This window comes from Zingiber officinale, chromosome 3A (assembly GCF_018446385.1).
Source record: "Zingiber officinale cultivar Zhangliang chromosome 3A, Zo_v1.1, whole genome shotgun sequence".
NCBI classification, from domain to species: domain Eukaryota; kingdom Viridiplantae; phylum Streptophyta; class Magnoliopsida; order Zingiberales; family Zingiberaceae; genus Zingiber; species Zingiber officinale.
The window spans coordinates 70,190,438-70,262,526 of NC_055990.1; the positions used below are offsets into that span (position 1 = coordinate 70,190,438).

Here is a 72,089-nt window from a genome sequence, read left to right on the forward strand (position 1 = left end):
TCAACTTGATATCTCCATATCCATGACTTGTGAGATCAAGTCATCGAGTTGACCTACATGCTAGTCTCGTCGCATTAACATTGTCCTTGAATGTTAATACTTGACTAGGAATGATTAAGAGTAGTGTTCCCTGTTAGGACCAAAAGTAGCTAGAGGGGGGGGGGGGTGAATAGCTCGTCGCGTTCGCTCGGTGCTTGGCGTTGCTCGGCGTTGCTTGGCGTTGATTGTTTCTTCAAGAATATGCAGCGGAAAATACAGAAACAAATACACCCACGCTAACACTAGGATTTTACTTGGTATCCACCTCCAAAGGAGGTGACTAATCCAAGGATCCACACCACGCACGCACCCTCCACTATGAAACACTCCTTTTCGGTAACTACCGAGGGCGGAGAAGCCCTACAAGACTCTCGGTACAAGAAGAAGGAAAGGGAAACAAACTACAAGCACAAAGCTTACAATGAATGCAGAAAACCCTAACCCTAGCTTTTCTTCTTGCCTTTGATCCGCCTCTTGACTCGGAGAGCTTCCAAGAACCTTCAAGAATTGGCGATCACGAGCTTTGAGAGTGCTGTGGAGGAGCTGGCGAAGATCTGAGATGAAACCGTGAAGAGATGCCGAAGGAAATGAACACCTGCGGCCTTTATCGACGCCAACGGTCGGATCCCGATCGATTCGAATGTTCCCAATCGATCGGGGAGGCTTTGGATCGATCCACGGATCGATCCAGAGCCTTGCGCGGAAAGATCCACGGATCGATCCACGGATCGATCCGGTGATCGCCGCGAAGCAGCAGCGTCCCAATCGATCCACCGATCGATTGGAACATCTGGATCGATCCACGGATCGATCCGCAGGCTCTCTCGGAGGAAGTCGGATCGATCCACCGATCGATCCAGCCCTCTGGATCGATCCACCGATCGATCCAACATGGTTTTTGCCCAAAACCAAGTTCCAAGCCTCTCAAACCAACATCCGGTCAACCTTGACCTGTTGGTACATCATGCCTAGCATCTGGTCACTCCTTTGACCTGCTAGGACTTCCCACCAAGTGTCTGGTCAATTCCTTTGACCCACTTAGACTTTTCTATTCATGCCAAGTATCTGGTCACTCCCTTGACCTACTTGGACTTCCCAACACCAGATGTCCGATCATCCTTGATCCATCTGGATTTTCCCTTGCCTGGCTTCACTCACCAGGACTTTCACCTAGCTTCACTCACTAGGGTTTTCCATCTGTCTAGCTTCACTCACTAGGGCTTTCACCTGGCTTCACTCACCAGGACTTTCACCTAGCTTCACTCACTAGGGTTTTCCTTCTGCCTGGCTTCACTCACCAGGACTTTCACCTAGCTTCACTCACTAGGGTTTTCACCTGGTTTCACTCACCAGGACTTTCACCTAGCTTCACTCACTAGGATTTTCACCTGGTTTCACTCACTAGGACTTTCACCTAGCTTCACTCACTAGGATTTTCACCTGGTTTCACTCACCAGGACTTTCACCTAGTTTCACTCACTAGGATTTTCCTTCTGCCTGGCTTCACTCACCAGGACTTTCACCTAGCTTCACTCACTAGGGTTTTCCTTCTACCTGGCTTCACTCACCAGGACTTCCCTGTCAAGTATCCGGTCAACCTTGACCTACTTGTCTCTTCTTCAATCAATTTCTTATTGTCAAACATCTAAACTCAAACCAAGACTCAGCTTGGTCACCCAGGTCAACCTTGACCTGAGGGATGTTGCACCAACAATCTCCCCCTTTTTGATGTTTGACAATACCACAATAACACTTACAATACCACATGTAAGTTAGGCTAATCCTATAGCCTCAATCTTCATGCCACTAGGTAATGAACATATAAATTAAGCTCTTCATTCTCCCCCTACGAGGGCACACTCCCTCTAGGTAATGAAAGCCTAACTTACACCCATTCATAGGTCCTTTCATTCTCCCCCTATTGGCACACATCAACCCATCTTTGGGCACACATCAACCCAAGCCCCAATTTTGGGTACACATCAACAAATCCATTTGTTGAAAACTCTCCCCCTGAAGAGTTGCTCATCGTTGTTCACAATATCACTCGTTGTGATCAACACGATAATGAAGGTCCCATACCCTTCATTTATCCTTAACTTCTCCCTCAATGTAGACAAATACCCAACCTTGAGCATTATCTAACCACTTGAGTTTCCACTTGAAATAATGAGGATATCCACTCCCCATTTCAAGTTCAAAAGCTCATACATGAGCATTTTCTTTAAAGAAGGGTAACCACCTTCCAAGGTTCATGAAAAGTAATTTTTCATGTCTTTAAAGAGTCTCTCCCCCTAAAGACATGGTGGTGACTTCTGTCATTGCACCAACAATGACTTAGAATCCCTAAACCTTTAGGAAACCCAAATTTAGAAGTTTTGAGGTTCAAATACTCAAAATTTGAAACAAACCTCAACCTAAACTTCAATGAAGCCTTCCTTAACCAATCCATCCTTGTTTTCTCATGAAAACACCCTTTGTATGTATACAAATGTATTTTAGGGGTTTGGAATGGTTACCTAGACTCAAAGAGGTTCAAAGATGCTGAAATCAAGCCTTCCCAGCCAAAATCAGCAACTTGGATCGATTGGAGTTGGGTTCCAATCGATTGAACCTTTCTGAATCGATCCACTGATCGATTCAGACTCCCTGGATCGATCGGCTGATCGATCCAGCGAGTTTCTGCTCGCGGGAGACTTGCCTTCCGAATCGATCCACGGATCGATTCAGGCACTCCAATCGATCCACGGATCGATCGGAGCTCTGATAGTTGCTGAAATTCCATTTCAGTCAACTTCAGAAACCCCTAGAAAATTCTACAAAAATCCAAAAATCATGAAATTTCGTGTAGACATTATTTAGGGCATACTTAATCATGGAAAAATAGCTTTCTATGAAAATACATCATATTTTCAAAGATTGACACAAACTTGAAAACTTGCAAAAACTTTAGTGTTTTCTTCAAGTTTGTGTCTAACTATTCAATGGTGATTACTATCAAAAGATAGCCTTCACCAAGGTTTTCCAAAAACATTTTAAAAACATTTTCAAAACCAATATCCCATCATGTTCCTTGGGCATAATGCACATGACTTGTACATTAGCTTTCCCAATGATGGGAAAACACATAACTATGTGTTTTGATGAACCTAAAAACTCAAAAGAATGCACTAAATCAACATGTTGAGTTTTGTTCATCATCCTAACATCTCACTTGTATCTATTGTGGACAAAACACATACAAGTCACCTTATAGTCTTTGTGAGATGTAGATTTTGGTTTTTGCCCTAATCTAGGGATCATGCATATTTATCTAGGCATTTTAGAAATATTAGACATCCACCTAGGATGTCACTTGTCAATAAGTGTCGTTAAATGCCATTTGTCCTTAATTACAAGGAATTAAACTTAATGCATGATTATGTTATGGCATACATCAAAAGAAAATAATTTTCAAAAGAAAATATCCTATTACTACATGATGTATGAATGTCATGACATGGTATTTTTGGATTTTTTTTCATAATAAAACATGAATGCAAAACTAGACATGATGTCATGGCATATGATGGGCAAACAATCATGGCAAGATTTAGCATAAATAAAATATACCTAGATTAACTATCTAAGTATCCTTAAAGTCTTAGCTAAACTTACACCTTAAACCTAGATTGCCCTAAAGTGCTACAAGAGAATGCCAAAGCCTAAATTGGCATTTCTAATTTTCTTGATTTAATGTATGCCAATTGAAAATAAACATGTCCTCAAATGTTTGCATATTCCATTTTTCCTCAAGAGTAGCACTTTTAAATTAAGGCCCGGATTGCCTTAAATTGCCTAAGAACATACCAAAATCCCAACTTGATAGTTCTTATGAATTTCCCAATATGTGCCATTTAAGATTAAAATCAATTCTTCCACCATTAGGCACATTTTACTCTTTCAAGGAGTAAACAAAGATCCACTTCATTTTCAAAGGTTAACAAAAACCTTGAAAATGCTCCTTGAGTGTCAATTTCCTCAAAGTCAGGTTAACTACCCTTCTAATCGGAGTTGACACTCTCTAACCCATCTATGGGGTAGAGAAGATGCTCCTAGGAACCCAACACCTATTTGTGCTCCTTGGATGCTCTAGGTACTCACTAGGGATAACTTCCCTAGGTACCTTCCTAGTGACCTTGTTGGGCTTCTTAGAAGCCTTGATCACAGTTTCTAGGTCAACTCTAGGGATAACCTCCCTTGTGACCTTGTTAGTGACTTTCTTAGACTTCTTAGAAGTCTTAGTCACTTTGGTTGCAAAGATACTTCTAGGGATATCTTCCCTTGTATCTTTGACTTGACCTCTAGACTTAGGGTTTGTTCCATAGCTATATGGAACCCGATGATAACTAGGCACATCCTTTTTAGCTTTGGGTTTGTATCCCAAACCTCTATAGCCATTGGATGACCTTTGTGCTCCTAGCCCTAGGTATTGCTCATTTTGCCCTTTAAGGATATTCTCCATCCTTTTTAGGGTCTTTTCTAGTTTGTCAAGTCTTGACCTCAAGACTTGATTTTCTATCATTAAATCCTTAGTTTTAGATTTTTCATTTGATTCATGAGCATATTTGTTCTTGGGCTTGTATCTAAAATCCTTAGAGTTCTTGCCTAGACTTTTACCTACATTCCTAGCCTTAGGTGTAGTGGTTTTAGCATGAAAAGCTATATGTTTTTCTTTAACGCTATCATGCTTTCTATTTTCATGGTAAATAGCATTAAAATGATATAAGTTAGAACTATCATGCTTTTTACCATAATGTAAAGGGGTAGGCTCAATAAATGTTACCTTCTTCTTTACCTTGGAGGCTCCCCCTTGACGAATGCCTCCTTGAGCCTTGACCATCTTCTTCCCCTTGGGGCATTGACTTCGGTAATGCCCCTTTTGATTGCAAGAGAAGCATATAATATGCTCCTTGCTCTTCTTTGTGTTGGGGATGATCTCCTTGGGCTTCGCCTTGCCCTTTTGTGCCACTTGGCCCTTCTTCTTGGCCAATTTAGGGCACTTGCTCTTGTAGTGCCCATGTTCCCTACACTCAAAGCATATAATATGATTTTTATTTTTAATTGAAATATTTATACCTTTGCTTGTAGGGGTGGCATCTTTTTCTTTGGATCCGGAGGTAGAAGCTTCCTCTTGATCCGATCTTGATTCTCCTCCATTTGATTTTTCTTGACTCGTGGAGGTAGAAGCTTCTTCAATCTCTTCATCTCTTGACCCGGATGTAGAAGCTTCTCCTTCTTCTTGATCCGGTGTCACCAAGGATTGCTCCCCCTCAATCCTAGAGGTGGAGGCTTCATCATCTTGAATATGAAACAAGGAGTATGCTCCCTCCTTGTTCCCTTCGTTGCATTCCCTTGAAGATGAAGCTTCTTCTTGAACTTCTTCTTCGGAGGTTGAGCATCTCTCAACCTCGGAGTCCTCCTCTTGGTCTTGATCCAATGAGTCGCCCTCTTTGGATTCTCCTTGATTTGGTACAGTGGAGGGGGTCTCATGAATTCTTGCCAATTTGCTCCAAAGCTCCTTAGCATCTTCAAACTCTCCAATTTGTTCCAAGATGTTGCTTGGCAATAAATTGACCAAAAGCTTGGTCACTTTGTCATTGGCCTCACATCTTTGGATTTGGTCTTTGCTCCACTTTCTCCTTTTGAGTACTTTGCCCTTGGAATTTGTGGGAGCTTCAAAACCTTCCATGAGAGCAAACCATTGCTCTATCTCCATCATAAGAAAATTTTCGATTCTTGATTTCCAAGAATCGAAGCTTGTAGATGAATATGGTGGAGCCACCCTTGTGTCAAATCCAAGTCCATCTTGGAATTGCATCTTGAAGTTGAGCTTGATAAAATCTTGAACTTGAAGAATTTGCTTCAACTTCTTCACCCCTCTAGATTTTCTTGTTATGCTTAACCCTTCCGGCGATGATTCCGGTGAATAGCGGCCTCGCTCTGATACCACTTGTTAGGACCAAAAGTAGCTAGAGGGGGGGGTGAATAGCTCGTCGCGTTCGCTCGGTGCTTGGCGTTGCTCGGCGTTGCTTGGCGTTGATTGTTTCTTCAAGAATATGCAGCGGAAAATACAGAAACAAATACACCCACGCTAACACTAGGATTTTACTTGGTATCCACCTCCAAAGGAGGTGACTAATCCAAGGATTCACACCACGCACGCACCCTCCACTATGAAACACTCCTTTTCGGTAACTACCGAGGGCGGAGAAGCCCTACAAGACTCTCGGTACAAGAAGAAGGGAAGGGAAACAAAATACAAGCACAAAGCTTACAATGAATGCAGAAAACCCTAACCCTAGCTTCTCTTCTTGCCTTTGATCCGCCTCTTGACTCGGAGAGCTTCCAAGAACCTTCAAGAACTGGCGATCACGAGCTTTGAGAGTGCTGTGGAGGAGCTGGCGAAGATCTGAGATGAAACCGTGAAGAGATGCCGAAGGAAATGAACGCCTGCGACCTTTATCGACGCCAACGGTCGGATCCCGATCGATTCGAATGTTCCCAATAGATCGGGGAGGCTTTGGATCGATCCACGGATCGATCCAGAGCGCCTCTGTGCTCTGGAAAAGCGCCTGGATCGATCCACGGATCGATCCAGCGCTTATCGCGCGAAGCAGCCGCGTCCCAATCGATCCATTGATCGATTGGAACATCTGGATCGATCCACGGATCGATCCAGAGGCTCTCTGTTCGCTTAGGAGAAGCCTGGATCGATCCAGCTCCTGGATCGATCCACTGATCGATCCAACACTTGGTTTTTGCCCAAAACCAAGTTCCAAGCCTCTCAAACCAATATCCGGTCAACCTTGACCTGTTGGTACATCATGCCTAGCATCTGGTCACTCCTTTGACCTGCTAGGACTTCCCACCAAGTGTCTGGTCAATTCCTTTGACCCACTTAGACTTTTCTATTCATGCCAAGTATCTGGTCACTCCCTTGACCTACTTGGACTTCCCAACACCAGATGTCCGATCATCCTTGATCCATCTGGATTTTCCCTTGCCTGGCTTCACTCACCAGGACTTTCACCTAGCTTCACTCACTAGGGTTTTCCATCTGCCTAGCTTCACTCACTAGGGCTTTCACCTGGCTTCACTCACCAGGACTTTCACCTAGCTTCACTCACTAGGGTTTTCCTTCTGCCTGGCTTCACTCACCAGGACTTTCACCTAGCTTCACTCACTAGGGTTTTCACCTGGTTTCACTCACCAGGACTTTCACCTAGCTTCACTCACTAGGATTTTCACCTGGTTTCACTCACCAGGACTTTCACCTAGCTTCACTCACTAGGATTTTCACCTGGTTTCACTCACCAGGACTTTCACCTAGTTTCACTCACTAGGATTTTCCTTCTGCCTGGCTTCACTCACCAGGACTTTCACCTAGCTTCACTCACTAGGGTTTTCCTTCTGCCTGGCTTCACTCACCAGGACTTCCCTGTCAAGTATCCGGTCAACCTTGACCTACTTGTCTCTTCTTCAATCAATTTCTTATTGTCAAACATCTAAACTCAAACCAAGACTCAGCTTGGTCACCCAGGTCAACCTTGACCTGAGGGATGTTGCACCAACATTCCCTATATCATCTCACTATCGATTCAACCAATCGATTGATATAGGTAAGAACCTTCTACTTAAGGACGCTATTATACTTAGTTATTTGGCACCAATACAAGTAAGCATAATAACCATAAACAAATTTCTTTATATATATATATAAGACTATGATACAACGAGTCCATACAACAATCATCAAATGATTGGCTCTAGGGCTCTAACTGACACCAGCCGTGTGCCCTAACTTCCGATCCACCTTCCCTTTTTGCCCTAGTGTCGACTGTTGGCTGTTTTTTCCTTCTACCCTAGCACTGATTCGCTTGGCACATCTGAGGCTTAGCCGGCAGTTTCCACCTCTCGCCCACAAAGGAGGTAAAAGGTGTTATTTCTTCTTGTTTTCCTTTTCTGTCTCTTGATCTCAGCAGCTGTCGATCCCTAGGTGTCGTCAGTGCCAGAAGGGAAACAATGCAGGAAGGGCTAAGCTACCCTCCAGAGTGATGAGTCAGCAGTGGAGGTTTGAATCGAGGAAAGGTATAGAGAAATTATTTATTTTGTTATAGCGTACATAGATTTGAAGCTACGAAAGGTTAGGACTGAATTTCCACTAGAATTGATTTAGGTATAGATTTAAATCTAAATGGAATAACTAGGGTTAAGGAAACTAACCCTAATTAACTTGTGAATTATATTTAGTTAGGGATTAGATAATGGATCTAATCTAAGCTTCTGATTAAATCTAATTAATGGATGAATTTGGATAAGTGGTTAGGAATTGATGTTAACAAGAAGGATTAGCTAATCGAGATACATAGTTTCTAATCGGATTAGGATTTTGTTTAGCTATTTTGTTATAATGAAACTTAGCTAAAACTGTACAATTTATTACAGGGCGTTGATTCGGGATGAGCACTTTGACATAGAGATTGTTTAGCTCAATCTACATTGGAGGTGGGTGTCTTGACTTATCTTTAGATATTGTCATTTGATATGCATAGTAGATTTTAACGAGTAGTAATGATTAGGTTCATATCTGCATCGTTATGTCACTACTTGTTACCTATTGCATTCTTGATTTTGCTTACCTATTTTGCATTCATTACCCTCTTGATTATTTATGCTCATAGTGGTAGTGACATACGATGCCTTATGATATACCGAACTAGACAGTTACCATATCTGATACTTGTACCCAGATCTTCTTATTTGAGCTATTTATTGTTGGTACATGTTTCATGGAGGTAGATATGGTCAGGATTTTTATGCTTAGTGTCATGCATCATTTCGCATGATTGCATGCTGCACGATTGTCAGGTCCATTATTGTTGAACACATCACCAGTTACATGGATCTGCACACACAACCACTCATGGGTTAGTGGTTTTTATTCAGGCAGGGTGTGTTGCAGCAAGTTGTTCTGTCGGTGCTCCGCTGGTCCGCTCATGGGTAGTTGGACTGCAGCATGGTAGCAGGATAGGGATCCCTCCTTTGGATTGTCTTAAGGAGATGAGAGCATTGAACTCCCCTACTTATGATTTAGGGTAGGAGGATAGGTGTACTCCGACAGCATCCTGTCCACTCGGTCACTCATCAGGAGCAGTGATGGCAGAGTGTACAATTGTTATAGCCCTACCCACTCGGTCTCACCATCGTGTGTGAGATGGTTGACTGGCGTCAGGGGTGACCAGGACATGCAATTTGCATCATATGCATGATTACATTTATTGCTTATATTTGCTGCATTTTGTTTGCTGCATATTTGGTGGATACATATGATTGACATGCATATAGGAGATATGATAATTTTGGTCTGACGACTTTATTATCCTGATAAGAGGTCCTGGTGAGTACAGCTTCTCTCATTCCTTTCAGTTTTGCATTTTCCATTATTATTCTAGGAGACTATACGCATAATTGTTACTATTGGTTATTTCTTACTATGCATGTCAACTTGGTATCGCTGAGTGTTGGACTCACCCCGTTGATTATTACCATTTCAAGTTGAAGCTGTCAGGAGGTTCCAGTTGCTAGTCCCCTCCCTGAGTCGCAACGGTTTTCTATCTTGGACTTTTGGTTTCCTTGTTATGTTCCTACATACTTGTGATGTGTGGTTGTACTCGAGGATATTTATATCAAGTTTTGGTGTACTGCCTTTGTTTTCCACTGCGTTGGATTTTGCTGTAGGTTTAAGTTTTCTGTTTTATTAGTGGAGTAGGTTTTATTTAAATAAACTGCATGGTTGTGTCAGCCAGAGGCTGAGTTGATATAAACTACGTGGATTGTTAGTTATTTTTATTGTTATTGTTCCGATCATGTTAGCCGAGGTTTGTGTGGCATTGAGGGCTTTGTAGTAATGTTTCAGATTGTCACTGGTATAGGAGAGATGCTGCCAAAATTTTCTCGATAGGGACTCCCTTGGGGCATGACATCTAATCAGGCAGACACTGTACCTATGCCCCCATCTAATCAGGTAGGACCGTCGCATACACCTTCAACAATACCTTCATGTGCACCATCGTCTTCCCCTTTGGCAGTACCTTCGCCGATCAAGTCACCAGTAGCCTCTTTCATTCCTTATCGACATTCGATTACTAAGAGCCCAGACACTGGAGAGTCTATATCCCCTAGTGGAGATTCGTAAGTAAAATCAAAATATTTTATTTTTTCAACTTCCATAATTATTTAACATTTTTTTGTAAATTATAATAGGTTCGATAATTCTATCCATGTTATTCATGAGATTAATAGAATCATGAATAACCATTGGAGAGGGGACTCGATGAGTTATACTAGCACTCCAACACCGACTAGAGAGTTATGGTGGAGTGAATTTAGGGTATATCTCATTTATTTTATATCTTAAATGAAAGTAAATATATAAACAATTATTATTTTTGCCATTACAGTGATCATTCACTTGGGACATGAGTGATGAGATGGAAATAAGAAGGATTTTCATGAAAAAATGTGGTGATCACATTCTCCATGTACTCAATCATGCGAAGTCAAAGGGGGGAAAACCACCCTTTATCATCAAGGAAAACTAGATAAGGATTACCAATTATTAGGAAATTGGGGAATTTAAAACAAGAAGTCACTGTTGGTACAATATTCCCTAGGTCAAGGTTGACCTGGTTGATTGAACTTGAATTGGGTCAAGCTCGAGTTTTGATGTTTGGGTTTCGATGTTTGACAATACATGGAGACAAGACATGGAGATTACAGGTGCAATTGTTCATGTGGTTAGATTGTGAAGGAGAGCCAAGTAGGTCAAGGTTGACTGGATACTTGACTGGAAAATCCTAGTGAGTGAAGCTAGGTGAAAGACCTGGTGAGTAAAGCCAGGCAGTATGGAAAGTCCTGGTGAGTGAAGCCAGGCAGAAGGAAAGTCCTGGTGAGTGAAGCCAGGCAGAAGGAAAATCCTAGTGAGTGAAGCTAGGCAGAAGGAAAATCCTAGTGAGTGAAGCTAAGTGAAAGTCCTGGTGAGTGAAGCCGGGCAGCTGGTAAATCCTGGTGAGTGAAGCCAGGTGAAAGACCTAGTGAGTGAAGCTAGGCAGGATGGAAAGTCCTGGTGAGTGAAGCCAGGCACAAGAAATTTAGATGGATCAAGTTTGATCAGACATCTGGTGTTGGGAAGCCCAAGTAGGTCAAAGGGATTGACCGGATACTTGGCACATGAAATCCAGGTGGATCAAGGTTGATCGGACATCTGGTGAAGATAAGTCCAAGTGGGTCAAGGATGACCGGACACTTGGCACGAGGAGAAAAGTCCAAGTGGGTCAAAGGGATTGACCGGACACTTGGTGAGGGAGTTCTAGCAGGTCAAGGATGACTGGATGCTAGGTGTGATGTACCAACAGGTCATGGTTGACCGAATGTTGGTTTAGGGGACTTTGAACTTGTTTTGGGCAAAAACAAGGACTGGATTGATCAGCCGATCGATTGGCTGATGCCCAATCGATCGGCCGATCGATTGGGAGAGTCCCCGTGAAAAGCCTCCTCCCAATTGATCAGTGGATCGATTGGGGAGAAGTGTCGCGCAAACAGAAAGCCTCCCAATCGATCAGCCAATCGATTGGAAGCCTCCGATCGATCAGCCGATCGATTGGAAGGTGTGATTCACATGATAAGCCCTGGATTGATCAGCCGATTGATCCAAGCAATTCCCAAGAGCACAGAGGCACTTTCGATCGATCGAACGATCAATCCAAAGCCTCCCCGATCGATTGGGAACAATCCAATCGATCGGGATTTGACTGTTGGCGCAGGATATAGCTGTTGGTGAGCGTTTCTCTCGGAAAGAACTTCCACGGCTTCGATTCTCTTCTACATAGTAGTTCTCCACAGCCTTCTTCTCCACTCTCACACCAGTTCTTTTAGGATCTTGGAGGCACGTCCAAGTCAAGAGGCAAGTTACAGCAAGAAGAAAAAGCTAGGGTTAGGGTTTTCATTGCATATCTTGTAAGATATTTCTTGTATTTGTTTTCCCTTGCTTTCTTCTTGTATTGAGAGTGTTGTAAGGCTTCTCCGCCTTCGGTAGTTACCTAAAAGGAGTGTTTACATAGTGGAGGGTGCGTGAGTGTATGGATCCTTGGATTAGTCACCTCTTCTTGAGGTGGATACCAAGTAAATCCGTTGTGTTAGCGTTGTATATGTTGTTTCTTGTATTTTCGCTGCATATCTTTGAAGAAACAAGCAACGAAGAGCACGAAGAGCGCGATGAGCTATTCACCCCCCCTCTAGCTACTTATTTGGTTCCAACAAGTGGTATCAGAGCGAGGCCGCTTTTCACCGAAATTATCGCTGGAAGGGGCAATAAAGCTAGAGGGTGTAGAAGTTGGAGCAAATTCTATCAAGTCAAAGACTTCAGCATCAAGCTCAACTTCAAATGAAATTCCAAGATGGTCTTGGATTCGATACAAGGGTGCCTCCACCATTCACAATGATGAGCTTCGATCTTTGGAGATCAAGGATCAAAAATTTCTTGATGTTGGAGATAGAGCAATGGTTTGCTCTAATTGAAGGCTTCGAAGCTCCAAAGAATTCAAAGGGCAAAATTCTCAAGAGGAGCAAATGGAGCCAAGACCAAATCCAAAGATGTGAGGCCAATGACAAAGTGACCAAGCTTTTGGTCAATTTATTGCCTAGCAACATCTTGGAGCAAATTAAAGATTTTGAAGATGCCAAAGAGTTATGGAGCAAATTGGCCAAGATTCATGAGATCCCCTCCACTGTTCCAAGCCAAGAAAAATCCAAGGAGGGTGAATCATTGGAGCAAGACCAAGAGGAGGAGGATTCCGAAGTTGAGAGATGCTCAATTTCCGAAGAAGAGGTCCAAGAAGCTTCATCTTCAAAGGAATACAATGAAGAGGGCAAAAAGGAAGCATACTCTTTGTTCCATGTACAAGAGGAAGATGAAGAAACCTCCACCTCTAGGATTGAGGGGGAGCGACTTTTGTTTACATCCGAGTCAAATGGAGAAGAAGACATTGTATCCTCCAGAAATCAAGAGACATCAAATGAAGGATCAAGTGTCATCCCTACACATGGAGGAATAAATGTTTCAATTAAAAATAAAAATCATATTATATGTTTTGAGTGTAGGGAACATGGGCACTACAAGAGCAAGTGTCCCAAATTAGCCAAGAAGAAGGGTCAAGTGGCACTAAAGGGCAAGGTGAAGCCCAAAGAGACCGCTCCCGGAACAAAGAAGAGCAAGGAGCACATTGTGTGCTTCTCTTGCAATCAAAAGGGACATTATCGAAGTCAATGTCCCAAGGAAAAAAAAGCGGTCAAGGCTCAAGGAGGAAGCATGAGTCAAGGGGGAGCCTCTAAGGTAAAACGAAATATATCATTTGTTGAGCCTACCCCTTTAAATAATGGTAAAAAGCATGTTAACTCTAATTTTTATCATTTTAATGCTATTTACCACAAAAATAGGGAGCATAATAGTATTAAAGAAAAACATATGGCTCTCCATGCTAAGACTACCACATCTAGGGCTAAGAAGGTAGATAACCAACTAGGAAGTAATCCTAAGGATTTTAGGTATTTACCTAAGAAAAAGAAAAATCAAGATTTTAGTGAAAAATCCAAGGTTGAGGGATTATGGAGAGAAAATCAAATCTTAAGGTCAAGACTTGATAAATTAGAAAAGACCCTAAAAAGGATGGAAAATATCCAAAAAGGGCAAAATGAGCATAACCTAGTTTTAGAACAACAAAAGTCATCCAATGGCCATAGAGGTTTGGGATACAAACCAAAGGCTAAGAAGGATGTAATTTCTTACCATAGGGTTCCATATAGTTATGGAAACGAGTCTAGGTCAAATGGTCAAGTCAAAAATACTACGAAGGTTATTCCTAAGAGTATTTTTGCAACAAAAGTGACTAAGACTTCTAAGAAGTCCAAGAAAGTCACAAAGAAGATCACAAGGGAAGAAATCCCTAGAGTTGATCTAGAAAAGATGACCAAGGATTCTAAGAAGCCTAACAAGGTCACTAGGAAGGTATCTAGGGAAGTTATCCCTAGTGAATACCTAGAGCATTCAAGGAGCACCAATAGGTTTTGGGTTCCTAGGAGTATTTTCTCTACCCCTTAGATGGGTTAGAGAGTGTCAACTTTAATTGAAAGGGTAGTTAACCCAATCATGATAAAGTTGGCACTCTAAGAGCATTTTCAAGATTATTGTTAATCTTTGAAAATGATAAGGATTATTGGCTTACTCTTGGAGAGAGTAAGATGTGCCAAAATTTGAGTATTTGGATATAATTTTAATTGACACAAGAAATCAAGTCTAAAGAGATGCCAAGTTGGGATGTTGGCATTTTATTGGGAAGTTAAAGGCAAGTCTCAGCCTTAATTTAACTTGTTACTCTTTAAAAGAGTAATTTGTGTCAAAATTTGAGGAATATGCTTAATTTAAATTGGCACAAAATTTGGAAAATCAAAAGAAATGTCAAAATTGAATTTTGGCATTTTCTTGGGAAATAGTGGGCAATCTAGGGTTAAATTTTAATTTAGCTAAGGGGTAAGGATACTTAGATAGATAATCTAGGTATTTCGTTTATGCTAATTTGTCATGCTTTATTTGCCCATCATATGCCATGACATCATATTTATTTTTGTATTCATGTGTTATTATGAAAAACAAAAAAATATCATGTCATGTCATACATACATCATATAGTTATAGAAAATTTTCTTTTGAAAATTATTTATCTTTGATGTATGTCATATCGCATCATGCATAACTTTTAAAATTCCTTGCAAGTAAGGACAAATGGCATTTATTAACAAGTAACATCCTTGGTGGATGTTCATAACCTCAAAATGCCTAGGTAGATATGCATGATCCCTAGATTAGGGCAAAACCAAAAGTTTGCATCTCACTAAGAATTATAAGGTGACTTGTATGTGTTTTAGTGCACATTATAAACAAGTGAGATGTTAGGATGATGAACAAAACTCAAGATGTTGATTTAGTGCATTTTTGTGAGTTTTAAGTTCATCAAAACACATAGTTATGTGTTTTCCAATCATTGGGAAAGCTAATGTACAAGTCATGTGCATTGAGCCCAAAGAACATGGTTGGAAATTGGTTTTGAAAATGATTTCAAAAAATATTTGGAAAACCTTGGTGAAGACTATCTTTTGATAGTACTCATCATTGAAAAGTTAGACACAAACTAGAAGAAAATACTAAAATTTTTACAAGTTTTCTAGTTTGTGTCAATCTTGGAAAATATGAAGTATTTTCTTAGAAAACTATTTTTCCATGATAATATATGCCCTAAGGAATGTCTACATGAATTTTCATAATTTTTTGAATTTTGTAGAATTTTTTGGGAGTTTCTGAAATTGACTGAAAGTGAATTTCAGCAATTTCAGAGCTTCAATCGATCACCCGATCGATTGAAGTGCCTCAATCGATCGAGCGATCGATTGAGAAGGCATCTCTCGCGAGCAAAAGCTCGCTGGATCGATCCACTGATCGATCCACGCAGTCTGAATCGATAAGTGGATCGATTCAGCAGGATTCAATCGATTGGGACCCAACTCCAATCAATTGGGAATGCTGATTTTGACTGGGAAAGCTTGATTTCATCATTTTGAACCACCTTTAGTCTAGGTAACCATTCCTAACCCCTCAAAACACATTTGTATACATTTAGGGGGAGTTTTCATGATGAAAACAAGGATGGATTGGTTAAGGAAGACTAAGTAGAGGTTTAGGTTGAGGTTTGGTTTCAATATTAAATTTTTGAACTTAAAAACTTCTAAATTTGGGTTTCCTAAAAGTTTAGGGATTCCAAGTCATTGTTGGTGCAATGACAGAAGTTACGTGCATGTCTTTAGGGGGAGTTACTCTTTAAGGACATGAAAATTTATTTTTCATACACCTTGGAAGGTGGTTAACCTTCTTTAGCGAAAATGCTCAAGGTTGGGCATTTGACTATAATGGAGAGTGGATATCTTCATTATTCATGTGGTGTTTGCTCACAGATGAGCAATTGATGACAATGAAGGGTATAGAACCTTCATTTGAATCGTGTGTGAATATACCAAGTGGTATATGCTCAAGGATGAGCGTTTAGAATAATGAAGGGTATGGGACCTTTGTTATTGTGTTGTGAACAACGAGTGAAGTTGTCAACTGTTGGACCCCGTGATAGTTTTGATGTGATCAACCAAGTTGGTTAGGTCCTGTTGTGTTTGATCCCTGTGTCTGAGTGTGCAGGAGCTTAGGAACACAGGAAGTCGAGCGGAAGACACAGCTAGCGAGGAGGACGGCACGGGAAGGGAGCCGACGGGTTCGGTGCGTCCGAAGGATGAGAGAGCTGCGGAAGAGTACTCCGATGGACGTGAAGAGCGTGCGCGGCGTTCGAGGGACATTAAGCCGGACGGAAGGCTGCTCGAGGAGAAGGTCGGGAATTGGGTTCCGGTGAGCCCTATTCCGGTTGACCGCAATCACCCAAAAGAACGGAGCGTCGGAAGCTGAAGAAACCAAATTGGAAATTAGGCTACCAGCTTGGAGGCGCCTTCAGCAAGATTGGAGGCGCCCTTGAAGGCGCCCTGGAAGGCGCCCTTGAAAGCGCCTTCAACCCTGTTGAAGGCACCCTCAACAGGTCAGTTTTGACCGTTTGCGTGCGGATAAAGTTTTATCCGCTGACCGAGCTGGAGGCACCTTGAACCCTGTTGGAGGCGCCTTGGACCCTCGGGATAGACTTTCCAGGAGCTATAAAAAGACCCCTGGAGCTAGGAATTCAACAACAACTCAAGCAATCAATCTGTAAGCAATTCCTAGCAGTAGTTCTGAGCAATTAGAGTGTAAAAGGCTTCTCCGCCTTCAGAGAAGAAGAATTTTCTTAGTGCGCTTTTCACTGCCCTGGATTAACAACCTCCTTGGTTGTAACCAGGTTAAATTCCTGTTTCCGTTTTTAATTTTCTATCTTTATTATTTTACTACTGCATTTATTCTGAGTTGAAATCCGAGGAGGGTATTTTTATTCTTGCCGGTCTCCGCTGCGCCAACAAGTGGTATCAGAGCCTGATCGCCTCAGAAGGACTAACCGCCAACTAAAGCACTACGATCAAGACGATGGCCGGAGCGAACATCCATCCCCCAAAGTTTGACGGAGACTTCGCCACTTGGAAGCGCAAAATGGAGGTATTTTTTAAAACGGATTTTGATATTCTTATTACAATGAAATATGATTTTGCAGCGCCGAAAGACAAAGAAGAAAGCACATGGAGCAAGAAGGAGCAAGCCGATTTCGTCGCCAACGGAAAGGTAGAGTTCCACCTGCTCAGTGTGCTGCCACCACAAGAAGTAAATCTGATCGGAAGCTACGACTCAGCAAAAGATCTCTGGGAAAAATTCCTGGAGCTACACGAAGGTACTTCCGAAGCAAAGCTAGCGAAGCGTGACATCCTCTGGAACCAATTAACGAACCTCCGGATGAACCAAGGTGAGAAGGTAGGCAACTCCAAGTGAGAATCAAGGAGCTAATAACGCAACTAACGAACCTTGGAGAAGAGGTAACCAACCGGGATTCCATCCGATACGTGCTCAATGCCTTTTCGAGAACTCCAGAGTGGGCCTCCTTAGTAGATGAGTATTACATCTCTAAGGACCTTGAGGTAAGTATTTTAGAACAATTATTTTTCACTTTTGAACTTCACAAATCTCGAGTTTCAGAATCCAACGAAGCAGAGAAGACAAGTCAGAACATTGCCTTAAAGGCAAAGATGAACAATTCTGACTCCGAAGCCTCAGTCGACGAATCCGAAGTGGCACTACTGGTAAGACGCTTCAATAAGTTTTTTAGTACTAACAAATTTAAATCGCAGAGGCATCATCGAAAGAAGAGGACTGTTCGCTGTTACAACTGCAACGAAGAGGGGCACATCAAAGATGACTGCCCAAAGCTAAAGAGAAAGTAGAAAGAAAGGGAAAAGCCAAAATACAAGAAGCCAGAACCCTCCAAACACAAGAACCTAAAGGCAACGTGGGATGATTCGTCATCCTCCAAATCGGAAGCCGAAGAATTCTCGGGACTAGCACTGATGGCCAACCATCAACAAGAAGAAATGTCCAGCTCAGAGATGAGCATCGACGAAGGGGGAGGAACGTCAGAAGAAAGCAGCAGTGAAGGGGGAGCGTCACCAAATCAGGTAAGTAAGGTACGCAATCTAACCCCGAATCAAACTTTTAGATTTATTAAAGCTCTTTCTAGAGAATAGATAAATTAGAAAAAGAAAATGAAAATTTGAAATCAGAAAATGAAAATTTAAAATTAGAAATTGAAAAATTGAAAAATGATGCATGCTTAAAGAAATTTCCAAAGTCAAAAATGAGAATTTATGGTAAATTAAATTGGTATATAAGGAAGCATCAAGGTCAACTTAAGAAAATACCAAGAAATTATGTACCCCCTAGATTTTTTAATAATCCTGTAGGAAGGAACCTCTATTGGGTTCCAAAATCTGTGCTTAATTAATTTTTCAAAAATTAAAAAGCTTACAGTGAGAAAATTAAACATTGAAATTCTTTATGGAAGCTTTGTCTAAGGAAGTGGTTGTTGCTCCAATAACCAAGAAGGCCTAGTGTCTTGCCACGACCTGGAAGCTAAAATATTGAAAGAAAATGTTTAATTAACTTTCTAAAAAAGTATTAAACAAGAATTAAATAATGCTTTCAAAGTTTATCAAATATTTGTTAAAATAAACAAAAATTCCTTAAATTTTTTTTAAAATTCTAACTTAGAAATTATTTTATTCTTAGAAATTTTTCAGTTTAGACTTAGAAATTTGTTTTAATTCAATTTAACTTGTTTTTTAAAAAAAAAATTCATTTTTACTTAGAAATTGTTTAATGATTTAATCTTACTTGAAAATATTTTACTTAAGACCCCATTTTTGCTGTGATCAAAGGGGGAGAGAAAAGTACAAGTTTAGGGGGGTTAGAAAAATTTATGTTATTATTTTTATGAAAAGTGTTGCAATTTTACTAATTGTAAAAATTGTTCTTAACTTGTTAGTTTAGTAATTTTTTCTTTAAGGCGAGTGTTTCTCTCGTAAAGAACTTCCACGGCTTCGATTCTCTTCTACACAGCAGTTCTCCACAGTCTTCATCTCCACTCTTATGCCAGTTCTTGAAGGATCTTGGAGGCACGTCCACGTCAAGAGGCAAGTTACCGCAAGAAGAAAAAGCTAGGGTTAGGGTTTTCATTGCATATCTTGTAAGATATTTCTTGTATTTGTTTTCCCTTGCTTTCTTCTTGTATTGAGAGTGTTGTAAGGCTTCTCCACCTTCGGTAGTTACCGAAAAGGAGTGTTTACATAGTGGAGGGTGCGTGAGTGTGTGGATCCTTGGATTAGTCACCTCTTCTTGAGGTGGATACCAAGTAAATCCGTTGTGTTAGCGTTGTATGTGTTGTTTCTTGTATTTTCGCTGCATATCTTTGAAGAAACAAGCAACGAAGAGCACGAGGAGCGTGACGAGCTATTCACACCCCCCCCCCCTCTAGCTACTTATTTGGTCCCAACAGTCACCAGAATAAAAAAAAATCAATCTTTTAATTCTGGAGACATGTCTACTATATATATGGGAGGATCTATCAATATTGATGAGCATAGATGCAGATTGGTAATTTTTTAACACTTCCACTATTTTCTTAATTTATTTGATACTATTTAATTATTTTTAATCATCCTTTTTAGTCCAAAGAAATAAGAAAGGAGCCTATATTTATAGAAACTTTTATCCACACCTTTTAGAAAAAAGACAAGACTTGGAGCGAGGACAAAGCTAGAGCAATCAAGGTTTGAATAAATTTTGGATCTAAATTTATAACTTAGATTCTATTATTAATGTACCCGCTATAACCTTATAGTCTTGTGTTCCTAAATTAATTTTATTATGATTGATCCTGTCCGAAAGCTGAATCAACGGACGCTGGGCACGTGGCGCTCTCCGAGTCGCTGATGTAGATCTCCGTCGGGTTGCACGAACTTCCGGCGAACCTGCACAGAAGTCAGGCTGGGAAGGGGTTCCCGGCGGCGACCCTCCGACGCTCAAGTCAGGCAAGCTAACAATGAAGAAATGGCTCTCAAAATTGTACCACACGTACCTCCGGCGAATTATAAGGCTCCTTATATAGAGCGGTGAAAGGGCTCACGCACACCTACCGAGGCACATACGTGTCCTTAGCCCATACCTCGGTAGGTGTTTGTCAGAAAGCTTACCTGACACCATACTGCTACAGTCCAGGCACGTCTTCGATGAGACAGCAGAACACCTTGCCGCCAGATTTGGAGTATGACCTAGTCATAGGACTTGACAGCTGTCATAAGATGTTCCTTGTCCTTCTCTCCCTACTCCATGCCGGGGCATCCGGCCGGCCGGCACTCATCTCCCGTCCGGCCGGCCGGCACTCATCTCCCGTCCGGCCAGCCGGCACTCATCTCCCGTCCGGCCAGCCGGCACTCATCTCACATCCGGCCCTCCGTATGCATCGGTATGCTGGGGATATCCTCGGCCAGGTGCTATGTGGGGACTGCTAGCAGTATGTTACCTTATGTCTATGGCTAAGCATGACTTCCGCTCGGCCCTTCGTTACTGTTCAATCGAGCGCCGGAACCCTGACCCCTGTCGGGGCGCCTTTTGCCATCGGTTATTCACCGATCGACCGGCCGGGAGGTCGGCCCATCCTTCTCCGGTCGGCTACCTGGACCTTTGACTTCCACGTGGCGTTGACCCCTCAAAATGGGGGTCCCCTGTTCTAACCGCCGGATCACTTGCCTCCCCCCCCCCCCCAAGTCTAGTCGAAGGAGGTGAAGTCCGACTGACTGGACTGCCGATCTAACTGAGCAACGGCCGCTACACTACTCCGCTCGGCCAGGCGTAGGGATGCTCATCCGGTCGGCGGTGTCTTGCCCGTGCCTTGTATTCCCTTGGAATCCATGCCGAATCCTCTTCTCTACGGCCCCTCACGTGCGCTGCGTGCGGTAAAGGGGCGCTCATTAAATGTAACCCGTATCCTGCTGACATGTGGCGATCTTACTTTTGTCAGGGTATGGCGGTGGCGTCACCTCCGATGGGACAGCCGCCGTTTGAAATGAACGGCTGGATGATGACCTCGTTCTTCACGACCTGAATCGGACGGCTAAGGTCGTACGAGGCTAACATTATAAATCTCGCGGCCTCCTCTCTCCGCCGCCTTCTTCTTCATCGACCTTCGACCTCCCGCTATTCTTTCTGCTCTGGCGACCTCGTGTTTCAGCTCCCCGACGAACCCGAGGCCCCTTTCGATCATCCCTTTTGCTCGTAAGCCTTCCTTTTCCTCGCTCCCTCCTTCTTTTTTCTGTTAGCTGTCCCCTTCAAGTCTACCACCTTTTCTTTCTCGTTCGAACCCTTCTTTTTGCCTCGAATTTCTTACTGCATTTCGCCCATGACTAGCACTTCCCAGTCGACCGCCGGCGCTCCTGGTCTTTGGTACACAACCATGGAGAGCCGGTTTGATGAGGAGGGCGCGCTGCGCCTCGCTCGGACTTATGACATCCCTTCCGACCACCACATAGTAATAGCCACCCCAGCCGATCGGCCTCATGAACCGCCGCCTGGCACCGTTCTTTTCTTCCGAGACCAATTTTTGGCCGGGCTACGCTTTCCACCCCATAAGTTTTTCTTGCAAGTTTGCAACTACTTTCGCATCCCGCTCGGCCAGCTAGTTCCGAATTCCATCAGGCTGTTGAGCGGGGTGGTAGTTTTGTTTAAAATGAATAACATCCCGTTGGACCCTAAGGTGTTCCACTACTTCTACTACCCTAAGCAGGCCGAATGGGGTACTTTCGTTTTCCAATCTAGGATAGGTTTTGTCCTTTTTGATAATATGCCGAGCTCCAATAAACATTGGAAGGAGCACTTTTTCTACGTGTGTTTCCCCGAGCTACCTGCCTTTCATATCAAATGGCAAACGGCGATGCCAGCGCAACCGGAGCTCGGCAAGTTCAGGGGCGATCTGGCCTACCTTCATGCAGCTGATCGGCTGGTCGGCCAGCGATATCACATCGACAAGCTACTCCTTCCGGGAGTACTGTATATATTCGGCTTGTCCTCTATCCCAGCCGATCTGCCTTGCAGCATGAGTAAGTTCTCTTATCTTCCCGTTTCTTTTGTTCTAACTGATTTATTCTTTGTTTCTGCAGCCGAAGTCATGTGGTGCGCCAAGGCTACTGAGCGACTGAAATTGAGAGCCGCCGAGATCGAGGCGGCCAAGAATAGGGAGGTCACCGAGCAGAGCTTGGCCTCAGCTGGTCATGCTAGCGAAGAGGGTGAGGGGACTCAGACTGTCCCCGAAGCCTTAGACTCTCCTGCCTCTCTCGGCGAGGCTGCGGGCGATCTCGAGCCTTCTACTCAAGTCGAGGTAGAGGGCCGTTCGGCCGACGACGTTCCCCTGGCCACTCGGAAGCGCAGACGGCCAGAGCTAGCCTCTCAACCAACTCCCTCTGATGAGCCGCAGTCCGAGAGGGGCGATGAAGCTCCAGTGCTATCCAGGACGGTCTCTATAGAGAGTACCCCCACGCCGCGCGGCTCTCCAAGGGCTATCTCTGAGGTGCCGCCTTCCAGTCCTCCCCGAACCCTATGGCGTCTTAAGCGGTTGGGCGACCGTCCTTCTTCCTCCACCGGTGAGCCGTCCGGTAAGGCCGCTGCGCCCCTGGGTGATCTGAGCGGCCCGAGATTGATAAAAACTGTCTTGCGCCTCCCGTCTGAGGAATATATGGCGGCTGCTGATCGGCCAGTGGTCCCCAAGCAGCAGATCACCCTTACGGGTCCTCTTGCCAAAGCCTGGGAGGACGCTCTGCTCCGAATTGCAATGATGACTCCCGGTCAGCTGGGCGACAGCAATCTACAACAGGCTACCGGGGTATGTTCTTTGCCATGTTAGTTATTTGGATTTAGTTTCTAACTTGCTCCTATCCATTTACAGAATTGGGTGGAGCATATTGCAATCAGCAATCGCTTAGTCGAACTGGAGGACGAGCTGAAGAAGCTCAAAGCCGCAGGAGATAGCAGACAGTCAACGGCCGCTCTGGAGAAGGCCAAAAAGCTGCTGGAAGCCGAACGGGGTAAGTCCTCCGGCTTGTCGAGCGAAGTGGCTCGACTCGAAGCTTTGGTCAAGCAGCGGGACAAGGAGATAAAGACCGCTACCACCCGGAAGCTTAAAGCCATCGATGACATGGATATGATGAAGGTAGAGAACCGGGGGTTAGAGCAGCGGGTTAAAGAATTGGAAACCTCATTATCCGCCGAACAGGAGGGCCGTTCGGCCGACCAGGCTAAAGCGGAAGGGGCTCTGAAAGATCTTCAAGCTGCCTTCGATGCTTCTAAAGCTACTTTTAAAGAATATCAAGACGGGGAGTCTGGCCGGTCGGCGGAGGTGCGCAAAGCATTCGTCCGTTCGAATGAATTTGGCGAAAGGTTTAGCGACAAGCTATCCTTAACTTTTGAAGAGGCGATCAAAGTGGCAATGGACTATCTGAAGACCAAAGGCCACATACCCGCCGAGCTGTCCGCCCCCCCCCCCCCCCCCCCCGAAGATTTGGCGGCTATGATGGGCTCCATCCCCGACTCCCTCTTTAATTTCGATGATAGTGAATGAGAGGCTTATGAAATTTCTCCCAAGTGTGCAATCTTTTGTATGCCTGCCGTTAGGGGCGAATATAATAAATTTTGTCTGTCCGCCGCTCGGCGTAAACGGATAGTCTCCTTTTGTTATTTGTTTGTTCGAACCGCGTCCAATCTTTAACTTTCGTCTCGGTCTCAGTTTTCTCGCGTCCAAGTACATTTTATAAAGGAGTCACTCGGCCGCAAGATGTCTTCATTCTTGGCCTTAAGGCAGGCCCGATCATGGGCCGGCCGTTACAACCGAGTAAGACCTTGCAGAAAGCTATCCGTCCGGAGGATTTATAAACTCCGGTTGCTCTCCTCTTAACGTCGAATTTTACCGTCAGCGCCTGACAACCTTCCACTCGGCAGGTTTATAGACGCCAGCACGTCTCTCGATATTTAATGTCGGAGCTCGGCGGTCTTCCGCTCAGCGGGTTTATAGACGCTGGCTCGTCTCTCGATTTTTAACATCGGAGCTCGACGGTCTTTCGCTCGGAGGGTTTATAGACGCCGGCTCGTCTCTCGATTTTTAACGTTGGAGCTCGACGGTCTTCCGCTCGGAAGGTTTATAGACGCCGGCTCGTCTCTCGATTTTTAACGTCGGAGCTCGACGGTCTTCCGCTGGAGGGTTTATAGACGCCGTCTCGATTTTTAACGTCGAGCTCGACGGTCTTCCGCTCGGAGGATACACCGGCTCGTCTCTCGATTTTTAACGCCGGAGCTCGACGGTCTTCACTCGGAGGGTTTATAGACGCCTCGTCTCGATTTTAACGTGGAGCTCGGTCTTCCGCCGAGGGTTTATAGACGTCCTCTCGATTTTAACGTCGGAGCTCGACGGTCTTCCGCTCGGAGGGTTTATAGACGCTGGCTCGTCTCTCGATTTTTAACGTCGGAGCTCGACGGTCTTCCACTCGGAGGGTTTATAGACGCCGGCTCGTCTCTCGATTTTTAACGTCGAAGCTCGGCGGCCTTTTAAGGCTAACTTTGAAGCGGCCGTTCGGCAAAGCTATTTGCCCTTTAATCATTTTTGCTTCCTGCATTACAAGTACATAGGCGGCCCAAAATATATACAAAAATGAGTTACATCAGTGCACCTTTCACCCAACTCGATAAGGCTGGAGATGATTCGCGCTCCATGGCCTATCCAGTTGTCGCCCGTCTTCATCCTCCAAATAATAAGCGCCCGAGCGGAGCTTTTCGATGATTTTGAAGGGGCCCACCCAAGGAGCTTCTAGCTTGCCGACATCGCCGACCGGCTTCACTTTCTTCCAGACAAGATCGCCGACCTGGAATGATCTGGGGATTACACGCCGGTTGTAACTCTGCTTCATTCTTTGACGATACGCCATCAGCCGGACGGACGCCTTGGCTCTTTCTTCTTCGACCAAATCCAGCTCCATGTTCCTCCGCTCGGCGTTGTCGTCATCATAATTCTGGATCCGAGCGGACTCGACGCCAACTTCGACAGGAATAACCGCTTCGCCGCCATACACCAGATGGAAGGGCGTGACTCCGGTTCCTTCCTTCGGTGTCGTTCGGATGGCCCATAAGACGCCTGGCACTTCATCCACCCAGCTACCTCCCATATGGTCGAGCCGAGCCCGCAAAATGTGAAGCATTTCCCGATTGGCTACTTCGGCTTGACCATTGCTTTGGGATATGCCACGGACGTGAAGTGTTGTTCGATGCCGTAGCTTTTGCACCAATCTTCAAGCAATTTTCCTGTGAACTGCCGCCCGTTGTCGGAAATGAGTCGACGGGGGATGCCTAACCGACAGATGATGTTCTGCCAGATAAACTTCTTAACCATCTGCTCGGTGATCTTGGCTAGCGGCTCGGCCTCCACCCATTTGGAAAAATAATCGACAGCCACTAGTAAAAATTTCCGCTGCCCGGTCGCCATAGGGAATGGACCCACAATATCCATTCCCCATTGGTCGAAGGGACAGGACACAGTGGCTACTTTCATTTCTTCTGTCGGTCAATGTGAGAAATTATGATACTTCTGGCAAGAAAGGCAAGTTGCGACGGTCTGAGCGGTGTCTGTTTGCAGAGTTGGCCAGAAGTATCCGGCCAGTAGTATCTTTTTAGCCAATGATCGCCCGCCCGGATGTCCTCCGCATGATCCTTAGTGCACTTCTTGGAGGATGTACGCCGCGTCTTCCGAGCTCACGCATTTCAACAGCGGGTGGGAGAAAGCCTTCTTGTAGAGTTGATCTCCAATAAGTGTGAACCAACCGGCCCTTCTCCTAAGAAGTTGGGCTTCATGGTGATCGGATGGCGTAGCTCCCGAGCGGAGAAACTCCATGATGGGTGTCCTCCAATCACTTGGGAATGTGAGAGCTTCCATCCGGTCGACGTGCGCCACCAAAGACACTTGTTCAATTGGCGACTGGGTGACGAACGGCGTTATTGCACTTGCAAGTTTGGCTAACTCATCGGCCGCTTGATTTTCCGCTCTGGGTATCTTTTGGATGATGACCTCTCTGAAATTGGCTCTGAGCTTCTCAAAGGCTTCAGCATAGAGTTTGAGCCGAGCGATGTTAATCTCAAAAGTACCAGAGAGCTGCTGAGCAGCCAACTGAGAATCTGAATGTATCGTCACCCGTCCGGCTCCCACATGCCGAGCTGCCTGCAAGTCGTCTATGAGGGCTTCATACTCAGCTTCATTGTTTGTAGCTCTATAATCCAGCCGGACGGATAAGTACATCTTTTCTTCCTGGGGAGAGAGCAGCAGCAGTCCAATCCCGCTTCCGAGCCGAGTGGATGATCCGTCCACAAATACTTTCCACATAGCTTCCGGCTCCGAATTCTGCACCTCAGTTACAAAATCTGCTAAGGACTGCGCTTTGATTGTCGAGCGGGGTTGATATTGAATGTCGAATTCACTCAACTCCGTTGTCCACTTAATAAGTCGTCCGGACGCTTCTGGATTCAATAATACTCGTCCGAGCGGGCTGTTGGTTTTGACAATGATGGTATGCGCCAGGAAGTATGGACGAAGGCGCCGAGCGGCAAGGACAAGAGCGAAGGCTAACTTCTCGAGCCTAGTGTAGCGAGATTCAGCATCTTTTAAAATATGACTCAGAAAATATACAGGCTCTTCTCCACTCGCCCTCACTAATGCTGAGCCGACTGCTTGCTCATTTGAAGATAAATAGATACAAAGAGGCTCACCTACGACTGGCTTGGCTAGCACAGGCAGAGAATTCAGATATGCCTTTAGTTCTTCGAACGCCCGATCGCATTCTTCGTCCCAGTGAAATTTAGTGGCCTTGCGCAATATTTTGAAAAAGGGCAGGCTCCGGTCGGCGGTTTTGGAGATGAATCTGGACAGAGCAGTTATCCGACCGGTCAAAAGCTGCACTTCCCTCAGATTTCTTGGAGGCGGCATATTTTGTAGAGCTTTCACCTTGCTGGGATTTGCTTCGATACCTCGCTCGGTCACTATGTAACCCAAGAAACTCCCTCCTTTTGCTCCGAACAGGCATTCTGGGGGTTTAGCTTGACTCCATATTTCCGTAGCGTTCGGAAAGTTTCCTCCATGTCTTCGAAGAGATCGGCCGCTCGGGCGGACTTGATAAGAATGTCGTTCACGTATACTTCCAGATTTCACCCGATCTGCTCCTTGAACACTTTGTTCATCAGCCGCTGATATGTGGCTCCCGCGTTCTTCAATCCGAACGGCATCACATTATAGAAATAGGTGTCGTCGGCTGTAACGAAGCTGACTTTTTCTTGATCTTCACGGGCGAGCGGCACCTGATGATAGCCTTGGTAAGCATCGAGCATACATATCAGCTCGCAGCCTGCGGTGGAGTCCACCAGCTAATCGATTCGCGGCAGGGGATAAAAGTCTTTCGGGCAAGCTTTGTTGAGATCCCGAAAATCTATGCACACTCTCCACTTGTTGCCCGGCTTGGAGACTAATACTACGTTCGCCAGCCAGCTCGGGAACTGAACCTCGCGTATATGGCCGGCCTCCAAAAGCATCTCAACTTCCGCCCAGATGATGACATTCTGTTCAGTGCTGAAATCCCTTTTTCTCTGCTTCACCGGCCGAGCGTCCGGTCGGACATGTAGCTCGTGCTGCGCTATGCTCGGTGAAATTCCGGGTAGCTCGTGCGTTGACCAGACGAAGACATCACAATTTCTCCAGAGACATTTGATCACTTCCTGTTTCTGGCCTGCCTCCAGGTCGGACGCAACGAACGTTGTGGCCTCCATTCGGGTCGGGTGAATCTGCACTTCCTCTTTTTCTTCATAAACTAGAGAGGGAGGCTTCTCAGTTATAGCGTTCACCTCGATCCGTGGCGACTTTCGAGCGAAATTGGCTTCTGCTCGGACCATCTCGACGTAGCATCGCCGAGCTGCTAGTTGATCTCCCCGACGGGGAACTTGATCTTCTGGTGGAAGGTGGAGACGGTCGCTCGGAACTCGCTGAGCGCCGGTCGTCCCAAAATGACGTTGTATGATGAGGGAGAGTCAACCACCACAAAGTTTGCTGTCTGCGTCCTCCTGAGCGGCTCTTCTCCCAGTGAGATAGCCAGTCGGATCTGTCCGACCGGCAGGACTTCATTGCCCGTAAACCCATAGAGGGGGGTTGTCATGGGCAGCAGCTTGGCGCGGTCAAGTTGCAGTTGATCGAACGCCTTTTTGAATATGATGTTGACCGAGCTTCCTGTGTCAATAAAAACGCGGTGAATAGTGTAGTTGGCTATTACCGCTTTGATGAGCAGAGCGTTGTCGTGGGGCACTTCAACTCCTTCCAAGTTCCCGGGCCCGAAAGTGATTTCGGGTCCACTCGCCCGCTCTTGGCTGCAGCCGACTGCATGGATCTGGAGCTGCCGAACGCTCGCCTTCCTTGCTCGGTTGGAGTCTCCTCCGGTCGGCCCACCAGCTATGATGTTGATCTCGCCTCGGGAAATATTGCTTCTATTTTCTTCTTCCCGAGCGGACGGTCGGGGGCGTTCCCTAGACATCCAGAGATTCTCTCGCCTCGGAGAGCGATGCCGCTCGGGAGTCTGTTGTTGTCGTCTGTCAGCTACCATCCGATCGGCTTCACCGATGACATGGTGAATCTAAACGTGTTGCCCTTTTTGCCCTTTTGATCTTCTGAGCTATTATGCTTTAACGTGTTGCACAGCGTGTGCTCGATTCTCCTGGTGTTGCTGAGACATTCCTGCTCAAGGTCCCTTTGGCGGGTGGTTATGGCTTGAGGGGCACTGCTCGAAAGTGGTGGTCGGCTCGACGACCAGCTCCTTCCTTCACGCCAATTGGGCCTCCTCGACGTTGATGTACTTGGTGGCCTGTATGAGCAGGTGATCGAAGTCTCTAAGGGGCTTTCGAATGAGTGATCGAAAAAACTCACCCTCTACTAGCCCTTGCGAAAAGGCACTGACCAGTATCTTCGGGGTGGCTGAAGGGATGTCCATGGCCACCTGGTTGAACCTCTTAATGTAGGCCCATAATGCTTCTTTAGGCCCCTGCTTGATGGCAAATAGATTAACATTCATCTTCTAGTAGTGGCGGCTGCTAGTGAAGTGTTGCAAAAATGCTCCTCGAAAATCTTTGAAGTTGTGTATAGATCCGACCAGCAAACATCGAAACCACCGTTGAGCCGATCCGGAAAGGGTGGTGAGGAAAACTCGACACTTCACCCCATCCGTGTATTGATGCGGGGTTGCGGTTATCGAATTTACCCAAATGATCGTCGGGGTCGGTGGTTCCATTGTACTCGCCGATTGTCAATGGTCAATAGTTGGTTGATCCGCTCGGGCGATGCGTCCGCTCGGGGGGCTTTCCCTTTTCTGCTATCTCGTCTTGGCATTTCATCCGAAGATGATCCCCGTTCTCGATTAGTTGCTGCGGCTTCAGGAGTGCGGAATAGAGCTCGATGGAATGGAACCGTGGCCTGTGGTGCTTCCGCTCGGCCACCTGATGCTGATGTGGCTTGCTGCTCGGGCCGCTCAGCTGGTGCCTTCTGTTTTTGTTCCACAAGCTTAGCGGCCCTCAACTCGATCAGAGCGTCAAGTTCCTCCGTGGAAAGCGTCACCGTGTGCTGTCGTCCAACCTCGTCCATTGTTTCCATTCGGATGTAGGAGCGTTCCCACATACGACACCAAATTGATCCTGTCCGAAAGCTGAATCAACGGACGCTAGGCACGTGGCGCTCTCCGAGTCACTGATGTAGATCTCCGTCGGGTTGCACGAACTTCCGGCGAACCTGCACAGAAGTCGGGCCGGGAAGGGGTTCCCGGCGGCGACCCTCCGACGCTCAAGTCAGGCAAGCTAACAATGAAGAAATGGCTCCCAAAATTATACCACGCGTACCTCCGGCGAAGTATAAGGCTCCTTATATAGAGCGGTGAAAGGGCTCACGCACACCTACCGAGGCACATACGTGTCCTTAGCCCATACCTCGGTAGGTGTTTGTCAGAAAGCTTACCTGACACCATACTGCTACAGTCTAGGCATGTCTTCGATGGGACAGCAGAACACCTTGCCACCAGATTTGGAGTATGGCCTAGTCATAGGACTTGACAGCTGTCATAAGATGTTCCTTGTCCTTCTCTCCCTACTCCATGCCGGGGCGTCCGGCCAGCCAGCACTCATCTCACGTCCGGCCCTCCGTATGCATCGGTATGCTGGGGAGATCCTCGGCCAGGTGCTATGTGGGGACTGCTAGCAGTATGTTACCTTATGTCTATGGATGAGCATGACTTCCGCTCGGCCCTTCGTTACTGTTCAATCGAGCGCCGGAACCCCAACCCCTGTCGGGGCGCCTTTTGCCATCGGTTATTCACCGATCGACTGGTCAGGAGGTCGGCCCATCCTTCTCCGGTCGACTACCTGGACCTTTGACTTCCACGTGGCGTTGACCCCTCAAAATGGGGGTCCCCTGTTCTAACCGCCGGATCAATGATTATAATTTATTTTTTATTCCAATATAGGAGAAATATAATGAATTAGAGGCAGCACAGAGATGTTCTGATTCTGCTAGTGCTGATATGGAGGGGTATGAGTCATCTATTGGTACTGATTTAAATTATGGCTACAGGCGAGTGGAGGGTCAAAAAAAGGAGCAAAGATATTCGGAATGAGTTCTTTGAGTAGAACTCATAGAGTTTGTTGTATATCTTCCTCCTCCTCACAGACCTAGCAGATGAATCACTTGACTAAAGAGGTTTCACAGTTGAAGGAGATTCTAAATGAAAGGGATGAAGAAATGAGACAAATGTGCCTAAATTAGGACTTGATTTTGCGACGTTTTTAGTTAATTTCTGCTCCAAGTCAGAATCCTCCCGGTAACGGCGATGATGGTGATCATGATGATGGCGATGGTGATGAATCTTAGTTAATTTATGGTAAGTTTTATATTAGGATTTTTTAGCATGTATTGTTATAGTTGCTTTTATATTTTTATTTTATCTTAATACTTTGCATGTTATGCCATGTTTTATATTTTTGATTTGTCTACTATTAATCTATGCAAATTTAGATATATATGTTTCAATACTTTTATTATGTCATAAATATTTTATACATGTATTTTTGATTGCATGATACATTTTTATTACGCTTAATTACAAGTTTTATTTCATGTATGTTTCATGCAAATAAGGATAAATGATATTTTTTTTTGTTATCTAAGTCTTTGATATATTATGATAACCATGTATTAGGACACATCATATCCAGACATTGATAATTCATATAGTGTGCCACAAAAACTAGATAGTAGAATCATATGCATTCAAAATTGAAATCCTTAGGTAAGAGAAAATCTGCACTATCAAATAGTCAATTGGTTGAATACTTTTACAAGCATAACATAGCATGGTGACATGACTAGGACATAGTTGATTTGGACAAGACGTTTACAAAAGAACATATAGGTGTATAAGAAAAAAAAAAAGATCTTCTGTAGTTACATTTTTTTTAACCTTGGATTACAATAGTGGATTTTCTTATTCTTGCTAGTATGAACTAATGCTATTGTTGTATTAACAGTGCAAAAATCATTTTATGTTAAAATTCAGTTTCCTTTCCTTTTATGCAGTCCAACTATTTCGCTTCCTCTAGATTTATTTGGTTAATCTTTCTTGGATTTCTTACTTCTTCTAGTTATGAAACTCCACTATTTATGTTGAAGTTCACCTTGATCTTCTAATGGTTAGTGGGTTTTGTCCAAAGTTGAAGCTCACCTCGAAGAGATGAAAGAAAAGGAATTGGGATATATAATTGAAGCAAACCTATTCCCCACTTTGGTTGATTTGTTTACCCCTCTCTAATCTTTAAGAAAATGACCAAGATTTCCTTGTAGTCATTAGCAACCACAAGGAAATATAAAGAATGAGAAAAGCTAAGCAAAGATAAAGGCAAGGGGACATGGCATTGAAAAGTTAGTTTCATAAGTTTTAGATAGTCTTATTTCAATATGATATCATTGATATGTTTTAGATAATTTTTTTTTGTTATAAATGTTATTATTCATTTGTAATTTGATGCAGGAAAAGAAGAATGAAGAATGGCAGAATGCGCACGAAGCTCCCAAAGCTTGACGATTTGTATTTTTTTTTTTTATGCTTTAGATGCTTTGAGGTATTTGTTATTTGGATTATGAGTTGTTGAACCAAACTAGTTCTTGTTTTGATGTGTAAATATGATGTGTGTTGAGTTGACATATTTGAATGTTAGATATGGGATGCATAGTTTTTGTTGTTGTTTGGATGTGTAGTTCTTATTGTTTGGATGTGTATAAATATGATGTGTGTTGAGGTTTGGGACGAACCTTGGGAAATCGGGATAAACTCGGATTTTGGGATGAACCCAAATTTGACCCAAATTCAGGACGAACAGGAATTCGTCCCTAATTCGAGACGAAAATTATAGTTCGTCGTAAAATTTGGGATGAATACTATTTTTTCCGTTGTAAAATTTAACAACGATTGATTTATGATTAATATATTTTTGTTGCAAAATTTGTCCTAAAAAAATTTACGACGAAAATTTTTAGAAAATTCATCCCTAAAATTATGTTTTTTTGTAGTGTTTTCTCTAGCCTCAACAATGAAATTGCCAACTGTACATTTCTTGCTTGAGAAGAATTTATTTAGCCAGGTTTCTTTTCTTAAATAATTTTGCAATCTATGACACTTATGTGGATTTTCTTTTTGTTAATAAGTCTTAATTGTTAAGTATAGAACCACAAACCATAAACATTAGGTACATACAACTCATGCCATACATACAACTCATGCCAGACATAACATACTTAACTATGAATTTCTAGTCCATGGCCGGCCTAAAAAGGATCTAGTGAATCTTACTAAAATATAGGAGGTTTGAAAATTCAGATTAAGAATGGTCCAGTGAACCTCACCAAAACAGAGGGGTTTGAGAATCCGGCTAAAGAAGGGTCCGGTGAAGTATATCAAAATAGAAAGATTTGGGAATCTATCTTAAGAAGGGTCCGGTAAACCTTACCAACCTAGTACTAGAAAAAAGTTTGGTCAAACGATCAAAGGTTAAGGTATAAAGGAGCTACACTTGATGATATAAATTCTTATAATTTAAATCGTACAAGTAAAATAAAAGATAACAAAGGTTAAAAATTGAATGTTAATTTAGGATAGTTTGAAGATTCATGAAATTAAAGTCAGAGGTTAATCTCGTTAATATTTAGCATGGTAATTTATCATATATTTCTAGATGTTATTTATATAAAGGTTGAACTTGTTATGTCTTTAGACTCACTAGATTAATATAGTGCAGGTAATGAGGAGACAGAAGGACTTGAAGGATGAGCATTCTTGTACCTGGAAGTGCACACCCAAGGGTTTCTTTTATTAGTCTACTTTTCTACTTACATTAGGATGTTGGATCCTCTAGTCGAAATTAAGTTATCTATTTTGATAGTCGGTTGAGTTCCTCTCACTAGTTAGTTGTACTCTCTGTATTATTATTTGGAATTGTTTTATTATATTTGAATATCTTTAATGTTAGTATTGTGACATTCGTTATATATATAAATATATATATATATATATATATATATATAGTCTAGGATGTTTCATGTCTGATATCCAATTGACCTTAATCAACCAAGACTTTTTCTATCTTAATATCTAGCCATCCGTGATCTATTGGAACTATTCATTGCCTAATACCCGATCAACCTTGATTTATCGGGACTTTCTCACCTAGTGTTCGATCAATCTTTGACTTATTTAGATTTTCATCTTATGCTAAGTGTCTAATCCTCCATGACCCACTTAGACTTCTTGTCCGTGCCAAGTGTTCGATCCTCCGTGACCCACTTGGGCTGTCCTCTTGTACTAAGTGTTCGCTCCTCCATGATCCACTTAGACTTTCCTCTTGTACTAAGTGTTTGTTCCTCCGTGATCCACTTAGACTTCTTATTCGTGCTAATTATTCGGTCCTCCATGATCCACTTGGATTTTCCTCTTGCCAACTTTTCGTTTAACTTTCGATCACCAAGTGTCAGGTTCTCCTTGACCCATTTGGAATTTCTTCTTCCCAACTTCTCATTGGACTTCCGATATCGTCAAGTATCTGGTCAATTTTGACCTACTTGATTTCTCTCTCACTTATTGATCAAATATTAAAACTCAAGCTCGAGTCAATTTGACCTTGGCCAATCTTGACCTAAAATCGATTGCACTAACCTAATCATGTGAAGTCAGAACACTTGTTTTACTAAAAGAAAGATCAAATTAGTTCTAAATTACTAGATTAACAAATGTTAATATAAAATTATACAACACCATCAAAACGCATATAACATTTTTTAGGAGTCAAATATAACTATACTTGAATTTATTATTCATTTTTATCAAACTTATTTATTTATTTTTATCAAACTTATTTATTTATTAAAATCTTACTCCAGAGTTGAGCTCAACCTTTCTTCCAGCCGAACGAAATTCATTTTTGTATTATACCTTTACTAAAACATTAATTTAATAAATAAAACTTACTTCATTTTTTAAATATTATTGCTAACATAAAATTATATGGTATTTAAGACAAAAAAATATATATTATAATACACACAAGAGTTATAAAAAACAAATCCAAAAGCCTATTACAAGAATCCACAACAATCCTAAAGAAACAAAAAATAATGACTATTTGGAATGCATGGTCCACTTGCTACCCTTTGCGTCAAAAGAAGTTTCCATGCTAAGGAACCCTCTAATTTAGTGAGGGTGTACCTTAATCTTGATGTTGCTCGACTCTGCAGATCCGAGATGAGTTGATCTTTAACTCTTTGGCGATCTGACAAGGCAGACAGTCTTGTCTATGTTAGGCCCAATTCTCTACAACGTGGGACTGTTCAAGCAGGGACAAATTCACTCCATTGCTTTATCGCTAGAGCAGGTTCAAGCACTTTCTTGTTCAGGACTTTCACTTGGCAAACAGAGAAATACTTATAGATGAAGCAGAAATTTAGTGTTACTTTATAGATGATCCTTTTCTTTTCTTTTCTTTTCTTTGGGAATTTATGTGGCATTAGTGGCCACGTCCTTTTGTGCTTGGATGGCTCTTTTTTTTAAAAAAAAAACAACATAATCAACTCTCACAATATCTATTTTTTTCATTCAAAATTACCAGTAAATTTATAAAATATTTAAAAATACTATCCAGCGTAATCAAGAAATAACTTACAAAAAAAAATTGATACTGCTCTTGTCAGTCTTTTAGAAAATTCAGGAATAAAATTACACAGGCGATTTAAAAATTAGAACCAAGATGCTTTGTTGTTATGTTTACTATTAATTAGTGGAATAACGTATTAAACAGACGAATTTATAACTAAACTCGGTAGTTTATATTAGAAAATTTTATATATTTATAATAATAACCGTATCTATCAGCATGGAGACAAACACAGGAAGATAACAAATTTTGACAGGATTCGAAGTTGTTTAAACAAAATTTCATATTAGCTTTGAGTTGTTTTTTTCCCCCTTTCTCGTCGTAATTCAAGATCCATATTAAAGCAAACTATAAGCAAATAAAGTTACAACCGTGCATATTTGATAAAAACTACTAGCAACTAAAAATTACTTTGGTAAATAATTTTCATAATAATGCCAAATACATAAAAAGTTATAGCTTATGCAACATCAAATTTCATGGAAGAAACATAACTGAGTTATTATTTAGCTCAAGAGATGAAAATTTCAGACCATCCAGCTTGTTCCAAGATGAAAATATTGCATGCCATGATACTCGAGAATGAGCCACAGGTCTTTTATATACAAACATTACACTCAATACATCATGTAATTTATGGGAATTGATTCAGAGTAAAGTGTGCTGGTAGCTCGAAAGGCATGAGCCTATGCCGTAAGAGTGACACTTACAATGCTCGAAAGCTTGAACTTCTGTGCTTTCTTGGAGTTCATTGGCTGAAATAAGACCTCTGTACTTGGCTTCACTGCAGCCTCCTTCCATTCTGAAGATGAAGCACCACCACTTCGATAGTCTCGAGGAAAGTATAGTACCTGGAGCCTCGATCTACCTGCATTCATGTTGGGATGATAGTTAAATGTAAGAAGGATAAAGCTAACGAGGTTAGCTACAGCTACTCAATGAAGTGGCTGTATTCCTATAAATCCATGTGGTGTTTGACCGTTGTATTTCTTTTAGAAAAATAGAAACAGTTTTATTCATGAAGTCATGAACTATCCGTACTAGACATACAACCACAAAAACAAGTCATGATCAACTACTAGTAAGCTTTGGCGTCAATATTAAATATAGGCTCTGTATAAGTTCATTGAATAGTTCTAACGATCCTCTCTAATGATGATGACAAGATTCATTATACTCACTGACAGTTTATGGGAAAACATATCAGATGTTGCTGTCTAAATAATAAGATGCTTATCCAGCTAGGGTTGATTTTAGTTAATATTATCCTTGTGATATGTAGGATGCATATCTTGTTTTTCTGAAGTTATAAGACAGTCCCCATATGTTTGGATTCAGTCATTAGAATTACATGATTAAATTTCAGTCATCTTTTCATGTTGTATCTCCAAAACTTTTGACACAAATGTTTTCCACCCCTAGTTTCAATATAATCATGGCCCACATATGTGCACCAGTATGGCTCATATCGATTCTTTATACAAAATCCAAGTCAAGAATTTTAAATGAAAATTCAAACAAGTAGACTAATAATGTGTATCGCCTCATTGCTAAGCAGGAACAAAATTGGCTTCCAATTATGGTTCTTCACAGCAAATATTCATTAATATCTTGTATATCATAACATGTATGAAAAAGATATAGAAAAGATGGCCTACCTAAACCCAGCATACTCGGCTTTTGGACAATGAAGTGGCCAACTTTTGATCTCTTCACATTTCTTAAAGCTTGCATGTCATCATGGTTAGCCTTAAACTCAAGGAACTCGCCAAGAATATTTCTGTCACCTTTGAGTTCTAAGCTGAAAAAATAGTTTGCAGAAGAAACAGCAGTTAAAACACACACACGCACGCACATGCGCGTGCATGCGCAAACACACACATATATACAAATGAAACCAACTAAGAGTCTCTCTTTCATGAAGTATTTGGCTTATGTTAATAAATTCATTAATCAAATAAAATGTAATGTCACATTAGATGCAGTTTTAAAAGTGCTTGGAAAAAATAGTGGTTACTAGGAAGAAATACTTTGTACCTGTTACCCAGTTGAACAAATATATGCACGTGTGATGATACCACATTGAGTTCATAATGTGAATGGTTTTGGCTATCTATTCAAAAATCAAAAGGTTTGATCAACTAATTATAAAATAGATCAAAAAACAGTGTCATCATAATCAGTTGGTTCCTGGTTTAGATTGTCCAATTCAATGAGATTTTTTTTTATGAACCACATGCTCAAACTGGATTTGATCATGAATCAAATCGAAGTGATTTGAGTCAAATCATACTGATTCAACTCAAATGGCATGTTCAACAATCGTGATAAAAAGAAAAACTATGTTTTTAATCCCTCAACAACTAATAAAAAAAACTGGCACATAATTTAGTGCACAGCTTCAACATGTGTTTGTTTGTGTTCATTAACCACCTCTTCATCTTCTTCTATATTGCATTCATTGACCGCCTTTCTTTCATCTTTGTCTTCACTCTTCAACGCATTGGGTGACCTTTCTAGCTCTCAATCTCAACCAAAGGACTCCAGCTGTTAAGCAACTAGAGGACTTAGCAAGCAGCAACACAAGCCATGGACTTCATTTTCTATGTTTCTGGTTGAACTTCCACAGTTGCACATGTATCAGCTTGGTGGTGAAGGGATGTTCCCAGTGCTAAGGTGTATTGCATTTATTATCAACAAAGGTTGGTTGATTTTATTGGTGGTGGGAAGATTTTTCTGGCTAGGCTTTTATATGGTATATTGATATGCAAATGGATTATTGAGTTTCATCTTTCACATGGCTTAATCATATACAGCCTTTTTTCTAATATGGTTTCATTTGGTTTGGGTTTTACATGATTTATTTAATTTCATACGTTTTATTGAGTTTCATTTGATTTGATACGCAACCTTTTGTTTGTTCATTTCAATCTCATTGTCGGTTTTGCTAATTCTAGTTAGAATTAGCTATTATTCACACTTCACAAAATGCTCCGAAAGAACCATAGAAGATTAACATCACTTGGAAAATTGCAAAAAGTAAGGAAACCGAGATTGGAATGCAATCATTGTCAGAATAAGTGTTGTGGTTGCACATTAGATGGATGAAGACAAGAAGTTGCACCTACTTCCAAAATTTTAGAGGATGTGAGAAATCAACTTATACAAATTTTTTACGACTTAAAAATTATTATTGAGTTAGAAACAGCTGGAAAGAAAAGATGGGAAGAATGGATTCTTTTGCGCTGAAGGGAACTAGAAAGTGATGTAAATAAAATTGAATTAATTTGTGAACTAGAAACACCACCAGCTGGAAAGAAAAGATGGGGAAAATGGACTCTTTTGTGTTGAAGGGAGTCAGGAAAGTGAAGCAAATAAATAGTAAATTAACTTGTGAAAAAAGGGAGATGATAATTCAGCATAAAGCCCTTTATGCATAGAATTGTCGAAATCATCAAAGAGTATAGTCATGTCTCAAACCTCATATTTAGAGAAGTAGATTTAGTAAATAAACATATAAAGTTTAAAGTTGGGTGAAGGAAAATAAGATGCACTATAGTGCATGAAATATGAACTGATAGAAGTCACTTTCTTATAAATATTTTGGTTAATGGTTAATTAATACAATATTTCTGAGATCTATCAACACATAGGGGTAGCAATTTGTTTCGAGTTAATTTTACCATAAATAGATCATCATTCAAGTCAATAAAAAATATATAAGATAATACAAAAATAATTTATATTTTAAAAATAATTTTATAAGGTGTAAGATTAACTAAAGTTTAAATTATATGACATATTACTAATTTTTCTAAAGTGAATTATCTTTGTAATTAGTCAATTATGTTAATCCATTTGTATAGTATCATATCTCTTTCAGTTTTATCTTTGTTGATTGTATTTTAGGTCAATTTGTATAATGTTAAATATAGTCATCTTTACTAACACCTTAGAAGCAATCAGAGATACAAACAGGATGTTTCAATTTACTTGCTAGCATAGTGAAGATATAGGAAGAAATGTTTTCTTACGATGAACAGTGCATCTAACTACATAACAACTGGAAAGCCGGAAATTGGTTTGATTTTCTTGTGTTGCAAATTGTTTGGATTTGATACTTGTTAATATTGATTCATATTTTTAATATTATTTTAGAAGCAAAATGAATGACAATGCTTATTATCACCACACTTTAGCATTCAATTTATATAGAAGATTTATTATGGAAGGTAGTAGCAAGACACGTTGTAACTAGATTTCTTGTAGCATACCTTACACTCAAAACAACAAAAGCGAAAAAACATTACAATTAGATCCATGTTTGCTTCTGAATTGTAAGGCATAAGTTCCTTTTGAAATTATATGAAAGGAAATAGCACAGCACATTATATTATCATGATTTCAAATCTTGTGCCATGTCAATCAACATCATGAAATATGTATCATTTTGGTAAATAGTCAACCTAATGTCTCGTGTTGTGTTAGTCACGTCGATAAATATCATGTCATTCTCGACACTCCTTGATATGCTAAATGGACAAGATAAGATAAATTAAGATAATATTATATTTTTTACCTCCAATTTGCCATTGACACCATTCATATGGGAACATCAATACAATACCAAAATAATATCTTCCGATCAAAGACCAATACTCCAACAGAGCTTGAGATTTTGAACCTTGTATAATATAATCAAAGATTTTCTAAATTTTAAAATGTATAACTCCACTTGTGAAAGTACTACAACTTGTGGATGGTGATGTCAAGTCGGCTATCGATAAAGTCAAGGAATAAATTATTTAGAACTTTAATGACAACAAGATTATATATCAAGGAATTTAGTAGATGATGACACTACATGAGATTTACAATTCCATGCACCTTGATATGCACAACTCTATTGTCTCAATTCAGGAGATGACATGGATATTAAAGTCAAGGTGAGGTAGCAGTCAAGGTTAGGACAGGGTAATGTTTGTTACCTGGTTCTGTTGATCGCCCCACATCAAAATCCTAGAAGTGTGCTCGAGCATCTCCTGAGCAGGATGTCCGGGTGAAGGCCGAGTGAACATAAGGCTACTTGTGCGCGTTCAACTGGGCAAAGCCCGGGCGAGCTGAAGGGTACTCAGCCTTATAAAACTCTTAGCATATGATCGGCCGGGTGAAGGTCGAGCGAACATAAGGCTACTTGTGCGCGTTCGACCGGGCAAAGCCCGGGAGTGCTGAAGGGTACTCAGTCTTATAAAATTCTTAGCATACGATCGGCCGGGTGAAGGTCGATCGAACATAAGACTGCCTGTGTATGCCCGGGTGAGCTTAAGGGTACTCAACCTTATAAAATTCTTAGCATATGATCGATCAGGCAAAGGTCGATCGAACATAAGGCTGCCTCTGTAAGTTCGACTGGGCAAAGCCTAGGTGAGCTTAAGGGTACTCAGCCTTATAAAACTCTTAGCATATGATCGATCAGGCGAAGGTCGATCGAACATAAGGTTGCCTCTGTACGTTCGACCGGGCAAAGCCCGGGTGAGCTTAAGGGTACTCAGCCTTATAAAACTCTTAGCATATGATCGATCAGGCGAAGGTCGATCGAACATAAGGCTGCCTGCCTTTGTACGTTCGACCGGGCAAAGCCCGGGTGAGCTTAAGGGTACTTAGCGTTATAGCCTTATAAAACTCTCAGCATACAACCGTCTTAATGACCGGCTAAGATATATTCAACAGAAAATATTCTTTGCATACGACTGGCTTAATGATCGACCGAGATATATTCAACAGAAGGTATTCTCAATATACGACCGGTTTAGTGACCGACCGGGATATATTAGCAAACAAGCAGTCAACAACGAACAACCTGGCAAACTTGTTGAAAAATATTCCCTCAAAGCTTCTTCATTAATTAATCAGTTACAACGATACACAACATCGGGTATTTCATCAAGGGCCCAAGTCATAAACGACAAAGGAGGTACATCTGAGGTAGAAAAAAGATTCCTTGGAGGATTATTACACGACGCCCAGGTTGTACTTTCTTCATCACCTAACAAACTTTAACAAATCGGGGACCACCTCACGATCGCGGGAGTTATATGATGTGGTATAAAAAGGGGAATCCTCTCCGCTGACAAGGTACACAAACATTTACATCGGAAGTCCTACTTTCTTGCACTTTGGCTACTGTTCTTCTTCCACTTTTCAAGAGAGGAGACTGACTTAAGCGTTGGAGGGTCTAACCAGAGATTCTCACCCCGGTCTTAGGTCACTAACGCTTTGTTGGCTTATCTGACTGTGCGCGGGATCGTTGAAGAGTTTCCTTTAGATCTCGAGAAGCTCATTGTTCGTCGATTAACCACCCATCCGAGCCAACACATCATCTCATCGCCTTTAACATGATCAATATGTAACAGAAGATTCATTATGATCCAAATTGTAATTCTAATGTGAAAGTCTTTATAGAATAGTTTAGAAAATGTATTCAAATGTAGAGATGAAAATAAAGATAGATAAACAAGAGAAATCCATTAGTAGTGAAGAGATGTTTAGCATAAAATGGTAATAGCATTAGTTTATGAATTAGTTTATTTTCTTTAGTTTATGGTCGAAAGCTATAGTGAAGAGTGTTGTGAACCTCAAAGACTTCTCATTCATATTTTAAGTTTCACAAGAAATGCAGATGCAAGAGATATACCTTTGAGCATGTTCATCTAAAAGAGAAAAAAACTCATTTAAAGCAGCAATTTAATGCCCTTGAATTCATGAAATATTATCTTCAACTTAAATTGAGAAAAGAGTATAATTTATAAGATCAAATTTGTATGTTGAATATGGAATTTGATAATTAGTAGATTAGGAAAGATGAATATGATTCAATCTGTTTATTGAATATGAAATTTGATAATGAGTGGATTATAGAAGTTCAAGAATCTTGTCATCTAAAAGGTGCTTCATTGATGGTGTCCAAGAATGTTTTAATAGACACGAAGCATATACAAAGAATGGAAAGCAAGGTATATTGATATTTATAAACAAAGTTCCAAAAAACATGTGCAAACAGTCTACTGAGTCACCGCATAAGGCATATGTGGTATAGGGGGCATATGGATAAGCATGCGCAGCACATTTTAAAATCTGAAAAATATTTATATTGACATATACAATATATATCGCTTGTAAATTTTAAGCCAATTTAGTTTAGTTTAAATTACTTTAAATGAATCAAATAAGATTTTTATCTATATATATAGATTGCATACACTATATGTCATCTTTATGAGGCCACCTTTAAGATATGCCAAGGGGGGCACTCATGTGGCCCAAGTGGAGGCATTTTAGAACAATATTTATAACTCATAACTTATAAAGATGCTCAAATTTCTACAATCATCTTTTCTTCTTGCATTTTGTAGAATAAAGAAATTGAATGTCAATGTAGATAATAAAAGAATGAGAACGTAAAAGTTATTGAGGAACAAATTATTTTAAAAATCAAAGGAAAAAGACAATAAAATGATTGTCCTAGTTTTTGATCAAGCATTTCACCATCGATGAGACACTGCAATCACCATCAATTCCCGTTCAATATTAACACCGAGTCTCAACAATCTATTCTTCTTCTCAATCACTATTAGGTGTTAGCAATTGCTTGGACAAGAGAGAGAAGGGAATGAGAAAAAAGAGTAAAATTGACAAAATTATGCTCATCTTGCTCAACCTCTCCCAAAGAACACTTGACCACCACTTGCTAGTGATTGCGACAAATGTCTTCCTCCAATTGATTGCGCTCATTGATCAATACCAGCTCGCCAATGATAACCTAAAGAACTTGTCTGAGTTCACATAGGTGTTAGAGAAAGGCTCCATTGGCCAAGGAGTTCGTATCAGAGAATGAGACCAATGAGAGTCTTAGAGTAGGGCAATACCCTTCTTGGGGTCTACAATGAAGGCGTACATAGAGAAGATGGTAGAAAATGTAAAAAATGTGAAGACAACATTTTGGGAGATGGATTTATCGAGGCTTGGCAATGCCAAATGAGGAAGGTGAGGGTGAGCAAAGTGCAAAGGTAACTTTTTCCAAGTCTTTCTATACAAAGGGTGTTTGGATCCTTTCTTCCTTTGTTTCTGCACAAGTAATCCATGGAAAAAAAATCCAAATTGCTTTGACTTTTATGCCTTTCCATGGAAATTTCCATTTCTTTCTGTAGCCCTACGTTTGCAAAACAAGATGCCCTTCTACTTCATTGTCGACTCAAAGACTTCATCCTCTTTAATCTTTCCACCTATATGACAGTAATAGAAGATTCGTTTTTTCTTTCTTATTTTTATAATGGGTTAGTTCAGTTTTATTTGTTGAATTCAGGTGGATTTAACTTTCATGGACTTTTCTTTTCTAGTTTGTACAAAATCAAACAAAAACATCATGATGTTTTGATTTTAACTTATGTTATGTATGTTTACATCCTAATAGGATTTTAGAACTTGATATGAATCATGAATCAAATTATTCCAACAACTATGTTATCATCACATTCGAAGCTCTTAAGAACTGAAAAATAAATAAAAGAACAATTAGGCGTTTTAAGTAACAATCATAAAAACTACTACAAGCTAAAACCATAGAGAATAGTCAAGTCAATAGGAAATGTAATTAAAATATGTTATGCATCTTTAATGAGTTTATTTTCCTAGCTTGATATACTTTACAAACTGAGGTATTCTATTAATTCCTTACACCAACAAGCCATAATATTAAGGTCTGAATTATAATTTCAACTTTTTATTAAAAAATTATTTTCACATAAAGATTAATTAGTACTGGTTAAGCAGTTCAGCAGTTTCTGCAGTTGAGTTAATGCTAACTTTTGACTGTTAATTTCAGTTTTTTATCTATCTTGGTTGTGCCCAAAATGTAATATGTACTTTCATATATATCCTTGATTTTAAAAAAAAAAAATTGCTACGTCAAAAATAATTTATTTCCTTATGTTTCATCCTTGTTAATATGTTCTTATAAATAGCATGAGTTCACCATTAGCTAAAAAATTCATTTGTTATTAATGATTGCATGCATAAGCACCATATCATCTGAATGTTAAGAACCCTAATTAATGAAGATTAAATTGAGGTCACTGGATGAATGGTAATTATATGGATATGGAAGTGGTACCATTACAGCTAATATTTATTTGTTAACTATTAGCAATTCAGCATTAATTTGAAAAAAAAAAATGAGCATAAACTTCAAGTGGCATTTCAAGTATCTGAATTTTATGACCTTTGAGATAATTGGTAACAATGTACAACACGTTTACTTGATAAACAGTGGCACTGCAAATATTATATATATGATATGTGTGTTGAATGTGAATATGTTGAGTGTGCATATGTGCAAACGCTAACTTTTGTAGTGTTGAATACTGCACTTTTGCAGAACCAATATGTAAAAGTCCCTTCATACAGTTATTTATTATGCTACTTGAACTCGAGTACAAGTATCCAAGACAGGTGTGGATCCAAGTATATGACATGGCCATTTCTAAATGTGTTATAGATGATCAAAAGAAATATTGAGTGTCCAATCGAACTCTTAGTGTCGAGTGTGATATCCAACACAGGTATAGAGGAGTGGATGAAGTATCCAAGTATTCAACAATATGCAACTATAATACTAGAAAGAGTAACCTGATGTTGAATGAACAAGAGCTAAGTTTCAAGAAAGATAAATGTCATAAAAATATACTTTAAAAAGCATGAAATTATCTATATTCTAAATAGCCAAGCTTGGTGCTTCTCACTAAGCATCTATCACAGGTCACATAGAGCACAGACCAACATAACTGCATTGTTCAAACTGTCAATCAAGGTAGGCATACAGTTTGATGCACTTGCATAAGCATGTGACTATTGAGAATTGCACAGCAATCTGTGAGAAAGTTTTCCTCTCTAAATTCAGATACTTCATTCAGTCCTCCCTTTCAACAGAGGACAACTTTGAGGACCATGACAATTATCATTCATTGAAAAATGATTTCCACTTTTTGGGAAGGAAAAATTTAAGAAAATGGCGATTACTCTGATATATATGTTTGTGTGTGAGAGAGAGAGATTTTAATTAAGCAAGAAAGGAATGCCATCGAAGTTGAAAATGAACCAAACAATTTACATCCAAGATGAAAAAATGTGTATGTGAGAGAGAGATTTTAATTAAGCAAGAAAGGAATGTTGCCGAAGTTGAAGATAAACCAAACAATTTATATCAAAGAAGAAAAAAATGCTAGCAATGGAAGTTTCAAGGTTAATATCTTTAAGATATTAAAGAGGCGAATAGAGGTAAATGCAACCAAAATAGATTTCACAATGACTGCAAGGCAGCTACTCTAGGATTTTTTTTCAAATTAGAACTAATAACAGGATATCTTAATACAGTAGCAAGGTAGAACTGTGAGATGTACCAATAAGTGCTCAGGGTGTTAAAAGTGAGAGAAAGGTTACTGGCATTAGAAGCCTCAAATTATTATAGCTGTAGGATTAAATGCAACATGGGAGAATACTTAAACCACAACCAAACATCATGTATTTTCTTCATTTTGATGGATTTCACTTTTTCGCCTAATCTTCATAGATGTGTCTGCTGCACTTTTATATTTGATTTCATGTAAAATATCCTAAATTCAATGATCCCCAGTAGATCCTCTTCTGTATTTTTTAATACCAAAGCAAAATATTGTCTATCCATGAAGAATGCATAGGAACATAATCAGCGATTAAGCATTTCTTTAGCAAAGACAAACATAGAAGAAAGAACAGAATGTACCGATCCCACATGGGCGATGTACTCAGGATAAACTGAAGTTTTTCAAACCAATCTGTTCTATCATTCTTGCCAACTGCACCTTTGATCCAGTTAGATAATCCACTTGCTGATTCTGGTTTAAGCTCATTCCATTTATCAGAAGTAACCACCTCCAGTTGCGAAGAAATGGAATAGGAAGGCCTAACCAATAAAACAAGCATGTGATTGTGCCCCGTAAAATATGATGCACACAAAATGCATCTACTCATAAAATAAATTGAATAAGCTGAAATGAAAATGGCAATTTCATAATGGATCTAATCATAAAAGGTAAATGTAACTTTTAAATGAAGATACTATTGTCAAGCTTTTTCAGTCCATAAATAATATTGCCAATTGTGTACCTAGTACAATACAAATTATAAAAAGTAAAAAAAAAAAAAAATTGTAATCATATCCTGTTTTCATTCTATTTAAAACAACAAGAAGAACTTAAAGACAAAGTAGACTATTAGACTACAATCAAGAAAACTGGATTTGACTTGAATAATTATCAAGAATCTTGGATACAATGATACAAAAAAGAAAATACTAAACTAATCACAAGAACCAAACATGGATGATGTTGTGTTCTATCGATTTATATATTAAGACCAAAATTATCTTTAAACCAGTATCATCAAATAATAAAATGCTGAATTGTTTGCTGATTGACTCCGCCAGCTTTCCATCGCAAATTTGTTGAGTACAACATTTAACTTTTAAACAAGAACTGTATCAATTCCAAAATCTGACACTAGGTCAACCTAACATTTAGCTTCAAAATTTGTGTCATATAATTCCCTTGTAACTTAAAAGAATGAGCATATAATAACTACATTACCATCTAAGAGAATCATAAATAACAAATGCACATAAAAAAACAACATATTTCACTGCAGAATAAAGATATTCTACAAGACCTACTTGAATATTGATTCATGTAAATCCATACCTACAATTTGAATGAGGAAGTATGACACGCCCAATTACATGTCCTTTAGGCAAAATTGCCCCCCTTTGTTCCAAGTATGATTCAAGAACTTCTATTTGCCTGTTAACTTCAATCACCTGAACAACATAATTACTAATCTATGAGAGAAGGTATGGACAATACAAACAGAACAATGTAAAGAACAAAACAAATCAATATGTCATGTGCTAATGATCAATTGGGAAGCATACCACTTTAATTTACAAAGTTTAAAAGTTGGTTTGAGTAGTGTGAACTTGAAGAAAGATCATACATGTTTTTCATGATTCGATCTATAATGTATAGTCAGATATTGCCATAAGGACAATTAATCAGTAGCAAAGTTTATGAAATAAGCTAGCCAATATGCCATGTGTTAATGATTTGCTGGGAAGCATGCCAAGTTAATTAACAAAGTCTAAAAGTTTGTTCAATTAGTGTAGTGTTTGAAAAAGATCATACATGTTTTCCATGATTCCTATAAAGTGTTTGCATAGTCAGATAATAAATCATAAGCAACTTTGCACAATGGCATGGTTTATGAAATTAAGAATTCATTTGTTGACTATCCCTAATATCATGGAAATAGTAAGATCTATAAAATATTTAATTCTAAATTTCTTACTGGATCTGGGTACGTCTTAGGTTTGTGCTTTTTGTCACTTGTACAGACCCAGTTCCCATCTCCACTGACCTCCACAAATCCGGAGAAATTCCGAATTGCTACCACCATCACTTCCCTGACATATATTCCACTTATTCCTCATTGAAAATATAAAAAACTGAAGATTTCTCAAGTTCAGAAGGGCTAATGAGAATAAACTATCTAGTAAGTAAGAATTAATGAAAGTCGAATATCAACCTTTATTAAATATAAGATAATATGCATAAAAAGAAACCTTTCCAACATAAGGACTTCACTTGTGGCCAACAAGGTGAATAAAATCAACAAAGAATTCAGATGATCTATAAAATTCCATTCTGAAAACACTCAATTGTCAAATCTAAACATGGATGATTTCTCACAGATTGAAGGGCAATAAGAACAAACCGTCTAGGTGAGAACTAATAAGAGTCAGATATCTATCTCTATTAGATATATATATAAGTAAAATAATCTGCATAAACACGATACTAGTCCAACACAAGGACTCACTTTTAGCTACGAGGAGGATAAAAGCAATAGCGAATCTAATTGGTCTAAGAAATTCAATTCTGAAAACACTCAATTGTCAGACGTGAACACGGCAAGGCGAGAGTTTGATGTGATTAACAGTAGAGTAGCCGATCAAACCCAGACCTCTTGGTAACAATCACAACATCTATGTGCTGTCGAGTGCCTGCATCAGCGTCGGGAATCCGAAGCCCAACGAACGCCTTGCCCTTAAAGATCTTCTCCAATCTGGAAACCCCGCAACACGAGGAAGAACAAAAGGATCAGATTCAAGCGACTTGAGTGGCCCCGGAGTTGGCGTTTCGAAGAAGTACAAAAGGGATTCGAAATACCTAGTGGCGACGACGAAGCTGGCGTCGGAATCAGAGCTATCGACGTCCGGTATGGCGTCGTCTCCGTCGAACAATCGGCGAATGATCTTGTACAACACCAGGCCGCACAGGAGCTCCACCCACATGGCTATGGCAGTGCAATTACCAGCGACTCGAATCTCGAATCGTGTGAGACTTGAGGAGCCTCAAGGATTTGCAAAATTCGATGGTCGATCCAACGCGAGCTTCTCCTTTTTGCTTGTTTTTCCAACTTGTTTTTCGCCCTTTTTCTCCTTGCGACACAAGCAAACTACGACTCGTCTCATGCATTTATCAAGAAACATTTCGTTTTAGCCCCTGAAGCAACACAATTTTTTACAAATACCTCTTTATTTGTATAATTATGCCGCATCAACCACTACAATAGAAGCGATGCATGGACAAATAATATTGATGCGATGATAGCATGAGGCGCACCTAGAACAGGATCATCCGACATGATGGAGGTCAAAGTTAAGATCAACACTCAAGTGTCAAAGAGTCGAACGAAGGATAATGCAACAGTTGATCGGGACAGGTAGGGCTCCATCGGCAGCCGCAGGAGACATGTCCGAGCAGACAAATCCTTCCGACTTGAGAGAATATCATAGCCAAGCGCTCAAATCATATTACCAAAATGCCGAGGGAGACCGGATAGTTTGTCCGAACGAAGGAAGTCAGGTTACTACGTAGACACCACACGGAAGAGCAACTAAAGTTGATAGATAAGAGGACTCTCGGCCGAGCGAATCCCGCTCGGCCAAGCAGCGAGACCTGATAATGGACAGAGCGGAGTCTTGGGCGAGCGACTGATTCACTCAACCAAGCAACATGACTACGGTTCTTGCGACATCCTATCACAGGACATCATGGAGGATGTGGCCATGAACATATTGGAGAACGTGGTCACGAACATATCGGAGAACGTGCCCACTCCACGAGGAGCGTGCACGTCGCCCATCAGGGCTCTATATAAAGGGGAATCCATCATTGACGGAGGGACGCATGATTTACTGCTTGCGCATAATTCTACTATTTCACTTCTTCTCCACATTCCAGTGACTGACTTAAGTGTTGGAAGGCCAACGTCGAGGACCCCTTACTTGGCTCGGCACTGACATCATCTGTTTTGCAGAATGGAGCGGAGTCCACATCCGGTCAGCAAAGTCGTCACATCCCAACTTTCCACTCGTCCCACTTTCGGACATGATCATTTTGGCACCGTCTGTGGGAATCATAGCATGCATCCGAAACGAGGAGATGGAAGACGTCGAACGACACCACACGGTGGTGCTGACACAAGAAGAGCTCAACACGCTGATACAAGCCCGAGCCGCTGGCGAAGATAAGTGAGCAGATGGTCATCAAATTCATCTGGCAGAATATCTTGTGTCGATTCAGCATCCCCCACCGGCTCATCTCTGATAATGGGAGGTAATTCGTCAGTCGGAGGCTCAGGGAGTGGTGTGAAGGCTACGACATCCAACAGGCCTTCACCTCATTGACCTACTTCCAAAGCAACGGCCAAGCGGAAGTCACAAACTGAGATATCCTCAAATGTTTATGAGCTCGGCTCGACCACACAGGAGAAAGTTGGGTTGATGAGCTCCTGAGCTTCCTGTGGGCACTTCGTACAACTCTAAAAGAGGCGACCGGCGTAACACCATTCCAACTGGTATATGGAGGAGAAGCAGTGGTCCCCGTTGAAGTTGGAGTAGAGTCCTACCGAGTACATCTCTATGATAGGGGGAATGCCGAGCGGAGGCCAATAGAGCTCGACCTGGTGGACGAGGCACAGGATTCGGCTAACGGCATACCGGTAGAGGATGAGGCAAAACTACAACCGAAGGGTGATCTTGAGGTCCTTCCAGGTCGATGATCTGGTTTGGAAAAGAATAAAGTTAGTCAGAGACATCACCAAGCTTGAAGCTCCTTGGGGAGGTCCCTTCAAAGTAATGCAAAAGCCCCGCTTGGGATTATACTACCTACAGGACGAAAACGGCAGACAGCTCAAGCGTCCTTGGAACGTGAACCATCTTCAACCTTATAGAGCCGAGTGAGAGGTGCGTGAATAAGTCCCAATGTAAACACATAAGTGTGCCTTGTGAATACAGGAAAAGTATGAATGAAAAATACGGGGTATTCCAGACTCTTATCCCGATTGGACTGGTATTTATCAACGGTCGAGCGATGACCTTAAACTCATGTCTACATCATTCAATGGTCGAGCGGTGACCTTAAACTCATGTTGACGACATTCAATAGTCGAGCGACGACCTTAAACTCATGTCTACACCATTTAAGGGTCGAGCGACGATCTTAGACCCATGCCGACATCATTCAACGGTTGAGCGACGACCTTAAACTCATGTTTACGTCATTTAACGGTCGAGCGGTGACCATAAAACCATGTCGACGTCATTCAACGGTAGAGCGGCGACCTTAAACTCATGTCTACGTCATTCAACGGTCGAGCCACGACCTAAAATCCATGTCAACGCCATTCAACGGTAGTGCAGCCCTTAAACCCATGTCTACGTCATTCAACGGTCGAGCCACGACCTAAAATCCATGTCAACGCCATTCAACGATCGAGCGACGACCTTAAACTCATGTCTATGTCATTCAACGATCGAGCGACAATCTTAAACCCATGTCGACGTCATTCAACGATCGAGCGGCGACCTTAAACTCATGTCAATGTCATTCAACGGTCGAGCAACGACCTTAAACCCCATGTCGACGACATTCAACGGTTGAGCGGCGACCTTAAACCCATGTCTACACTATTCAACAGTCGAATGACGACCTTAAACTTCTGTCTATATCAACGATTGAGCGACGACCTTAAACCCCTGTCTTCATCAATGGTCGAGCGACGACCCTAAGATCAGGACTTCGACAAGAAATAGTACCGAAGAAAATGGCCAACCAGGAAACGTGCCACTTAAAAGCAATGGTTTTCTCTATAAGGTGGTCGTTCAGCAATCTTGAATTGATTGATCGGCTATAAAAATGTAAGTTGACCCATAGAGAAAATGGCAAATGGGATAAGGCTACGAGCAAACAAGAAAAAAAATCGTTGAACAAAGAATTGCGCATTAACACTTTGGGAAAGTTCTTATAGGCTTTAGAAAGGCAGTACAAAATAAGGCAAAACTCGCACGAACGGGCTCACTCAATATAATCCAAAACATCGTCGGGCAGTGACTCGGTCATCTTGTCCTGGCTGATGACCCTGTTTGTCAGCGCGGTGGAATGTAGCCATCGTCCTTCAGTTGATCGAGCGTCCCGTCGATCGCAAGGTTGAAAAGGCGGAGAGCCCGATCAACGACCTTGTCATTAAAGGCATCTGAGCGGAGGTAGGACCTCTTTATTAGCTCGAATTTGCTAGACTTGGCTCCCTAATAAGTCGCTAGGGCCGCTCGGGAGGTCTCCAATTTTGCCTTCAATGCTACCAACTCTTCATCCTTCGTAGCGAGCTGGGTCTTTACGGCAATCTGCTTGGCCGATCGACCTCTCGCTCGGCCTTTAATGTAACTTCGGCCTCCTTCAAGTTTTGCGCCAGAAGCCAGGTCTCCTTGTTTTTGATCTCCAAGTCTTCGATAGTTTGGAGCTTCCGAGTGTTGGTCGAGTAGATCTTAGACTCGAAGGTACTAGTCTGTTTATTTAGCCGAGTCAATAAAGTGTCCTGCTCAGCGCTTTTGGCCTTCTTCGCCTCGAGCTGCTCGAAGCTCTTATTCAGATTAGCCTTTAGTTGGGTGATCTCAGCGTTCATATGCTCTAGGAGCTCTTGAGAAGCAGTTTCCTTACCGCTCGGAGGCGTGCAACTGCTCAAGTTCATGTTACAAAAATGCGAGCCTTTGGCACATGGCCAGACTCTCTACCCAATATTACAAGAAAAGAAGAAATTTTAAAACAAGGGTCAGAGCAAACAATAATAAACGTTAAAGACTTACCATAGTAGACATCTGGCTATGACTATTGGTGAGTGCCTTAGGAGGCATGACCACCGCACGGGTCCGGGCGTTGACCCATATCTGGGCGAGCGACCCTTGAATAATTATTGGTGCTTGGGGGATCGAGATACAGTGTCGTTTGGGTGGCACTACTCGTCTGTCGACAGATGGATGACTACCCTTATGTGGCGCTGGCCGCTTGGACCGGACGGGGCAGAGGTAGCTCTGCCGATTGACTAAGGCGTTGGTATCTATCAAATGCGTGACTCCTGGGTCGCTGGTAAAGAGGGAGGCGTTATGAAAGCGACCGGCAGCACACAGATGGTTCCTCGTGACAGTCTGGACAAGGACTGCATCGGATTAGATGAAATCGAAGTATGGAGGGCGACCACCGCTTGTTTCGGAGGAGCAGGTGTAGAGGTCTCACCCCGCTCAAACGGAGGCCGTGAGCTGGCTCCGGTGAGGGTCTACATAGCAGAAGTAGTAGATCGGGAGGCGACTTATACGCGGTGCCTCTTCTGGCTTATCAACGTTTCTCCAAAAGAGGTTGACTCTGAGGCTGTGTCGACTGGGAGCGCCGAAAGCCGCTCTGGTGGGAGACCTGCTGCACCAACTGCTCCACCGCAGTCGTTCGGCTGGCTCCTCCTTCGCTAACCTGCAACGACACTCCTTCGCTATCACCAAGTGGGTCCTCTTGGGAGCCGACTGGCTGTAAGCCTCGGCTCTCCAACTTGACTAAGCCTGCAGCATTTATCTCCACGTCCGCGAGCTTGCATTTGCAGGCCAGGCGGGCACGCAACATGATTTGTCTACAAAATAAAGAGAAAAATCAGTTAGATTCAAGGGTCGGGAGGAGAAAGAACATACCTAGTCTGGTCAGGAGCTTCGTGCGGATCAAGAAAAGGCCAAACACCTAGAGGACGCCCTCCAGCAGCAACTTGTGAATATGATACTTCTATCCAACCAAACTCGAGGCTACGTTGAGGTAATCCGATCGGCTCTTGTACTTTCTGAGCGTCAGAGGGTTCACCACATCAAGCTGCCAGTCGGTCGGGAAATCTGGCCACTCGAGAAAGTCAACGAAAAAATAGTAGTCCTTTCAATGCTTATTCAAGGATGACATCTTATCAAAGAAGATCAAGCCCAATTGGGCTTAGAATAGGAAGGTCCCCGGCTCGGACAATTTAGGATAATAGAAGTAGTGGAAGAGCCGAAGAGTCAAAAGAATGTCGTGCAGGCAGAAAAGGACGACCACCCCGCACAGCAGCCTAAAGGAGTTCGGGACTAATTAGTGGAGAGAAATACAAAAATATTTACAGACTACGAAAAAGAAGGGGTGAACAGAAAACCGTAGGTGGTTCACGCGGTTAGTCAGAAGCAGAGGGAATAACAATTTGATAGTCAGATGGAATCTTGTAAGCAGCTCTCAAACTCTCAGCGTCGCCTTTGTCGAACTTGGACCCGATGGACATGTACCAAAGCCCAGGGACAACGACGGAAGGTTGTGAGGAGCTTGCCATTGGAAACAAAGGAAACAAAGAGGTCGAAGAAGAACAATGAAAATATTTGATTGAAAGGGTGAGGAGGCTTACGGGAAGGATCGCCGAAGAGAAAAAGGAAGCAAAGCGTCGTCGGGAAGCTCGAAGACGACGACGTGCGCGAGGTTTATAAACCCCGCAGCCGATCGACTTCAGCCGTCTGATCCAAAGTTAGGAAAACCTAGAAGAAGATCCAACAGTTGAATTCAAAAGGCCACCTATCACATCATCAGCGGATATCCGCCTGTCAAGTCAAACGTGCGGCAATAGAAAGTGGACACGTTGTGATGCTCAATTATCGGACGACATTAATGAGACTTAATTAAAAGGTATGACCACGTGCTCGACCACAATGAGCAAAAATTTGTACTATCTTCCAGAAATTTAGATGGCGTCAGGGCGCTCGGCCAAGGAGCGCGGGGAACAAGGAGAAAATTGCTGGCAAGTATAATTGCATGTCGTCTCGATCAGGCATGGATAAGCAATTATCGCACAACCGAACAGCTGAGACATATTTTGCTTCGAAGGCTTGGGCCAAGCTACAGTAATAGACCCGATCTAGAAAAATAAGGACGAATGGCTTGGACTTGAGTATATGGGATGATCATTTCTTAGAGTCGACGAAGACATCTTGTCCAATCAGTCGGACTTGCAACCTCCTTTGACTAGACTTGAAGAGGAGACTTGTGATGCGGAGATAGGAAGAGGCCTACCTGGAACGGGGTCACTCGACGAGTGGAGGTCAAAGTCAAGATCAATGCCTAAGTGTCAAAGGGTCGAATGGAGGATATATAAATGCAACGGCCAGTTGGGACAGGTAGGGCTCGATCGGTGGGAGACATGTCCGGGCGGACAAATCCTTTAGACTCGGGAGAAGATCATAAGCAAGCACTCAAGTCATATATCCAAGACGCCAAGGAAGACCGGATAGTTTGTCTGAATTGAGGAAGTAAGGTTACTATGCAGACACCGCACGGAAGAGCAACACAAGTTGACAGATCGGAGGACTCCCAACCGAGAGGATACCTGCTCATCCAAGAACCGGGACCTGACCATAGACAGAGCGGAGTCCTAGCCGAGTGGCTGATCCTTTCGGCCAAGAAGCAAGACTGTGGTTCTCGCAACATCCTATCATAGGACATCGTGGAGGGTGTGACCACGAACATGTTAGAGAACATGGCCATGAATATATCGGAGAATGTGTCCATGCTCGAGGAGCGTGGGGTTTATCATCGACAGAAGGACGCGTGATTTACTGTTTGCGCATAATTCTACTGTTTCACTTCTTCACATTCCGGTGACTAACTTGAGCATCGAAGGGCCAACGTCGGGGGCCCCTTTCTTGGCTCGGCATTGACATCATCTATTTTGTAGAGCAGAGTGGAGTCTATATTCGGTCAGTGAAGTTGTCACATCTCAGTTTTTTACTCATCCGCTTTCGAACAGGATGAAATATGTTATTGTAAACTTTTTGGAAGCACTTTTTTTCCTTTACCTTTTTCATTTTACTTGTAGCATCTGATCTTCATTTGTTCTAACTTGATAGATTAATATCGAAAGATAACCGTATAAAGAAAGGGTAAGTGGCAATAATTTAATATCAAGATAACTGAAATAACACTTTGATTCCAAGATTGTTGAGAAAAATAATATTATCTAGAAGAAGAGGTTAAGATAATACAATGGAAGTCATAATTTGGTGGAACTATTCAAACTGCTCATCTGAACCAATCCATGATAATTTATTAAAGTCTCATTAACTAATAGGAAAGTAACCAACGACATCTCTAGCGGTTTTACAGTAAAGGAAGGGTTTTTTATTTTTTTATTTTTTTTTGCCCCCACCAAAAGGAAGAAAAAGATTAGGAAGCTAGGTTTGACAATCGAACCAGCTTCTAATTTTTTCTTGTCACATCAGCAGGAGAGAAAATAAGAAGCTCGTAAAAAGTTATCGTTGGAGATGCTCTAAGAATCATGGAACTCTTCCTTGCCTCGCATAAGCATTGCTGTCCTTAGGGTTAGTGAGACAATGCAACAACATCAACCTATAGACCTCAAGGAACAACTCCGTTCGTGTTCATGCTCTGTTCAGAAGAAACAGCTGTCGGAGATCATCCGCCTCCTTTCTCTACCGACATCAGAATCTCTACTGTGTTCGGATTCATTCCTTGGGTTAAATCTGTAGTTAACGCTTCGACTGTCTAAGTCCACGCCCAAAACAACAAATCCAACCCCTTAATAACGGGTCCAGCTTAACAACAGCCACCAGATCGAAGGCCTAATCTAAGTCTTTGTTTAGCTCAATTACATTTTGGCCTATAAACAATTATAACTTTTTTTCAAATTCTAATTACAGATACTATAAGGATTTTTCTTTAATAGAATGATAACTCTAAGAATGATGATCATTTGGATGAACCTCTACGAATACTTTTTGATTTATCTTTGTTACAAATGAAAATTTTTTATGGAATCAGATTGATTACCTTTAGAATTAATCGATTGAAATAACTAAATATTTAAAATATAAAAAACCTATTTTTCTAATAATCATTTCTTCCATCTGGAAAATTTTCAAAGAGGACAACAATTTGTTTGAGGGGTCACTCTACTCCAGGAGACCATATTACATAGCATGACCTTTCTAATCATCCATCTTGTATTGTAGCTTATTAGATACTATTTGTTGTGTTTTGCCACCATGATTAGATACTATTTGTAAATTCGGTGTATCCGAGTATGTCTTCCTCCATGTCTTGGCCATTTGTACTAATGGCTAGTAGTCACTCGTAATTTACTTCTTTCGTGTTGATCTAGGGACGAGTTAGTAGGAGCACTGGAGGCAAGCGAATCATCTTTTGCTACATGGTTAGATACTATTTGTATCTAAGTCTTCGACCTGATTAATCATAGAGGACAGTCTTTTTCCTATTTACCCATCAAGTACATCCAGAAGTGCAAGTGGCTTAATAACCCATCATTTCTAGTGGTTCGAACATGATAATGAATTCCTTATCCATCCTGAGATTTAAACCTGAGTACATGGAACTGCCTATTAGGACTACGCTATCCCTAAGAGGCTAGTTAGATACTACCTTAATAACTCAATATAGTTCCACCATTATTTACTGAAGACTAATACCATTCTGGCATAACAAAGCTCTTCTAATCATTCATCTTCTATTGTAGCTAGGTTGGATACTACTTGAGGAGGTCATTCGGTTGGTCAAATGGCCCTCACGATTTATTCCCTTCCAATGTATTTGGAACAATCTTGGAGAAGCCCGGGGAGGGTTATCACTGTTTTAGTTACCATATTAAGTTGAATACTACCTTGCTGATTAAATATAGTTCCTATAAATACTTAATCTCAGAGCTAGACACCATATTACAGAATAGAAAAGTAATTTTAGTAGGTATTTTCATCTTTACAATGTTAGGATTGGGAGCCTATTTAAACACTAGTCGGTTGTTTTCGATTTTTAATTTTTGATTAATAAGAATTTACGTCCGTGTTATTTTTTCATAAATGTCGAGTTGGTTACTATCTACTGGTATTTTGCATAATCAACAGGATTAGAAGATTGCTTTCGATATTCGTATACGAATCAACAAAATTGATAGTTATCCACTGCATTAGTTAATATCAAAGTCAAGTTAATCTTACATAATCATGTCACCGAAAAGATAGTAATGTCAACAACATTTTTTAACATGATATGGAGCAATGGTTTCAGTAAAGATGATTGATAGACAATTTCTCTTATTTGTGGATCAGCTAACAGAAAGGATGACAACGATGTTGGAAACCTTAAATAGAGGAAATCTTACCCCCAAGGCGTAGCACAGACGGTGGGTGCATGACATCTCGAGCGTAATGATCAGAGGTCGATTCTCAGGAACTGACAATCTGGGATTTATCCTACCATGCGCCTATGGCTTGTGTACCTGCATATACCTTCCTCCATATCTGTGAGACTGGCACTAGGAGGACCACTAAAATAGCGGATCTACTTTTAAATAGAGGAAGTCTTATCCAATATAATAACAATCGTCGGATAAACATGGAGGAAGAGGATATTTTTGATGGCGATGAAAGTTTTTATTTATAAGAAAGATGTGGATGATAAAATTAAAATAATTGATGATCTAATTTATGACGATGATGAAGTAGAAGTTGCCAATGAAGTTGGTGATGACATACTACGGATCGCAGCACCGGAGTGTGCAGCAAAGTCTTTGTCATCTGTGAAATTCATGCGGTTCTCGGATGCACTGATACCTCACTTGCCAAGAGATCCCGCAACAATAATCCTGCTGGGATCAGACCGAAAGAAGGGGGAAACCTGGCAACAACATCATTACCCTTCCTCGGCTACGTCCATGTAGGTGGCAGCGCTGAGAAAGTCCTTGGTGATCTGCAGTGTTGGCTCCGACGAGGGTGGTGGCTGGGATGTCGAGGGACGTCACACGCTGCCAGTTCTGTCGTGAAGATCGGGTGCCCCACTGACATGTGACACGTAGTGCACGTGACCAACAAATACTAATAATTGGGTTTTTCTTTTTTTGAGGAGTAACTTTATATTTTGTAAATGTATCAAGATCCTCACAAATTTCTAGATTAGAATCATGAGATAAGCATCACTCCTGTTGAAAACACTTGTATATCTCAGGAGTATAACTTTCAGTAGCATGCTTTAAAATCTCAATTGGAAACATTAAATAGAGAACAGTTGTATTTAATTTGAAATCAGCTTTTAATTCCTCATTTCGACGATCATCAAGAAGTCTTTGGAAGTGATTAAAGAAGTCTAAAAACTTGTGTTTATAAGTGATATACTTTTTCACAATAATATTCATGCTCTCACTTCTTTGGGTTGTAGTCATATCCACACAAAACATTTGTCATCCATATACTAAAGCCCATTTTTCCTTGATATTGTACATGCGCCTCAACCAATCTTTGTCGTCAAGTGCATACTTGGCTAACATCATGTTCCATGCTGAAATAAAATCTTCCTCTTCATCAAAATCATATATACATGAGGCAAAATCTTTAGTAAAGTCAATAACATAGAAAAAAACTCCATTCAAATGTATGGCAGCATTTTGATAAATATGTCAAATGCACAAACGATGATGTGTTTCAAGCCATCTGGAAGCTAACGCCTTTGTCATTGCTGCATCTTGATATATAAGAATAGTAGCTAGCTTTTTCTAACCCATAGCTCTAGTTAATGTATCAAATAACCACTTAAAAGTCAAACTGGTTTCATCATATAATAAACAACACCAAAAAGTATGGATTGTTTATGATGATTAACACCTACAAACAATGCAATTTGCCAACCTTCATTGTTCTTTCTGTAGGTTGTGTCAAAGCAAACAACATCTCCAAAATTAACATAATCAGCTCTCATCTTAGCATCAAACCAAAAAATATTAGTAATTAAATCATCTTCATCAACTTGGATAGCATAAAAAAATTAGGATCATCGAACTGCATTTTCTGCAGATATTCCAATACATCCCCTGTATCCCTAACTCTCATATTTATTGTTCTTTTGGATTGCAAGTAGTTTTTATAATCCTCAGGAATAAATCCTAAATTCTCCCTCCCACCTACTTGCCTCACCATAAGATCATGAGATGCTTTTGGGGGGATTCTCACATCACTTGCCATCTCAATCTATACTGCTGTAGAAGAAGATATATTCCTATGACTTCTATAGAGGTGTGTTTTGTTTGGACTTGAGAGATAATGATTATGCTCTTTAACAAACTGCACCATAGTAAAACTGCTTTTTTCCTATTACAAATCTTCATTTTAGCTTCACAACCAAACCTTGTTTCATCACGACTTGCTTTGACATAAAGATCTCGTTTGTCTTTTCCTCTTTTACTTTGGGCACAACAATAAAAAAACTCTATCAAGTAATTTACCCGATTCATCCTTGTGGATTCTACCTCTCCTTACACCAAATTCTAAAATTGATATGCATCTTCTTCTGTCTCAAATTCCAATCTCATTTATGGTATATCCAAATCTGTTTCAATGTTCAAGCCTACACAATCAAACAAACAAAGCAAGATGGCTAAAAAGGGAAATTTGATATACTGAAGCTCAATACATTCCACCCAATATGATTCTTATTACCTTCGTCAATAACATCAAAGTCACCTTCCAGAATATCTTTATTTCCTTCAAAATTCAAACGCCGACAACTTGTAGATTCACCCTCCATGATAATTACGTTGATCTTGTAAAAAAATTATATTTAGGGCAAAAAAAAATAGTCATAAAAGAAGCATCTAAAAATAACAATTGTATGTCAAATTATTATATGTCCAACTTCTCTTTAGTTATCAAATGCTCCAGATCCAATCTGTTCAAGTTATAATAATATGATTGGTGTGGGAAATCTTGGTTTAATTTCTCTAAAACTCATTATAACTATGTTATTGCCCATTGAATTTTCTTATGTCTAATGCCCCTGTGTTTCTAATTGTCTGAGACTCTTAGTAAAGATTGACTATATTCACTACTGCTGTCACATTTCACATTAATAATTGCTTAGCAGAAGGACGTTATATCATAATTGAATATAATGAGAAAAATAAAAATGTCCATGAGTTCAATTTTGAGTTTAATAAAAGGGTGTTATATCACAATTTGGACTAGAAATGTAAATCCGATGAATTAAAGGGAGTCTTAAATTGCTCAAACTTATTACGTTGAAATCTAATGGTGGCAGAGCTTGGGTCGTCGTCGGTCGCGACCAGGGCTGGGCCTCGGAGGAGTCAAGGAACTGGGTCATCGTCGTCGGGTCACGGTGGGTCTCTGCGTGAGTCGGGGACGCTGGAGGTCGTCGGTTAGTGGTTAGGGCTCTGAAATTTGTGGGTGAGGTGGCTTTCACGTTGCTGACGGATCGCGGTGGAGTTTTCGTTGCTGGCGGATCGCGGAGGTGGAAGATGGAGAGAGGTTAGGGATTCGCGTTTGGGCGTGTTTCTACGTGAGTTGTGTTTCTACGTGCACGCGCAATGCACGTGATAGCCTTTTAAATAGGTTTTGTGGTCCAGGGATGGTCCAGGGGAAACTGGTCCAGAGGATTCGAACTGAATATGGTACTTCTAGCCAGCTAAACTCGAGGCTGCGTTGAGATAATCCGATCGGCTCTTGTACTTTCTGAGCGTCGGGGGGGGGGGGGGTTCACCACTTCAAGTTGCCAGTCAGTTGGGAATCTGGCCACTCGGGAAAGTGAATGAAAAAATAGTAGTCCTTTCAATGTTTATTCGAGGATGACATCTTATCAAAGAAGAACAAGCCTAATCGGGCTTAGAATAGGAAGGTTCTCGGCTCAGACAATTTAGGATAATAGAAGTAGTGGAAGAGCCGATGAGTCAAAGGAATGTCGTGCAGGCAGAAAAGGATGACCACCCCGCACAGCAACCTAAAGGAGTTCTGGACTAATTGGTGGAGAGAAATACAAAAATATTTACAGACTACGGAAAAAAAGGGGTGAATAGGAAACCACAGACTAATGGTGAATTGATCCCTAAAGAAGCATAAACAACCCATTGGTGGTTCACACGGTCGGTCAGAAGCAGAGGGAATAACAATTTGATAGTCAGATGGAATCTTGTAAGCAGCTGTCAAACTCTCAGCGTCGCCTTCGTCGAACTTGGACCTGATGGGCGTGTACCAAAGCCCAGGGATAGCGACGGGAGGTTGTGAGGAGCTTGCCATTGGAAACAAAGGAAACAAAGAGGTCGAAGAAGAACAACGAAAAGATTCGATTGAAAGTGTGAGGAGGCTTACGGGAAGGATTGCCGAAGAGAAAAAGGAAGCAAAGTGTCGCTGGGAAGCTCGAAGACGAAGAGATGCGAATTGAGGAAGACGACGACGCACGCGAGGTTTATAAACCCCGCAGCCGATCACTTCAGCTGTCCGATCCAGAGTTACGAAAACCTAGAAGAAGATCCAACCATTGAATTCAAAAGGCCACCTATCACATCATCAGCGGATATCTGCCTGCCACGTCAAACGTGCGGCAACAAAAAGTGGACACGTGGTGGTGCTCAATCATCGGACGACATTAATGAGACTTAATTAAAAGGTATGGCCGCGTGCTCGGCCACAATGAGTAGAGATTTGTACTATCTTCCAGGAATTTGATGACGTCAGGGCGCTCGGTCGAGGAGCGTGGGGAGCAAGGAGAAAATTGCTGGCAAGTATAATCGCAAGTCGTCTCGATCGGCAATGGATAAGCGATTATCACACAGCCGAACAACTGAGACATACTTTTGCTTCGAAGGCTTGGGCCAAGCTATAGTAATAGACTCGATCTAGAAAAATAAGGGCGAATGGCTTGGACTTGAGTATATGGGCTGATCATTTCTTAGAGTCGACGAAGACATCTTGTCTAGTCAGTCGAACTTACAACCTTCTTCAACTAGACTTGACGATGAGGCTTGTGATGCGACGATAGGAGGAGGCCTACCTGGCACGGGGTCACCCGACGAGTGGAGGTCAAAGTCAAGATCAATGTCCAAGTGTCAAAGGGTTGAACGGAGGATATATAAATGCAACGGCCAGTTGGGACAGGTAGGGCTCGATCGGCAGGAGACATGTCCGGGCGGACAAATCCTTCCGACTTGGGAGAATATCATAGGCAAGCGCTCAAGTCATATTACCAAGACGCTGAGAAAGACCGGATAGTTTGTCCGAATTGAGGAAGTTAGGTTACTATGTAGACACCGCACGGAAGAGCAACTGAAGTTGACTGATCAGAGGACTCCCAACCAAGCGGATACCTGCTCGGCCAAGAAGCGGGACTTGACCATGGACAGAGCGGAGTCCTAGCTAATCGGCTGGTCCTTTCGGCCAAGTAGCAGGACTGTGGTTCTCGCAACATCCTATCATAGGACATCGTGGAAGACGTGACCACGAACATGTTGGAGAACATGGCCACGAACATATCGGAGAATGTGTCCATGCTCGAGGAGCGTGTATTTTGCCCACCAGGGCTCTATATAAAGGGGGGTTTGTCATCGACATAAGGACGCGTGATTTACTGTTTGCGCATAATTCTACTGTTTCACTTTTTCTTCACATTCCGGTGACTGACTTGAGCATTGAAGGGCCAACTTCGAAGACCCCTTTCCTGGCTCGGTACTGATGTCATCTATCTTGCAGAGTAGAATGGAGTCCATATCCGATCAGTAAAGTTGTCACATCTCAGTTTTCTACTCATATGCTTTCGAACAGGATGAAATATGTTATTGTAAACTTTTTGGAAGCACTTTTTTTCTTTACCTTTTTCATTTTACTTGTAGCATCTGATCTTCATTTGTTCTAACTCGATAGATTAATATCGAAAGCTAGCTGTATCAAGAAAGGGTAAGGGCAATAATTTAATATCAAGATAACTAAAATAACACTTTGATTCAAAGATTGTTGAGAAAAATAATATTATCTAGAAGAAGAGGTTAAGGTAATACAATGGAAGTCGTAATTTAGTGGAACTATTCAGACTGCTCATCTGAACTAATCCATGATAATTTATTAAAGTCTCGTTAACTAACATGAAAGTAACCAACGACATCTCTAGCGATTTTACAGTAAAGGAAGTTTTTTTTTGTTTTTTTTCCCCACCAAAAGGAAGAAAAAGATTAGGAAGCTGGGTTTGACAATCGAACCAGCTTCTAATTTTTTCTTATCACATCAGCAGGAGAAAAAATAAGAAGCTCGTAAAAAGTTATCGTTGGAGATGCTCTAAGAATCATGGAACTCTTCCTTGCCTCGCATAAGCATCGCTGTCCTTAGGGTCAGTGAGACAATGCAACAACATCATCCTATAGACCTCAAGGAACAACTCCGTTCGTGTTCATGCTCTGTTCAGAAGAAACGGCTATCGGAGATCATCCGCCTCCTTTCTTTGCCGACATCAGAATCTCTACTGCGTTCGGATTCATTCCTTGGGTTAAATCTGCAGTTAACGCTTTGACTGTCTAAGTCCACGCCCAAAACAACAAATCCAACCCCTTAATAACGAGTCCAGCTTAACAACAGCCACCAGATCGAAGGCCTAATCTAAGTCTTTGTTTAGCTCAATTGCATTTTGGCCTATAAACAATTATAACTTTTTTTCAAATTCTAATTACAGATACTATAAGGATTTTTCTTTAATAGAATGATAACTCTAAGAATGATGATCATTTGGATGAACCTCTACGAATACTTTTTGATTTATCTTTGTTACAAATGAAAAAATTTTATGGAATCAGATTGATTACCTTTAGAATTAATCGATTGAAATAACTAAATATTTAAAATATAAAAAACCTATTTTTCTAATAATCATTTCTTCCATCTGGAAAATTTTCAAAGAGGACAACAATTTGTTTGAGGGGTCACTCTACTCCAGGAGACCATATTACATAGCATGACCTTTCTAATCATCCATCTTGTATTGTAGCTTATTAGATACTATTTGTTGTATTTTGCCACCATGATTAGATACTATTTGTAAATTCGGTGTATCCGAGTATGTCTTCCTCCATATCTTGGCCATTTGTACTAATGGCTAGTAGCCACTCGTAATTTACAACTTTCGTGTTGATCTAGGGACGAGTTAGTAGGAGCACTGGAGGCAAGCGAATCATCTTTTGCTACATGGTTAGATACTATTTGTATCTAAGTCTTCGACCTGATTAATCTTAGAGGACAGTCTTTTTCCTATTTACCCATCAAGTACATCCAGAAATGCAAGTGGCTTAATAACCCAGCATTTCTAGTGGTTCGAACATGATAATGAATTCCTTATCCATCCTGAGATTTAAACCTGAGTGCATGGAACTGCCTATTAGGATTGCGCTATCCCTAAGAGGCTAGTTAGATACTACCTTAATAACTCAATATAGTTCCACCATTATTTACTGAAGACTAATACCATTCTGACATAACAAAGCTCTTCTAATCATTCATCTTCTATTGTAGCTAGGTTGGATACTACTTGAGGAGGTCATTCGGTTGGTCAAATGGCCCTCACGATTTATTCCCTTCCAATGTATTTGGAACAATCTTGGAGAAGCCCGGGGAGGGTTGTCACTGTTTTAGTTACCATATTAAGTTGAATACTACCTTGCTGATTAAAATATAATTCCTATAAATACTTAATCTCAGAGCTAGACACCATATTACGGAATAGAAAAGTAATTTTAGTAGGTATTTTCATCTTTACAATGTTAGGATTGGGAGCCTATTTAAACACTAGTCGGTTGTTTTATATTTTAATTTTTGACTAATAAGAATTTACGTCCGTGTTATTTTTTTCATAAATGTCGAGTTGGTTACTATCTACTGGTATTTTGCATAATCAACAGGATTAGAAGATTACTTTCGATATTTGTATGCAAATCAACAAAATTGATAGTTATCCACTACATTAGTTGATATCAAAGTCAAGTTAATCTTGCATAATCATGTCACCGAAAAGATAGTAATGTCAACAATATTTTTGAACGTGGAGCAATGGTTTCAGTAAAAGATGATCGATAGACAATTTCTCCTGTTTGTGGATCAGCTAACAGAAAGGATGACAACGATGTTGGAAACCTTAAATAGAGGAAATCTTACCCCCAAGGAGTAGCGCAGGCGGTGGACGCATGATATCTCTGCCGTAATGAACAGAGGTCGATTCTCAGGAACTGACGATCTGGGATTTATCCTACCATGTGCTTATAACTTGTGTACCTGCATATACCTTATTCCATATCCGTGAAACCGGCACTAGGAGGACCGCTAAATAACGGATCTACCTTTAAATAGAGAAAGTCTTATCCAATACAATAACAATCGTTGGATAAACATGGAGGAAGAGGATATTTTTGATGACGATGAATGTTTTTATTTACAAGAAAGATGTGGATGATAAAATTAAAATAATTGATGATCTAATTTATCACGATAATGAAGTAGAAGTTGTCGATGAAGTTGGTGATGATATACTACGGATCGCAGCACTGGAGTATGCAGCAAAGTCTTTGCCACGTGTGGAATTCATGCGGTTCTCGGATGTGCTGATACCTCACTTGCCAAGAGATCCTGCAACATTAATCCTGTCGGGATCAGACCGGAAGAAGGGGGAAAACCTGGCAACAACATCATTACCCTTCCTCGGCTACGTCCATGTAGGTGGCAGCGCTGAGAAAGTCCTTGGTTATCTGCAGCGTTGGCTCTGACGAGGGAAACGGCTGCAATGTCGAGGGACGTCACACGCTGCCAGTTCTGTCGTGAAGATCGGGTGCCCCACTCACGTGTGACACGTAGTGCGCGTGACCTTCGTCCGCTTTGACGGATTTCTCAGCCCACCATCCAGCTGGAATATGAGGTCTTCCCAACGGCTCCCAATGCCTGTGTCAGCGTATTTGGGGTTTCTGTTGAATCCATGCAATGCTGTTATGATGATAGAGGAAAGAAATAGCGTGCCAAAAATGTTCCTATTGATGCAGAGACACTTATTCTAAAAGAGGTCTACAGGTTGAAGGTATTTTTCGATCGAATCAATACTGAGAACGACCAAGAACTTCTTGTCAGAGAGAAAACTGTCCCTACTGAAAATTCTACTAGTCTAACTTGAATAATCCAAGATTTAAAGCTTCACAGTTCACTCCTACATTGATGAATCTGTCGTCCTTATACCCATGTTGTTGCATCTCCACCAGCTTTGATTAGCACCTAGAGAAAGCAGATTGTAGACCAAGATCCAGTTGCACTTCACGGGCTTTCTTGCTTCAACAACTCGGATGTGTTTAAACAAAGCAGCAACATTCCTGAATGTAACAAAGTACAATGCAATGGAGATTGGCAGCCACAGATGGAACTTGATAATTTATTCTTATCCCGTGCAGACGATCATCGTCATGCTATTCAAATGAACTCGACTATTCTTTAATCAGTATACAACATTTGCAAAGCAACCTTGGGAAGCTAAATTGACTGTAATGGGTTTGGATATCAAAGATCCGTGAAGGACTCAAAGTTTGTTGGTTCAGTATGTGAAGGGTTTGAATTTGAACCAGTCACTCTTATGTGGCATTCAACATGCTTTTTTTAGAACGAGAAAATTTAGCCAGGAAGCATAATGAAGCTTCTGACAGCTTTGTTTGCCTTTAAAAAATGGATATCTTGCAATGGCCTAAATGACAAGATCAAATGTGCATTTTAGCGTCGATTTTCAAGGATTAAAAATCAAGAACCAGGATCATGCAATCAACTATGGAAAACAAAAATCAATCGGAAATTACGGGCAAGGTTTAGAAAAAAAAAAAGATTCATCTGGAAGTACCGGCTGATGAACTGGAAGAGATAATATGGACATTGATATCAATCAACCAAGTACTATGGTCGACATGTTAGGAGAGAAGATGTCTTCTCAGGATGTTTGCATCACATCAGCTGCACATGCTGTTGTTTCAATGTCCATAGATGCACATACACTAGATAGTAGCATATTTATTATAATAGGACAAAGGATCAACTTACGACTATAAGTTGACCCAGTAGTTTACCTAGAAAAAATCTCTCTCATCTCTATCCAACTTAGTGGTCAATTATAAATTAACTCCATGATTTATCTCTTTTTATATAATTTAGACAAACTATGAGGAACGACTAGGATGAATACATATTTAGGTAGGATCACATTTTTTTCCCCATATCATCTACTTGTGATTCCTTGCATTTGTTGGTGGAGATGGCTAAAAGAGAATTATCAGAATTGACCGGATTAAATTACTAAATCAAATAAAATTAGTATTTGAATTATTCTAATAATTCTGTTATTGTCACTCCCCAGGTAGTCTCTGCCAGAAGAAATTTCGACAACATCTCCCCTGTACGAGTGACAATCTGAAACTTCCTACAACATCCAGATACCTCGGCCAACACGACCGGAACAATATATATAAATAATAAGCAACATCCACGCAGTTTAATAATAAAACTAAATTAATACAACGATAAGGAAAAACCTAGTCAAAAATCCTACTCAACTACACCCATAAAACTCAAAACTTATATCCTACTCCACTACACCCATAAAACACAAATCACAACGATAAAATCAACTCACCTCTTCTGTCATCCAGGCAAGCATGTAGCAAAACATATCCAATAAAACCCATCGACAATAAAACCATACAATATCCAAGTGTCAAAAACTAGAACAAGTCTAGATACTAATAAGAAAACCAAAAGATAAAAACACACATCCTCGCAATCTACAGGGGACTAGCGAATGAAACTCCTCTGGACAACCTCAACATGAAAATAGTAATAACGGGGTGTGAGTTCAACACTCAGCGGATACCTAGTTAACATGCATAGTAAATAATAACCAGCAGAAATAAATATGCGTACAGTCTCCTGGATAGAAAATGCAAAACGGTAAAGTAAGGAGTATTTTTATTAACCAGAATCTAGGAATAGGGATATCAAGGCCGTTAGACCCCGAGTATCATAAATCTTGTATGTATGTCAAACAATGCATCCATTCAATATGCAGCATATAAAGTACAACAAACACAAGAAATAAATGCAAATAATGCATATGATGCAAATAACATGTCCTGATCACCCCTGACGCCAGTCAACTATCTCACACATGATGGTGAGACCGAGTGGGTAGGGTTGTGACAACCGTGCACTCTGTCATCACTGCTCCTGAGCGACCGAGTGGACGGGATGCTGTTGGAGTACACCTATCCTCCTACCCCAAATCATAAGTGGGGGAGCGCAATGCTCTCATCTCCCTGAGCTAGTCCAGAGGAGGGATCCCTGCCAGCTACCACGCTGCGTCACAGTACCCATGAGCTGACCAATAGAGTCAAATAGAGCAACCTGCTGCACACCCCCTGCCTGAATAAAAACCACTAACCCATGAGTGGTTGTGCGTGCAGACCCATGTAACTGGCGATGCGCTCAACAATAATGGAGCCGACTATCGCACAGCATGCAATCATGCGAGATGGTGCATGACACTAAGCACAGAAATATCCTGATCCTATATATCTCCATAAAAACATGTACCATATACGTGGATCAAATAATATGATCTATGTACACATGTCAGGTATGGTATCTAACTAGATCGGTATATCATAAAGCATGGCATGTCACTACCTCAATAACATAAATAATAAACAGGGTATGAACACTAAACAAGTAACAAAAAAATCATGCTCGGAAACAAATAGTGACATGCCGATGCAGATATAAACATAATTATTGCTACTTGCTAAAATCTACTAAACATATCAATAAGACATATCAAAATAGATAGGTCAAGGTACCCGCCTCCAATAAGAGGATCATATCCGAAATAGATCCCTTGTCGAGACGTCGTCTCGAATTAAAGTCCTGTAATACATAATATACAAATTTAGCTAATTATATATAAATTAATTAGCTAAATTAAATCCCCGATAAGCTAACCTAAATCTAAATCCAATTATAAACCCTAATTGGACAACTAACTCCTCAATCAACTCTAACTAATCCATTCAAATGAGGACTTGTAATAAGCATAAACAATCACACAAGTTAATCTAAATCAATACTAAATGTAATAATTTCATAGCACAACTTACCCAAAATCTGTGTGTGCTTTGCTCACAACCGGAGCTACAGCGGTTGGGTCCAAAGCTGGAACCAAACAACTGAGTGACCAGAAATGAAGGAAACCCTAATCTGCAACCTGATTAAATCCAAAAGAAGAGCAAATAGGTGGCTGGAAGAACCTGCGAATGAACTATCTCAATAAATCTTCTGATCACAGAGATCACAGACTCAAGAAACCACCTCCGATGATGGCCGGTTGAAGGCAAGTACCTGGTGATAAGGAAGGAACAGGTCACCGATAGTAGACCGATTCCAGAGTGCTGGAGAAAAAAGTAACTCGTATAGAAAACCGACAGCAACCAAACCCAGCGGAGCTAGGGTTCGGGTTTCCCCTTGGCTGGAGATCAACTTGTACGGGGCGGCGTCGAGGCTGGCTAGGGCACGGACCGGTAGTGACTGAGGTCTCTACGACGAGTAGGTGATCGATTGGCGCCGGCGCTCAGCCTCGTCTCGTCGCCGCAATCACGACTCGAGCAGGGAGAAGGGCGGTGGTGGTGACGGCTAGGGTACCGGTAGAAGGGCTCGGGTGGTGGTAGCTCGCGCGTTGCCGGCGCTTGGCAAGGAGAAGAATGAGAAGAAGGGGGAACTCGGTGTGGCAGCAACGGGAAGAGGAAAGGATCACCGCTGCTATGCTGAGTAGAGGGGTTTTGTAAGGCTCGGGGAGGAAAGGCGTTGCGAGCGTTAGCGTCGTTGGCCCGTCGGTTGGGCGGCGTCGGCACCGTAGGGCACGGGTCGGGTGAGGAAGCGGGGCGCAGGCACGCGGGGGGAAGGAAACGGGGAGAGAAAAGAAGAAAAAAGAAAAAAAGAATATAAAAATTTAGCTTTTCCTCACTAATTTGGGGTAACCTAAACAGGCTTTCCCGGGGCCCAATATTTATCCACGTAAACTCGTCATACAAGTTTCAAAATATTCCTGAAAAATTCCTAAAAATTTTGGAAATTTCCTTTATGGTTATTCGTCCTTTTTCGGTATTTTACATTCTCCCCCACTAAAAAAAATTTGGTCCCCAAATTTTCGTTATCTACTATCAGCAAATATTAGCAACAAATAGATAGTATAAATGTTGAACAGTAAATAACTCACATACCTCAAGTGAAAAGATGGGGGTATCGAGCTCGAATCGTATCCTCGAGCTCCCAGGTAGCCTCGTCCAAATGATGCCACCATCCGACTTTGACCAGCCGGATAGTCTTGTTCCGCAGCCGACACTCCTTGTAGTCTAGAATCCGTACCGAAACCTCCTCGTAGGTAACGTCAGGCTGAAGGGGAACTGGTATATCAGATAGCACATGTGTCAGGTCGGATATATATCTCCTCGGCATAGACACATGAAATACGTCGTGCACGCCTGCTAGAGCTGGTGGTAGCGTTAGGCGATAAGCTACTGCTCCAATCCTCTCCGGGATCTGGAAAGGGTTAATGTATCATGGAGCTAGCTTACCTCGGAGGTCAAATCTCTTCACCCCTTTCGTGGGTGAAACTCGCAGAAATACATGGTCGCTGGTAGAGAACTCTAGGGGTCTCCGTCTCCGATCAGCATAACTCTTCTAGTGATCCTGTGCCTCAGACATCCTCCGCTTGATAGTACGGACCAACTCTGTCTCATGTTGAGCTCTATGAGGCCCTAACAGCTAGGCCTCCCCACCCTCATCCCAGAGGGTGGGTGTCCGGCAAGGCCTACCATACAACGCTTCAAATGGTGCCATCTGGATAGTCTAATGAAAGCTGTTATTGTAAGTGAACTCTACCAATGGCAAATGGTCCTCCCAACTGCCCCCAAAATCCAATACACATGACCTTAGCAAGTCCTCTAGAGTCTGAATGGTCTGCACTGACTGTTCATCTGTCTGTGGATGGAAAGCTGTACTAAAATGGAGCTGAGTGCCCAAGGCCTGCTGCAGACTCTGCCATAACCGGAACGTGAACCGTGGGTCTCTATTCGAAATAATACTTAAAGGAACATCATGTAATCTGATGATCTCCCGGCAATACAGATCTGCCAATCGATCCAGGGAATCAGTCTTCCGGATCGCTAAGAAGTGCACGAATTTAGTTAATCGATCAACGATTACCCAAATCGTGTC

At 41.4% G+C, this 72,089-nt stretch overlaps 1 protein-coding gene across 1 annotated transcript; it reads right to left on the reverse strand.

Annotated features, from left to right (window-relative positions):
- Positions 1-35,969: 35,969 nt before the first annotated feature.
- On the reverse strand, positions 35,970-49,113 carry LOC122051976. The gene is made up of 7 exons (XM_042613344.1): positions 48,808-49,113; positions 48,602-48,703; positions 47,927-48,041; positions 47,284-47,399; positions 46,311-46,490; positions 37,153-37,295; positions 35,970-36,362 (listed from the first exon to the last, which is right to left on the reverse strand). The coding sequence occupies exons 1-7, from the start codon at positions 48,930-48,932 to the stop codon at positions 36,181-36,183; spliced, it is 963 nt and encodes a 320-aa protein (XP_042469278.1). The 5' UTR covers positions 48,933-49,113; the 3' UTR covers positions 35,970-36,180.
- Between the last annotated feature and the right edge of the window lie 22,976 nt (positions 49,114-72,089).

Bases quoted from the DNA above. Each gene is read 5' to 3' on its own strand.
- LOC122051976 (XM_042613344.1), bottom strand. From the start codon at position 48,932: ATGTGGGTGGAGCTCCTGTGCGGCCTGGTGTTGTACAAGATCATTCGC. The intron at 46,491-47,283 runs GTATGGATTTAC...TTTATTGGTTAG, and splicing joins CTTCCTCATTCAAATTGTAG to GCCTTCCTATTCCATTTCTT. The intron at 37,296-46,310 runs GTACATTCTGTT...CTATTTTTTCAG, and splicing joins ACATCGCCCATGTGGGATCG to CTTAGAACTCAAAGGTGACA.